The sequence below is a fragment of the Gastrolobium bilobum genome, unplaced genomic scaffold, assembly GCF_033153095.1.
Source record: "Gastrolobium bilobum isolate Gb01-03AN ecotype WA unplaced genomic scaffold, APGP_CSIRO_Gbil_v1 utg441, whole genome shotgun sequence".
Classification (NCBI taxonomy): domain Eukaryota; kingdom Viridiplantae; phylum Streptophyta; class Magnoliopsida; order Fabales; family Fabaceae; genus Gastrolobium; species Gastrolobium bilobum.
In genome coordinates, this window is record NW_026897808.1 from 121,263 (window position 1) to 193,351 (window position 72,089).

Here is a 72,089-nt window from a genome sequence, read left to right on the forward strand (position 1 = left end):
CACAATTATTCATTTTACTTACATTTAACAATTTAATTTTTTTATTAATATAAATTGTGAAATTAACTAGTACGCATGTTATTATTCTTATACATTAGAGCTATGTAAATGTATTTTGTTTGTTCCGAGGAAATCTTTGCACGCCTCCGTTACTTTTTGGGAGGCCTATGTCCCATAGAAACTGTCTACCTGAGACTGTCCTTTGGCCCGTAGGTCCTGACACAAGGTTAAAATTCTAGCTCTTCGAGAGTGGTATATATTCCAATTGGTTTATTACATCAGGCTGAATTTCAAATTAAAACTTTAAATATCTCCTAAAAACAATATTGGAGATCGAATACATTTGATCAGTATCATTGCGTAAATGTAATTTGTAGATAAAATTTGGGATAGCATAATCCTTGATTTCACAAAATAACAATAACATTTTAGATGAGATCCATGTCTGGTTGCAATTTACTATGGCAATAATCAGTGTGTTGTTAGTTGTTTGCAAGTAATAAAGCTCCCTAAATCTGATGGCTGCCTGCGTAAGAGAGAGAGAAAGTCAATTCTAATGTAAACTCCCCAAAGTCTCCATTCCAAGCCTCGCCTCGCCTCCAATAATAATAATAACAACTCTCTCTCTCTCTCTCTCTCTCTCTCTCATCTTTCTTTCTTTCTCCATTTAAGTTTCTTGTTCAGAAAGTTGTCCTTACTCGTTACTTTTCAATCTTCAATCTTCAATCCTCACCTATAGGCTATATATATAGAGTTTCACAACATCACATACCAAACACTCTTCCTTATTGTTCTTCATTTCTCCCAAATGCATCTCTGCAATGCGTGGTTGCCGCCGCCGGTCGCTGCTCAGACCGTCGCTGAGAGAGACTCTTTCGCTCGCATCATCGCCATCGCTAAGTCTTCCTTCCGTCCCGACGATCCCGAATCCGTCTTCTCCACTCTCAAATACGTCTCAGTCCTTGAACTGTCAGTATCATTTTCCACTTTCAATTCTCAATTTCTCTAATTGTCTCTATTTTTTCCCCTAATTCATTGTAAATTTTTTTTTTCTTAATTTTTTTTTTTTGGTGTTTGTCTTTGCAGTACGACTTAATTTAGATAATTCTTTAATTTCGTTTCAATTGATTTTCCTTTTTTTTTTAATTATTATTTTTTTAACAAATTCGCTTAATACTGGTAGTTCTGTGAAGGTTTCGAAAAAAAAAAAAATGTTGTGCTTGTGATCGAAGGTTGTGGAGTGTTGGAGATGGAAGTTACTGAAAGGCAAAATCACTTCATGCTTTTATGTCTTTAGCAGTATGAGATTCGTGGTTTTGTAAGCAAGGTCTAAATTTTGCAGATTACGTGAGTGAAAAAACAGTAGGGGAGAGTGATGAGTTGGCTTTGTTTGGAATTGGTCTGAGTAGTCTCTTCCTCTGTGTGTTTAGAAGTTATATGCTTAAGAATGTTGTGTCATATGTTTAACATATAAACAGCTACCTTTGTTCAGCAGTTGTGTACTGCTGTTGTTACTTGTTTCAGTGTTTGTTTTCCAGTGAGAGATTCTTATTAGTGTCCACTGGCTCTTTATTGCTTACAAGACTGCATTATAAGTAGTGGACATGGATTCTTTGCACTTATGGCTTGTATCCTGATGGAGTTGGTTGCTGGAATGAAATCTAACTTTTATATATGTCTTGCAGTTTCATAAAGGCGAAAAGTGATGTATCTTTGGAAGATGTCCATACTCTTATTCAGATGGGCCTTGAGCTATTTCACATGTCCCGTAGTAAGCTTTATGCCCAGGTGCGGCATTTTGTCTCGGATGAGATGTGGAGTTTTCTTAATTTTGCACGTCTCTGCATGCTCTTAAATGATTATATTGTTTTTTTACTTATTAGGTTAGATGGGGAAATTTATTAGTCAGAGTACTCAACAAGTATAGGAAAAAGATTGCACTGACTATTCAATGGAGGCCACTGTATGATACGCTGATTAGCACACATTTTACTAGGTGAGTTTTATATTAGTACTGTTGCTTCTGCAGCCTTAATTGGTTTAAAATTATTCCTTGCTGTCCATAATTTTCAATGCCAATCTCTGTAATCTGTGGTTTCTTGGTTAACTCAATGAAAACAAAGGAAAAACCAAAGAAAAGAAAGCAAAGCCTGAGGGTTTAATCCTTGATATGGCAATAAATGTCTGAGTTATCTTAGTTATAAACTCAAGTTTGTCTTTGAATCCGTTATCTTCTGAAATTTCTTTATTTTGTACCTTTGAACTCTAATAATCTCTTCAATATCAACATCAACAACACCTTAATCCCAAACTAGTTGGATTCGGTAACTCTAATAATCTCTTGCTAATTCAAAATACGTGATTGAATATATATTGAACAATTTAGCTCTTTTCTGCATATTAGATTATAAAATTTTGGGATGGTGATTTTGAATTATATTGTTGTTGCAGAAGTACAGGTCCAGAAGGTTGGAGAATAAGACAACGACATTTTGAAACTATCACTTCCCTTGTTCAGTCCTGCCGGAGATTCTTCCCATCAGGTTCTGCCTTTGAGATATGGTCTGAGTTTAAGTGAGTGCTCTGGCATTGTTTCTGCATAATGTTGAATTATCATGAGAGTTTTTCTTTTTCTGCTTTTATTTGTTTTGGACTTTATATTGCTGCTGAGCTGAATTTAAATGAATTGTCTATGGTTCCATTTAGTGGAATTGTTCTGGACTCCATATTAGGACTTCTTTGATTCTTTTTTCAACTCTCGGTTTTTTTTTTTGAAATTTATTTTTTTATCAATGCCTTTTCTTTTGGTCAATGGAAAATTTGTAGATCTCTATTGCAAAATCCGTGGCATAATTCATCCTTTGAAGGGTCTGGGTTTGCAAGACTGTTTCTTCCAACAAATCTGAACAATCAGGCCTTTTTTACACTGTAAGAAGCATAAATATCTTAGAATTTTTATTTTTTTATGATATCAGACATGACTTCCTGTGGAATTAAGTCTTATAATTGGATTGGCAGTGATTGGATAAAAGAGTGTATAGACTTGTGGGAATCTATACCAAATTGCCAATTCTGGAACAGTCAATGGACCGATGTTATAGCTCGTGTTGTAAAAAATTACCACAATGTTGACTGGGAGTGCTTCTTTCCTTTGCTTTTTGCTAGATACTTGAATATGTTTGAGGTGAGCACATAAATTCTTCTCGCATTGTTGGTGTTATTCGCATTTTGATAAGATATTTTGGCATTGGGCGCAAAATAATTTAAAATGACCAGGAAGTATATAGATGCTATCTCTGTCTTAGACACTTGATTTGAAGCTTACTTCTTATATATATATATATATTTAAATTAATATTCAGAGATATCCTTATTTTTTATTACAACTGATATTTCAGCTATTGAGCATTTAAAAGATGCTTTTAAACATTTTCAAGTCGTGGAACGTAATTTATTATATACAAGTGTTTAGTGGTGAATATTAGAAGAATCTGTTTTCTCTTATGGGGTGATGCGGATATTAGGTTTTTTTTTTTTTTTTCCGCATTTATTGATCACATATTTATACCTGTTTTTTGTCTTTTGACAAGTAAATTAGATTTACCTGCTGACAAACAATCCAGGTTGTATCATGGCAGATACTAGTCAACTGCTAGATTCCATTATGCATTTTTTTTTTTCATTACCTTTCTCATAGATACACACAAATATACATCCTCAATTCAATAGTGTTTTTTCAACTCTTGCGATGCTTCACTGTGCCAATGCTCCTGCCACTAGCTGGCAATCAAACCTAGTTCTATGGTAGCAGATACTATTCTACTGCAAGACCAGTGTGCCCTTTCTAATATTGAGTTCCCCCCCCCCTCCATTTCATGCATATACACTAGCATTGAAAGACAGACTCTTGAGATGCATCATTATGCAACTAGGAATTCCGATACCATTTCTGAACCCCGCCACCTACAGATGCTAGCTAATCTTACTGCTACATTCTATCAATTATTCCCTCCATCATCACTATGAGGAATATTCCAGCATTATGATTTATCACCACTATTACTACTGGAACCAATTATTATTATTATTATTATTATTATTATTTTGAAACATATTCTAATTTTGTATCAGTCTTCATACTGCGTTACATGACTTTTGAAACCAATTGTTGAGTTGTCTAAATGCAACTTTCAGCATGAGAACTAAAGCTCTGAGGTATAAATTTAGCTGCACGAATTGTAACTTTTATGTCTGGCTTTAAAGTCCCTACCATGCTAGCAAAACTAACTAAATGCATTTTCAAATTCTGTAAATAATGCATCGTTTGGCTAAAACTGTTATGATTAGTTGATCAATAGATATACCCATGTGTTGTCCTGCTATGTTTTGTATAAATTTTATTAGTTATTCAGACAAAGCTAATTGATCTGTATTTGCATACCTTACACCTTATTAGATGCAAAATTTTGGTTAGTCATACATTTTATGCCTGCCCTTGTGAATCACAGGTTCCTGTTGCAAATGGAAGTGGATCATATCCATTTTCACTTGATGTCCCGAGAAACACAAGGTTCTTGTTCTCCAATAAAACTTCCACCCCTGCAAAGGCTATCGCTAAATCAATTGTAAGCAAATACACTGTAACTTACTTTTGTGGGATTCTAACATTGGAACCTTCTTGCTGGTTTTTTACTTTTAGTTAAGTGATCTTTTGTTATTGCAACTGCAGGTATATTTATTAAAACCTGGTAGTTCAGCAAAACAGCACTTTGAGCAATTGGTCAATATTTTGGAACAGTTAGTTTACTCCCATATTTCTCTCATTATTTAACTTCATTCACTTGCCTTCTCTTCAATTGAGTTATTTCCTTAATTTTTTTTACTGGTGTCTATTCTTGTAGATATTATCATCCCTCAAATGGTGGTCGATGGACTTACTCATTGGAGCGGTTTTTGTTTCATTTGGTGATTCAATTTCAAAAGCGCCTACAGAATGAACAGTTGTAAGAATCAATTATAAAAAGTCATCTAGTCTGTTTTTTCTGTTTGTTTTATGCAACTGAAGAAGTTTTGTACTACAGGGGCACAAATAATATCAGACCCACTGAGCAGCATCTTGGGGAATCAGAGAGGGTTTTCTTTGTTAATTCAGTGCTAAAATTAATTGATCGTGGTCAATACAGCAAGAATGAACATCTCTCTGAGACAGTTGCTGCTGCAACTTCTATATTGTCCTATGTGGAACCCTCATTGGTTCTGCCATTTGTGGCATCCCGGTTTCATATGGCCCTTGAGACGGTTAGTAGTGTTGCATGAATTTCTTTTATCGTTGAATTTCTGAAGTTATATGTGGTCAATGGTGTCTCCAAAGAATAATTTTTCTTCTTGATAGAATGTCTACTACAGGATAGGATATTCTTGTCACTCTCCAAACGGTATAATTTATTAGATTAGTTTGACATACTGACCAATTTCATTTTGCCTAGCCAGATGACTGCCACCCACCAGTTGAAAATTGCAGTTATGTCAGTTGCATTTGTTGGGCGTTCACTATTTTATACATCTGTATCAGCTTCCAACATGAAACCCTCAATGAAACCAGATGATCTTGGTGGTGGTGATGAAACATTCATTGATCTTGTGGGGGTTTCATTATCCAATGCATTACTTGGCATGGATGCTAACGACCCTCCAAAAACCTTGGCTACCATGCAATTAATTGGTTCCATTTTTTCAAATGTGAGCTTGCAATTATTTGGTATATTGAATAAACAGCTTATTACTGCAGAGAAAGCTTAACCTATCTACCCTGTAAATCCAGTTGGCTTTATTGGATGATAAAATTGATGACTTATCATTAATGCCGATGATCCGCTTTTCTGAATGGCTGGATGAGTTCTTATGCCGTCTGTTTTCCTTACTTCTACACTTGGAACCCAACAGTGTTATGTAAGTAATGGTGTCAAATCCCCTCTCTTGCATGTTACTTTATTTGGCAGCAGTATTATTTAACTGGATTTTATGTATGTTTCTTGTTATGCTTTTATACTTGCATAATTGGCTTCTGGTATATTAGGAATGAAGGTCTGCACTCATCAACAGCATCAGGAACTTTTCTGGTTGATGATGGTCCTTACTACTTCTGTATGCTTGAAATTCTGCTTGGGAGGCTTTCAAAATCACTGTATAATCAGGTATTTCAGTATGACTTAAAAAAATACTTGATACATACTACAATTTCTGGGCTAAAATATTGTCTTATGCTTCACTGACATGTCAACCAGGCTTTGAAGAAAATTTCCAAGTTTGTGAGAACAAATATTCTTCCTGGTGCTATTGCAGAGGTTGGACTGCTTTTTTGTGCATGTGTTCATTCGAACCCAGAAGAAGCAGTTGGTCAACTTGTTGAGCCAATATTGTTGTCTGTTATATCCTCTTTGAAAGGAATACCACGCACTGGATTTGGAGGAGGAACTTTTGACGCTTCTACTTCGACCAAGGTACCTTTTTTGGTCAGTTGTCATTATCTTTCACTGCAATGTTGCTTCTGGATTCTCTTGAAAGCTGAGACTTTTCTTTTTCAGGTTAGATCCACGATTTCACCGGCTCTTGAGGCTGCAATTGACTATCAACTTAAGATTTTATCAGTTGGCATCACATATGGAGGTCCGGCCCTCCTCCGCTACAAAGATCAATTCAAAGAAGCTATCTTCTTGGCTTTTGACTCACCATCTTGGAAGGTCTTATTCTTCCTGCACTTGATTCATTTTTTAAAATAAGTTGATCATGTCTTCTTACTAATAAACAAAAAAAATCTGATGGTGAATAATGGTCCATTGTTTCCATATCTAAAATTGATTATTGTTAGTTTCACTGACAGGTTAATGGGGCTGCTGATCATCTTCTTCGGTCCCTTCTTGGAAGTCAAATTCATTATTATCCAATAGATCAGTATAAGTATGTGTATAGAAGGGTTACATGCATTTGACTATGTTGATTTAGTTTTCCCCACCTCATTCTGTGGTATTATATCTTTGTCTGCTAATCCAAACACTGTAATTTTGGTTTTGTAGGTGTGTTCTTAGTCACCCTGATGCTGCTGCTCTAGAAGAATGGATTAGCACGAAAGATTTTTCCACTGATGAAAGGTTGATCCCAAAGTGGCATATTCCTTGTGATGAAGAAGTTCAGTTTGCAAATGAGCTTTTAGACATTCACTTTAAGTCAGCTATGGATGATCTGTTGAAAATATGCCAAACTAAAATCCATGCTGATCAAGGTATAACAAATATGCATTTGTCATTGTTAGATATGTAATATAAAACCATTCATTCGTCTTCACCTAAGATCTTAAACTTTTGGATGGTTGGTTCATGACATGGTATGAGTCTATAGAGCCTATATGACGAAGTGGTCTAGAGTTCAATCTTTGTTGCCGCATTCTTTTAATAAAAAGTTGAATTTCAGCGCAAGGTAGATGAATTTGTGCATTGTCTATGCTTCAAGCCTGAAGGGAAGGGATATTGTGTGAGGAGGCAGGTTAGATATGTAATATAATATCATTCATGTGTCTTCATCTAAGGGTTTAAGCTTTTGGGATAGTTTGTCATGTCAGTCTCAAGTAGTTATCTTGTCATCCTTAACAAGATTTCTTGTTTGAGTTCCTTTTTGACAAAGTTAGAAGACTAGTAATAATTATGAATTTTTATTTATCGAAGTTATCTGTGCTGACACTGATTATTATGATTCTTGGAATTTCCTTTTTGTTCTCCACTTTTTCTGATATAAAGTTTTGTTGATCATGAAGACACATTTGGATACTAGTGTTCCATGAAGTAAGTTTCTAATAAAATTTATGTTTTTTTTAACTGTTAAATTGAATTAATTTGCCATGCAGGAGATGAGAAAGAGCACTTGAAAGTGACTCTTTTACGTATTGAATCATCATTGCAAGGACTATTTTCTTGCTTGCCTGATTTTGTCCCAGACTCTAGCAATGGAATGGTTGAAGATTCCCATACATTTCTAATTGCGGGGGCAACAGGTTGTACTATTGGTAGTACTGCTCTGCGAGAAAAAGCTACTGAGATTGTACATGCAGCCTGCAAGTAAGGATGACAGTTAAATGCTATTCTGTATATCATTCCTTCAACTTATGTGGTTGTAATTTTCATGAATCCCATTAATCTTTGTTCATGTAACAGATATGTCCAGGAGAAAAAATCAGATGACAGCATCCTGTTGATACTTATTATTCGTATTATTGATGCTTTAGGAAACTATGGTATTGAATGCTCCATCTGAATATATTTTTCATATTTTACTCCAAATTCTGTTTGTATATGCACTGCCTAACTTGTTCTGTTCTCTTTTTCCAATGCAGGAAGTTTGGAATACGATGAGTGGTCTAGCCACAGGCAGGCTTGGAGGTTGGAATCTGCTGCCATAATAGAACCCCCAGTTAATTTCATTGTGTCATCTCATTCTAAAGGAAAGAAAAGGTATTAATAATTTGATTCTCTCTCTTGATCTCAGGAACAGTGTACCTAGGACTTTTTGATAAAACTCTTACCATTGTTGTCATTCCAGACCTAGGTGGGCTCTTATCGACAAAGCATTCATGCACAATACCTGGAGGTCTTCACAGGCATCCTATCATCTTTACCGTACGAGTGGGAATTTCCGTCCATCTGGTCATGTGACTCTTTTGATGGATGATTTGTTGAGTCTCTCTTTGCATAGCTATGAAACTGTCCGCCTGTAAGTGAGGGACAAACCCATGGCTAGCTAAGTGTTTTATATGATTTCATTTTTACATGTAAGCACTTGATTTGATATATAGCATATATCTTTCGTGTTTTACCTTAGCTAGGTAGTTTAACTATATTCAATGAACAAACAGAGTCCAGAATTCTTTTGAAGGAGTAAAATATAGCAGAATACACTTGGCCTTTAAGTAGCATTTAGGGAGTATTACATTGATAATGGTCTAACATGGCAAAGACTTTGACTTCTGAATTGTGTACAATTAATAATCAGCAATAGTTTATAAGGAACAGAAAGGAAAAGGAAAAGGGATAGAAAAATATTGTCCGTCATTGCTGAAGTGTTTAATCATCAGGTTAAGGTATGGTTTTTATTGCATTCCCTTTTAAGTCAACCACTGATTTATTCAGCCTGGCAAATGTAACTATTTTATTTTGAAAGCCAAAAACCACCAGTCAGAATCATCTGTGCAGTGATTGCTAAGGAGGATATCAAATCTTCAATTCTTGCACTTGGTTCTTTCCTCCTTAAATGAAACTTGTTCTCTTAAAAAATAATATATAAAAAAGAATAATATGTGCAGTGGCATCAATGTCAAATTTAAACTGTAATTTGGTGCTTCTTTGAGGTATTATGTGTGAGAGAAGTTTGGCAATTTTTTATTCTTTAAATTGGTTTGTAAATGCTCCTTTTGGATGTTATCTAGTGGAATTGGTATCTCATCCAAGAATCTAACATGCTTTACTCAATACCACTACAATGCTTTTTTATGCCTGATTGAAATTTCTTATATGATCCAGGCTTGCAGGGAAAGCTCTAGTGAAGCTGATGAAAAGATGGCCTTCTATGATTTCAAAATGTGTTATCACTCTTACCACTAACTTACAGGATCCCATCGCTAAGGAATATGCAGTGTTGGGTTCTTGTTCAGTCCTTGCCTCACACACAGTTCTCAAGCACTTGACAACGGTGATTTTCATGCATGATGTTCTTAAAGTTTTCTTTGTGGATGTTTAATACTTTCATGTCTTTACATGTTTTCTTTGATTCTAGGATCCAAAGTCATTCTCTTCATTTATCTTGGCAATTCTTTCAAGGTAATTCCGTTTTCTCTGTTTCCTGTTTTAGATGAAAATTGCTGTACCATGTGTAACATAATAGAATAATGCTTTCCTGGTTTCTTCTTGAAGTTCTCATCATGAATCCTTGAAAGCTCAGAAAGCTATTAATGAGGTAAACTTCTTCTGAATCAAATGATTATGGTTTTATTGTGTGCTTTTATCGTTTAACATTTTCTTACTTTCAACAGCTTTTTGTAAAGTACAACATCCAATTTTCTGGAGTATCTAGAAGCTTTTTCAGGATATCAGACAAAGACAACCATACAGGTGGACTGGGTTTTTCAGATTTGGTTTCTCAGATTGGCTCTATGAGCTTTGATTCTACTGGCTTGCATTGGCGGTAAATGCTGACTCATTTGTTTGACACTCATGATAGATGTGTTGCTCTGATGCATATTTGGGTTCTGTTTCTCTGCTACATTTTTTTCCCTCATTTATTTATTTTTAGTTTGATGCTGCCTCATAATTTGTTAACTAGTTTATGCTTTCTGTTCTGAGATTCTTACACATTCAAAACATTGGCTAAATAGTTTCTGTTTTTTCAGGTATAATTTGATGGCTAACAGAGTTCTTCTCCTGCTTGCTTTGGCATCTCGGAACCACCCAAATTCATCATCAGAAATCCTGAGTGAAACTGCTGGTTTGTTTAGCTACTTGTTTGCTTCTGGATCTTTCTCTTTCTGTTTTTATTTCTTTTGGCTTGCCTTTTGCACATTCAAAGTCAGTATTACTGCACTATTTTGTGCAATGTGTTTATGCTATCCACGCTGTTGCTTATTTAGGACACTTTTTGAAGAATTTGAAAAGTCAACTTCCTCAGACAAGGATACTTGCAATTTCGGCTCTGAATACACTGCTAAAGGAGTCACCTTATAAGCTTTCTCCTGGTGAGAAATCTGCCGTACTTGAGGATTTGCAAGGCAATGCCAAGTCATCGCTTGAAGGAACTTTAACTCAAACTTTTCAGGAAGAGGGTTTCTTTAATGATACACTGACTAGTCTTTCTCATGTTCATATAATAACTGATACTGAAACTGCTTCAAGAGGAAATCAAGGAGATTCCAGTTTCCAAAGCTTAGCAGACAAATCCATAACCCGCTTTTATTTTGAATTTTCGGCTTCATGGCCACGCACGCCAAGTTGGATCTCCTTTTTAGGAAGTGATACATTTTACTCAAATTTTGCTCGTATTTTCAAGCGGCTAGTACAAGAATGTGGCATGCCTGTAGTATTGGCTCTTAAAGGTGCAGTAGATGAGTTTACAATTGCCAAGGAGAGGTCTAAACAATGTGTAGCTGCTGAAGCATTGGCAGGTGTGCTACATTCAGATATTGATGGTCTATCAGGAGCATGGGAGAGCTGGCTGATGCCCCAGTTGAAGAATATCATTTTAGCACAGTCTGTTGAATCAGTTCCTGAGTGGGCCTCTTGCATACGATATGCTGTTACTGGTAAAGGAAAGTATGGAACAAGAGTTCCTCTTTTGAGGCAGAAAATTCTGGATTCTTTGATGATGCCTTTACCTCCAACAGTAGCTACCACTGTAACAGCCAAGCGATATGCTTTTCTGGCAGCTGCACTTATAGAAATATCCCCACAGAATATGCCAGGAGCTGAAATACAACTCCACAATACACTTCTGAAGGAAGTTCTTGGTAATATGTGCCACTCATCAGCTCAAGTAAGCGTTCCCTCTGATCCTATTTATTTAGTCAGTCATGTGTTTGAATTGTCCCTTCCTTGGCTCCTTTATTGACTATCTTCCCCCCACCTGTTGCTAGTCATTTGAGTTGGGTAACAGTACAAAACCATAAATTGGTTATAGTTCAATTTCCTTCCGAATGACGTTAAGAAGTCTTTTCTAGAATATAAACTGTCACTACTAACATTTATTGTTTTAGGATATTTACTCTTTTATACTGCTGTTACTAATCTTGTCCATGTCAAATGCAACAACTAGCCTTGACACTAACTAAATTTACAGCATGTAGTCAAAGGACCTACATTGTCTACTGAATGCTTGGCCCCCGTACTTAAGTTTAAAGTGGTTTATGTCGAGCCTGTTTAGATCCTCTTTTTTTTAAGTTAGAAGATAAGCTAAAGCTAAAAAAAAAAGAAAAACTAAAAGTTGTTTCGTGATTACATAAATTTTTTACCTTAATAGTTATTTAAAAGCACATATTTCAAGAACCCCCCCCCCCCCCCTCTCTCTCTCTCTATAGCTCTTCATTTAAAAAAAAAGCACACAATCCTCTTTTGGCTTTTAGCTTTTTTCTTCATTATAAAAATAAGAGCTTTTCTCAAAATCTGTTTGGCCTAACTTTTACTTATAAGTAGCTTCTAGCTTAAAAAAAAAGGATCCAAACAGGCACGTCATATGACAAATAAGTTTGCTTAACTGTTCACAGCTCATTGGACTAATTTGTCATGTTCAGAGCTTATAGAATTTGACAAGCTGGACTAGTTGAGCCAGATTGAAAATATTAAGTTGGTTTAGTTGATTCATAAGCGAACCAAATTTGGATCAACTTTCTGAATTAATACTTTGTAATGGGTTTGAAATTCATATTGGAAGGTCATTCAATGGGTTAAAACACTCCTGCACATCAGGGCCTCCCTGGCAAAACTATGACTGTTTGAACTGTTCTTGGAGAAATTTCATCAACAAAAACTTATGCTATGATGGTGATGAAGTTTGAAAATCCACTGCTTTCAGTATGCTTGTCTTTAAATGATTGTATTATCTCAAAATAAGTTGAAGTTCCAAACACTCGAGAGTTGAGTACAAACACTAAATGTTATTAAGATGAACCTACATTATTAATAGGTTGATATATGATTTTACTAATGTTTTGATAGTAGACATGATTTTATGAAATTGTTTTTATTTACTTTATATATTCTTTCCTTCTTTATATCAATTTACGTACTTCAATTAAGTACATGATCTTTTTGGTTATCCTGGCAATTTATTTGTCTTCATGTCACCTGTTCAGCTGATTGAATTAATGGTTTTAGCGTAACCATATCTTTGTTTCCTTCTACATTTAATTTTGTTTTCCACTTCTTGTTATGCCATTAGTTAAATAATTACATCCTTAAACTGAATCTATTCCAACATTTATTTTAGAACAATGGATGAAGGGATAACTGATTTTTTGTAGGTGTATTCAATGTCTCAATTTGGTTGGTTGTTTAGGCATATACTATTACATATCCTTAAGGTTATGTTTGGATATCTAATGTTGGGTGGAATGGGATGAAATAAATGGAGTGGAATAAAAATACCATACCATTTTTTGGATACTTTATGATAAAACAGAATAAACTTTCCATTCCATTGTTTGGGAAATGGATGGAATGGTAAGGAGATTAGTGAATAATAAGTTGGTTTTATCTCATATCCCTCATATATATATATTTTTGGTGGTGGGGGGTGGGGAGAGAAAAATAGAGGTATTGGATTGGATGTAATGAAATGGAATAAATTCCATTAGGTTCCATTCTATCCTATTTTAAACAATCCAAATAAATCATTCCATTCCATCAATCCAAGCATAGCGTAAGAGTCTAATTCTTGTATATAGAACTGGGATCTTGTTTATCTCCTTATAGAATTAAATATATATTGTTAGTTTAAATTATCAGAAATAATACCTATGTGATTCTGAATTTAAACATCAACATCAACAACACCTTTATCCCAAATTAATTGGGGTCGGTGGTAGATGAACCCACATGAAAGATACAAAACGGTTGAAAAAAAGTTAAAAAAAAGAAAAAAAAAAAAGAAAAGTAAAAAAGCCAAAAATAAATAAATAAAAATAAACAAATAAAATAAAAATATAAAATAAGATAAAATAAAATAACAATATATGTATATATAAATAAATAAAAGTAAAAAAGAAAGGGACAAGAAGAAGTGGGGGAAATGAAGGGGAAAAGGACTAAAAAGGGACCATCTGGAACATAGGAATAACAGCGGGTCTAACCCTCCACCATACTTATAGCTTTTCTCCATTCCGTTTTAAGACATACTGTCCGCCAATCTATATCCCACTCCATTAAATCTTGTTTTACTACTTTCCCCCAAGTAAGCTTCGGCCTACCTCTGCCTCTTTTTGTGTTGAGCTTTTGGTAACAAAAAAAATAGGTTGCATCATTGAGATGTCTTCCAGAAAAAAAAAAAAATAGTCACAAGGAAAAAGGGAATTCCCTGCATGAATGAACTTTTATCAAAATAATGAATCAATTTAGTTAACTAGTGTTTGGGCAGGTCGTACATGAACATATGATATCTCTATTTTTGTTTTTCAACACATCCATGTTTTAAATTGGAGATAGGGGTTGAAATAAATAAGTGCTAGACACTGGAACTGGTGTCTTTTTTCTTTTTTAAGTAAATATGAAGTGGATGCAAATTTTGTTATATGTTTGTGGTTCTGACCTATTTCAATTTCTCTACGCAACAGGTGAGGGAGGCTCTTGGGGTTACCCTTTCTGTGTTGTGTTCTAACATTCGGCTATATCATTCAAGTCAACATGATAGTGCATGTGATGGGAAAAACAGCAATGTTGATAATTTGATGAAAGATGAAAGCTGGGTTCAGTTTCTTACAGAGCGAGCAGCTGAAGCTGTTGTAAACATTCAGATTGCTACCCAATCTGACAAAGCGCTGAACCCCATAGATGCAAGTTCTCAAAATGGGCATTTAGATGGTGACTCACAAGATGATATGAAATGGATGGAAACGGTACTAATGGAAGCATATAGCTTATATGTTTTGCTTTTACTTGTCAAATCATTTGCTAATTGTTTACTATTCCAAACATATGTAGCTACTCCACTTCATCATCTCATCATTGAAGTCCGGGAGATCCTCTTATCTACTCGATGTGATTGTGGGGCTTCTTTATCCTGTGATCTCCTTGCAGGTTTGGGTTATAGATTTAAATGTATTTCTAATAATTTGAATTTTTTACTTGTTTCACCTATTATCTGGTTTCTTTACTTATTTTGAGACTTTCATTGATATTTGTTTCATTTTCTCAAATTGGATGGTTTGTTGCGTATGCATTTTATTGTCCTTTAGACACCTGATTCTCTTAATAGTATTAAGAACCAATTTGATTCCCTTAGCATTTGTCTAATCAGAGTTTCATGAAAACACAGAACTCAAAATTTTGGGAATCTCACCATCTTCGTGGAGTTAAATATAGGATGCTATGTCTTGACTTGGTCTTCTATCATATTTAACTTCCTTCAAAGATTATGGTTCCACCAAAGTCGTTAAAACAGTTATAAGGTTGTCAATAGAGCATAAAATCAAATCTAGATTATTAGCCTTTGAAATTGTTAGAGAATAGTATAAATTATTAAAAAACCCTCACCCATCAGCTTAAACTTTTGGGTGAAGTGGTTCTTTTCATGGTATCAGAGCCTTGTGTCCCGGGTTCGATACTCACCGGCCTCCACTTTCTATTGTGGAATTTCTTAGCATAGTTAGGTGGACTTGTGCATTGTCCACCCTTCAAGCCTAGTGGGCTCTTGTGTGAGGGAGTGTGTTAGAGAATAGTATAACCATTAAAAAACCTTTACTCACCAGCTTAAGCTTTTGGGTGAAGTGGTTCTTTTTAGAAACCTGTAAATCTCTTAATATTTGGATGCTATTAAAGTTGAAGAAGACTTGTGCATGGCCCTCCTTCATCACTGTGCTTGTATGAAGTAGTAAGAGATGGTTTTTCTTGCTATAGACAGGCCTTCATGCTTATGCTAAATTCATGTAAGGACACTTTAATTGAGATGTAGTCTTGTGTTTACATGGAATTCGGTGATTGATGAAACAAAAATGAAAGTGTGAAATTGTAAAGGCTTAGAGTTGCAAGAATTAATGAAGGCTAACATGTTTCTTTTCACATTTATATGACTTTAGAGAAGCTGTATTGAAAAATTACAAAAAATGTTATTTTAATTTCCTATTTTTGGATTTTATCATCGTTCAAATAGTGAGTGTATCAGTTATCACACTTCTGAGTAATTTTATTTGCTTTTGAAGGAAACATCAAATAAGGATTTGTCAACATTAGCCAAGGCAGCTTTTGAATTACTAAAATGGATGATTGTTTGGGATCCTCACCTCCTGAAGGCCGTATCTGTCGTTCTTTCTGCTGCCAATGATTCCAACTGGCGAACTAGATCTGCTACATTGACATATCTGCGTACTTTCATGTATAGGTATGATGATCTTGTGACAATTTTACTTTGGCATGGTTGCATGCTTAGTAATTATATACTTCCAGCTTCATGTGGTAATATTTTCTTCGCAGATTTACATCCCTGTTTTGAAATATCAGCAATTTGTACTTCATAAATATTTTTTTTTCATTGATAATTATTTTTTTCATTTATTTGAGGTTTCCCTTTTCAGCTTGTAGGTCCAGTGCTTTACTTCTTTTGTCTGTTATGAAGCAGATGCAAATAAAGTTTTCTTCCTTCTATGACAGGCACACTTTCATTCTCTCAAGTTCAAAGAAACAAGAAATTTGGAGAACTGTTGAGAAGTTACTAGTAGACAACCAAGTTGAGGCAAGTTCTTATCAAAGTGCCAAAGATTTTGTTTTTCTCCCTTTTTATATTTAGGAATTTGGGTGATTTAGGATGAAATGTCTGTGCCTTATAGAACAAGGTAACCTTGTAGAAAAGGTTTCACCTTAATGGATCTTACTTGTTTATTAGCATAGTTCCTCCTTCCCTTTTCAAGCACTGGGTCGTGGACGGGACCAAGATCATATAACAAATGGGAGCTTGTGTTACTTACCTGTAGAAGAAAGCATGTTATACTTTAAAATGCTTGTTTCTAGTTACCAGTGGCTGTTGTTCTCCTCATGCCGACAAAATCTATATCAACATATATTTTAGGGAAACCATGTTCTTACTTGTGCCATGTTGCTTTTCTTGTGCTTACAGCCGTTACTGATGGTTGCCATTTACAGTTAGTCTTATATGACTCTGATTATTACATTTTTAATCATCTCATTTTGGAAGACTTGATCTGTGGTTTAGGTAAGAGAACATGCTGCTGCAGTTTTAGCAGGCTTAATGAAGGGTGGAGATGAAGATCTAGCTGAAGATTTCCGTGATAGAGCTTATTTAGAGGCAAATCTTGTACAAAAGAGAAGAAAGTCGAGGTTATTATTTCCCTCTTGTTTCTGGGAAGTTTAGTTGTTATTTTGTAGAAAAGTGGGATTCAAAAAAAGCCTAAACGCTGGGTCATATCTTTTAATTTATTATCATTATCCCTTGTGCATGGTCTTATGAAGTTATATATAGTTTCAATTTTGGACCTTCACGAAAATCCTATTAATGCTAAACTTTATACTTTGTCTCTCTTCATGGAGAATACGCTTAACTGTTTAACTCAAGTAATGCAGTTTTTGTCATAAAAATGTTTTGTGTAACGTGTAGGCATGAAGAGCATTGTATCTCAAGAAGAGATTTGCAAACATATTTTTTGATTTGTCAATTAAACAGCTCATATGATCATCTGGTGAATTGTCATTTGTTTAATTTTTAGCTATAACACGTCATGCTGATAAAGTGTGGAAATTCTAATGCAGAAATGCAAGTTCTGGTTCATCTATAGCATCTGTTCATGGTGCTGTACTAGCTTTGGCAGCTTCTGTATTATCAGCCCCTTATGACATGCCCAGGTTTGTCCAGCAATAATATCCATACAATATGGTTATGTATTGGTAATTTTGTATGTAAGTAGTGGCTCTATAAATTCCAGTTATATGATGTTACACATTAAGACAACAAATTTTTTTAGTTGGTTTATTAAAAACAAAAAACTATAGTTTTTTTTTTTTTTTGGTTGAAAGTGCACAGAGCATTATTTTTACAATATTATGAACTCCCTGCATCATCTGCAATATTGGTACTGCCATCTTTAAGTTCTGCATCACATAGAAATGTGAGTTTATCTGAGTATAAAAAGAGCAATATCAGACGTCAAAAGTATGGGATGCCCCTATCTCATTAGATGTACAAATGATTAATCCAAAAGATTTTTGTGAAATCACAGGCACAAGTTATTACTCTGCCATTTTTCAACTGCATTTTTTCTCGTCATTATCTGACAGCATTAACTACTTTCTTTTAGTTGGTTGCCCGAGCATGTTACACTACTGGCTCGCTTCAGTGGGGAGCCATCCCCGGTGAAATCTACCGTTACAAAAGCAGTTGCAGAGTTCCGGCGGACCCATGCTGATACATGGAATGTTCAGAAAGAGTTATTTACTGAAGAGCAACTTGAGGTAGCTTTCTAAAGAATCCAAACATATTTCGCCCTGTGATTTAAATTTTTTGATAATTACTTCTGTTTTTGTTTCATCATATTTTTTTCCTAATTTTTATTTTTATTTTTCCCATATTCACAGATTCTGGCAGATACATCCTCTTCATCATCATATTTTGCTTGATCTAATATTCCAAAGATATTGTTGGGAGTGTACTGAGAATATTGGTCAGGGAAAGTATGCTTTTCATTTTTGGAGTATTTAAAATTTGTAAAAATAGCAATTATTTACATTTTGTACCATTGATCATATTCGTAAGAAGTTTATTCCTTAATCCAGTCTCATAAGTTGAGCTTCTAGCCTTTGTTCTGTAATGTTTCTTATACCATGTGGTTAATTAAATCATCTGCTGGTAAATCCCAAACGACGCAGTCCGGGTTGAATATATTTGATAGATTTCTAATTTCCTTTGTAGCCTCAGAATCGTCCCCATTTTCTTCTTCAAGTTTTTCATGCAACTGGTTTTGCTGATCCATGGCTGTGCATGTGCTTCCAGTACATACACTTTGGCTCCATGGTGATGCATCCTCTTTATTGCCAAAAGATGCTGGACTAAATTGAAACCCAGGCATTGTTGGAAAAACACTGTATGGCATTGCAAAACATGCAGATGTTGCTGCAGTGGAGTCCCAAGGTTTATTTGAGTGTATCATTTCAGGTTCTTGTTGTATGGCCTTTGACAGGTCAAGCTTAATCTTCTCAACAGTGTCGTCCTTTTCTTCTGGCTTAAAATTAATGTAATCGGTGATGTTATTCGCCAGTGTTGCAGTCGAATGTTGGCCCTGGAAGTTAATTGGCTTCTTGGTAAGAAGGTGGAGCACCTCATCTTTGAAGCAGCCGAGGGCTGCTTCAGCTAGGTGAGCTGCCTGTGGTGGTGCCAATGTGTTGGCAATTTCAGCCATTAGATGAGAGAATGGCTTGTGGGTGACAGGGTCTATACCCATGCCTGACAGTTTCTTTTTTAGCTTGGTGTTCCAGTGGTTTTTGACATCATTGTCAGTGCGTCCTGGCAGCTGGGCTGCTATCAATGACCATCTGAACATCCGTTCAAGTAAGCATTCAAGGGAACAATAAGATAAAGAGAAGAATCCCCAATGTTACATGCGCATTAACATTAATTTCAATTTATGGGTAATATTTAATGTACCTGTTACCAAAAACTGAATGAAGCTTCACAATAGTTTGTTCTTCTGAATCCGAGAATTGTCCATGTTTAAGATCAGGACGAAGATAATTAGTCCACCTTAGCCGGCAGCTCTTGCCACATCTCTGGAGGCCTATCTCATAGCAAAATCAATATAAAAGTTTGTTTTTATTGACATTGACATGAATGATATAGATATAGAATCTAGATCCAGCAGACAGGGAGAAAATGTAGAGGGACTAACCAGCATTCTTGGGGATGAGACGCCAGTTGCGAGTTCCATGTAGAGAAATGTAGGAAGAGAGCTTGTTATCTTCCTCAGGTGTCCACTGCCCTCTTTTTACGTTATCCTTCTCACAGCATGGAATACGGCCCATTTCTGTATTTTTTCTTTCTTTCTATATGATAATTCTACTATTCAAAAGAGATGCCAATTTTGAGGGCTAGAGAGGACTAGAATAATGGAGTGAAGTATCAAGTATAAGAATTGTCTTTCTTTCTTCCACAACAACTTGTGAACTCTCTCTACCAGTCTTTCAATTCTTTGAGGCAAAAAGGGAAGACGTGGAATATTTCCTTGAGTTGGTTTTTTGTTTTTTCTACTTCTCTGTATTTTTTGGTAGAGGCTTACTATTCTTTATATATAAGGTGTGCCAATTAGAATTGCATGGGGTACATGGTAAAGGCCCAAAGGCATCAAAGGCGCATGATTATATTAAAGAATTCAACGCCATTGAGCGTGTGAGATAGGCAGGTAGCTCACCCACAAGATGCTCGGTCAACATCTCTCTTTCTCTTTCTCTTTCTCTCTCTTTGTTGACCCTTTTACTCATAGTTTGTGTGCTTAATGCATATGTTGGGTAGGTTTCTGCTTTGATCACACAAAACCACCTGACCCCACTTCAGAGGAAGAATGGCAAGGTTAGATTCTATCTAACGTTGCAGATGTCAAGGTTGTTTCACGTGCGGTGTCTCAGTCTTTCTTGAGTAAAGTCCTAGTTATCGAGTTTCAATATTGCCTCTATTCTAGGCCACGTAGCACAAGAGAACATGGGAAGAGAGGAGTGAGGTGGATCCGATCCCCCACGTGGGGGAAGATGCACTTCACTTTGGAGCTACACAACATTTCTCCAAAAAAATTTATGTTCCTTTTCACAACTAGATTACTTGATATAACTATGATTCTGGCTACCAGGTGATAGATAGTTGGTTATCTAAAATTAAAATTTGATTAATTTATAAGTAGATTCACTAAAATTGTTTTAATATATATTACTTGCAGCTTACATATTAAAGTGTAGCAATAGTTTTTCTTCTGTTATTTTAGAAAACTTACCATAGGAACCAGTTTGAATGGTTATTATTCTTGTCTTGTAATTTATTTCTCGTGAGAACATTTGCGCATTGTAGGGGTATTTAGGATCCTGGTGTTAACGACTCACCAAATTATATAATATTCCCTTGGTCATCTAATTAAACCTCTGAAAATTAGAGTCTGATGTGCAACTCACCCCATTTAATGATACTGTCATTATAGTTCCCTTTATTGTTTATTTAGCTCAATCTTATATTAATGAAACTTTCAATAAGATAAAATAAAAAGAACTCAAAAGGTCATGTGAAGCTGAGATTTTTCCCAAACAATGAAAGTGGAAGCGGAGTTCATTTATTCTGGTAGAGGACACCTAACTCAGGTCTCAAGTCTTGAGTGAACTGAAGGTGTGGTTCCAGCTTCAAAAAACAGACCTGCTCAACTTTGTGCTTTCATGACAACAATTTGAATCTTAACAGCTACTTTTCAGTATTACAGATGAAACTAACTAGTTCTTAAGATTATTCCAAGAAACAAACGCAATTGTAAGCATCTTCAACTCAATTACACATCTTACTGCTACAATCTTGAAGACCTGAGCAAGAGAACCTTAAATTCATCATTGTCCCAGGCATAATTCTTTATGTTTGCTATAAAAATTGGGTAACTAAGAAGCTACTCCCAGGCATAACCCTATGTTTAATGTTGGTTTTCAAATTAAAAAGTGCTACCATAGTCTAATTCTTCTGTTTCAACTTCCAAGAGGTCTTAAAGCTTCTCAGCCTAGTTTTGCAGTTACTACCCCTTCAATGGATCCAATGAGAGTGAACAATCCCACCAAAAAGCAAATAATGCTAAAAGTCCTGAGCAGAACCCACTTAACCGTCCATGCTTCAATATTGCACTGACTCAAGTACATTTCCACCGGAAAATGTATGCTTAATGGCCAAAACATTATGCCAGCAAGAACTCCCAAAATCTGATTGAAGTAGGGAAAGGTCATTGCAATCACAGTCGTTGATGCAACATAAGCAGTTCGGAAAGAGAGCCTGAGAAGATTTAGTGGAAAAGCTGGCAGCAATGGGAGTTTCAAGAGGTATGAATGATTCACAAAATGACTGTCTGGGAACTTGAAACGAAACCAATTCTCAACATTGGCAAAAAGTGGCTGGCTATAAACCTGCACCAGAACAAGATGATATATGACACTAATTTTGCAAGACAAGTGGTGGAGAAAGTAAGGATAGCAGATACATAAAGCACCATAATAAAATTTGGGGATGATACCTGATATGCACCAACTAGGTGAACCACTATACAAGCATTTGCAAAGTCTACAAGCCAATGAGGCCTATAGGATGCAAACCCTGTTAAAAGGTTTCCAGGTGTATCATTTCCAAAGGCTGCATAACCACAGCACCCACAACAAAGGTAGAAAAATGTTGTGATAAGGACTGATATTGTTGAGGCCTTCCTCATGGTTTGGCTTTCTGGTGGAGGCGACTTCAAAGTATCCTTCAATAATTGCAGTGAGTTATATTAGCCCTTAGAATTGTTTACTTTTTCCCTTAGATTGTGGTAAAGTTACATTCTGGCTATCTTAGATCACAGGATACATACCTGTATTTCTATAAGAATTACTGCAAATGGATAGGAGAATGCTATATCACCAAGTGCTTGAGCAACCAGCCATAATTTTTCAGTTCCACTGGTAGTAGTGATTCCTTCAATGCTACCCTCAACACGTCCATTTTCTGAGCAAATGATACCAGAAAATTAAATACATTTGGTCGGTCAAAACAAATATTTACTCTGACATATACTTTTCAAGCAACTGTCCAAGCTTAAGGTAATATCATTATATGCCTGAGGGAAGACACCAGTAATCAGGTATTGATGAGCATACCTATGATTTGCAGAATGGCAAGCCCCATTCCTATGAAAGCATAAGCAAAGGACATAATTGCTGCGAGAATTGACAGCCATTGAATGTCATGGAAGTTGGGTATCTGTGAGAGAATAATTTGGACAACCCCAAAAATAAGCATGAAATGTGCTTCATCAAATTCACATTTTCCTTCAATCCCATTTTTTTGGTAACAGTTTGATTCTTGGATTGCTCTGTAGTCACAAACACAAATAGCAGTCCAAATTAATGAAGTTAATTATTTAGAAATATTGGTATAGTGAGATTCTACAATTGAGAAATCTTAGTTTGCAACAAGTACATCCCATAGATAAAGGTAAAGGAATGTAGAGAAATCAGGGTGATAAGTTACTGAACACACCTCATACTGATAGCTGAGGTAATGACGTAGGCAATTCCAAAACCATATAAGCTTATATTCAGAAAAACAGCACAGAGGCGTGAATTCCCTACTCCTGTAACCACCCAATGAGATTAATGTTATAGCAGTCTTGCCTATAGAAACATCTTAAGATGCTGTTCCAAATGTGATGGCACTTTTGATCAAAAACATGATATACAAACTCACTAGATGAAATATTAACACTTGATTGACACCAACACATTGTTAAGCTTAATGCTATGAAAAGGAAAGAAGCCAAAAGAAGGAAAGTTCTGCAATTAAATAGAACATATAACCCACCATAGCTCCACTATCAATACCACCATGGCTCATCTATCATTGCTTTCATTATTATCATCATCAGCAATTCACCATGATGTCTTTCACCAGACCTCTCGTTAATCATAACCCCAACATTTAAATTAGCAAATATAAAGTGTACAATTATGCAAAAAACAGTGGTAAAACTATTTCTTCATGACTGAAAGGTCATGAGTTCGAATACAGGAAACAGCCTCTTTGCAATTATGCAAGGATAAGACTGCGTACAAGGATTTCCTCCACCGCACACTCGCTAGTCGGATTTAATGGAGAGTGATTTTTTTTAAAGTGTACAATTCTCAGACTTGTTCTTTTACTTGGTAACAACAGTTGATGATTAAGAAGGTAATATTTTTCTTTTCCGTGTATAGAAAAAACATATATACAGCAGAACCTTCAAAATAATAATAATCACCATACCCTTTTAACATGAAGTTCATGCCTATTCTCTGTAATTGTATTATTAAAGAATATTGAACATAATAGCTCAGATTTATAAGTTATAGCTCATGAATATATTTTATCTTCATCATGGACCAAATAAATCCTTAGAGGAAACTCTATTCTATAAGATATATAAGAGATAGTACTTGATATATTATTGGGAGAACTAAATAAAAATTTATTATATATCCTATGTATAAAATTAATATCGCCTTCTAGCTTAAGAACTTTAGGATAAAAAATTTATAAGGAGATTTTTTGAGAAGTCACTAACTAAGATGATGACAAGGATAAATAAATCAGACCACCTAATCAGTGAATGATTGACTAGTTATATGAATTAATTAACAACTAGTCATTAATCAAGTTTTCCCTAGCTCATCATTTAAGATTGATATTTTAAAAGTCTAACTTTATTATGTAGTTTGGTATAGACTATGGAGAAAGAGAAGGGTGAAGGTGTAATGAGCAAGATCCATGTGGAAGGATTTAAAAGGGAAAGAAGATTGAGGATCTGAATACAACAGAAGCGGAGGATATAGTTGCCGTGACACAACCGAACTCCTTAGATATTGGACACATCACACATAACACATGTCAAAAATGCCCTTTCACCCCTAACTCACATGTTAATTAGTCCAAGTCAAAAGCCACATAATCGCTTATCACTATCACTTCACATTTTTTTTATTGAAAAGTAAAATAATAAAATAAAATAAAAAAAGGTCTCAGATCTCATCCATGATTTTCTTTACTTTATCTTATCAGATCACAAGTCACTTTGAAGTAACCAAAAAGGCTATAACATAACATGGACATTGAAATGAAACTGATAAACAAAATAAATATACCAAGAAGAAAAAAAAATTTGTTTTTATTTTATTTTATTTTTTGTTTTGATTGGAGGAACAAATAAAGGGGTCATATTGAAAGTGAAATGAAATCTTAAAAATCTTACCTTTATGCAAATTAACAGCATCAAGGTAAGAGGAACTCCTCTGAGGGCCATATTCAGGATCTGGAGAACGGTAAGTGTTGCTAAGAAGAAAAGCAGAAAGAAGAGTGATTGAAGCAACAAGGAGAATTGTTAATGGCCCTCCAATCCATCCAAGTTGTGCAATGCTCCATGCCAGAGATAACACTCCTGATCCTATAACCCCTGTCACTATATGTGCCACTGCAGTCCACACTGTCCCTATTATGATTCACAAGTTCACCATGAAACCAACACACACGTATTCATTTCTCAATTCCACTCCATAAAATTTTCAACATGATAATATAAATAAATAATAATGATAATAATACAGAGGAAGCAGAACTATGATTCATAATTTCATATTCTATATGTTATATATCTTGTGCATTTCTTTTTTCAAGGAAGAAAATTACACAAAAAAAATAAAATAAAATATTAAGATTACAACAACACAAACCAGTTCTTTTGACATGATTCATAGAATCTTCATATTGGGTCTGCAGTAATGGGGTGCTGTCCTCTTTTCTCATGGCTTTTTGATCAGATTATCAAAACCAAAACACTTGATGAAACTGATTATGTGATTCTCACTCTCAATTCATTGAAAACTGAGACAAAAAGTGGAAAACGAGTTTTGTTTGACAGAAAAAAAAGCGATCAGAATTTGCTTTTCCTTCAATAGGTTTGTGCTTTTGTAGGATCAGTCTTAGGAAACTGGATTTGTCTGATAGAATTGCAAATTCTCGATGGCTTGTGGAAACGTCCCTACACGTGTTATATAGTAAGTTTCTTTATATATTTATTTATTTATTTATTTGTATTTAGTTGCTTTTTTGTAAAATTTGCTGGCACAGCTTGCACTTGCATACAATGATTAATTTATTTTTTTGTTATTAAAAAAATATCTTACTTTTTCTTACTATAATTTCTATTTCTCTCAATATAAAATCATAAAACATAATAGTTTTGATCATTAAAATAATATAATTTTATGTAAGAACAAATATTAATCTCATCTGAAATTTGAATAAAGAAACGTATGTGTAGTGATAATTGGCACAATAAATCCATCAATTATTCCAGCATTAATGCTTTTAAAGAGATATCTATTCATATAATTGGGAACAGTTATACTAAACAACAAACATAAGCTTACCACTTTTATTATCTCCTTAATAATCGTTAGATCATACTTAAATCAATGGATTTAAATAATTAAAAATATAATAAGAATGATAATGTTAAATTGGTTATAAATATAACTACGGCTTTCATATTTAATTAAACTAGAAACTAGACATAAAGAATATAATAAGTTAAGAAAAATAAAATTAATAAATTTTAATTGTTTATTATTATGTGTATTATGTATGTATGTCTTATACTTAAAACTCCGGTCAAATAATTTTTTAACTAAACATTTAAAAAATAAATATTTTTTTAAAGAAAAGAATGAAGAACCCGCAAAATCTAGGATTGCGAAATCGAGACGTTTCTCGTTTCTTCTGAATGCATGTGGAAAATACAAAAGCATCTTTAGTAAACATTATCAATTCCAAATTGGGAACATACTCATTGGTTCAAATTCCATATGAAAATGTTTGTGTATGCAAAGGGCCTCATACTCTACCATGTGGCACTTGTCAGCATTAATGTCATGATGAACTAGAAGAAATTCTTAAGTTGACAATAATTGGTAATGCCACAACATGTTCCAGAAACCAACTTCATATCTATTTATTTTGTATTCCATAATAATTAGCCATCTCTAAGGCACAATTATCCTGTGAAATCTGTTTTAACTCATCTTGAAATCTTAAGCTAGTAATTTTCCACCATAATTTTACACTATTATCGTCATTCTCTAACTCCTTAATTAATGATAGAATTTTAAAATAAAGTATATAAGTTATGAAATGCATGAATTTCACTTTCCTCTATAATTGATCAGTTTTTGAGTTCATTCACAAATACTCCCGTACAATGAATTATTATTGAAAAACTCAGGTCTACAAGTAGACAAAAATGATGAAATTAATGACAAATTACAAAATGGGAACATCACAATGTAAGAAAAATATTCTCACAAAGTGTCCCCACCAGTGGTGGACCCAATAATTTAAATCATTGGGCGCACTTAAAAAAATTATAAGTGTTTGTCTCGAGACCACAAGCAACAAAAGCAAGTTCCCAAACATAGCTAATGCAAAAAAGACACCTTGGGTTGATTACCCTTGAGCCATTCATCAGTTTCAAAATCATACCTCCAAAACAGCCCCACCAATTGCTCTCATCACTAGCTAACATAAACATAGTTGGTTCTTTGAATACATACTCTCTCCTTATTTTATAGATCTCACCACTCTAAATAAGATTCAAGAACCACTTATTTAGAAAACACAGTTTCTAGTGTTGTGATGTTCGAAATATGGTTAAGATTGAAGTCTCAAGCTCATCACTGAGACTCACAGCATGAAAATTTGCATCTTGAGGTAAAGGTTCATCATCAACTGAAGAACCATTACCATTAGAGGGTGAAAATTTGAGAATCCTCATCTTTTTTGCTAGGGAATTATGATAACTAACCCAAAAATCATTGCATCCTGAGGTAAAGGTTCATCATAAGAACCATTGCAAACAGAGGGTGAAAATTTGAGAAGCCTCATCTTTTTTGTTGGTCAATTATGATAACTAACCCAAACACCAGAGGTTGAGATGGGTAATTTTTTTTAATAGTCATAATAAATCATTTCTGTAACGTCTCGTCTGTAGCCGGTTAATTAACATTCATATGATAATACGCGCAACATACTTTATAAATTAAATGCTAAAGCTATCTGGTTAACTTTTTCTTTTTCCTTATGTATTGCAAACTTTACACATCAATGGACAAAATAAAACGGACCGCATTTCATCTGTATTTTGGACCTCTGGGATATTACCCATCATAAAATTTTCACCTGATTAACATGTCAAATACACCTCAAGCCTAACATAACATAGATAAACATAATGCCCAGCTATCCATGGCTTAGGCTATCTCATAATCATACTGTCTAAAAATAATGTCCACGATGTTACTTATATAATTTCATCAAATAAATAAAAGAGATGCAATTCAATAAGTAACATAGACCTAACCATGCATCACTAACAGCATCTACAGACTATCGACATGTCATAGACACTCCATTTGCTCTCCATAAGAATAATATGGTATATATACATATCCAAAATAGGATCCTGTCAAGTATATATCAAAATAACAAGCTAATCCTGACTATCAAGTTAGGTAATATATCTCCTTGGACCTCTTGTCACAGGATGCTTTAGCACCCTCAGCTCTTGTACCTGAAATGGTAATCCCCATAACATAGGGTGAGATAATATAATTACCTCAGTAAGCTAGGGATCCTTGGAGGGATCCTCCACACCTAAGCTCACTTCTGGTATAATCACAAGTATAAAATTCATGCATGCATCAGAATATATATGACAATGCAATGTGCAAATAATAAATGCTACTGGCAAGAGAATATAACAAGTATGCATTACGTAAGGAAACACCGTCTTGCAACATATCGTATGAGGAAACACTGTCTCATACTATGCATAAGGAAACACCGTCTTATGGCTCAAACAAGGAAACACCGTCTTGTGTGGCACACAAACATACATACATATACAAGCAACATATAACAAATCATTTTCAACATACTATATCAAAGAATCATCCTCCCTCAAAGTCTGGAGGAATAAATAAGGGATTAACCCTAAGGACCGAAAACTTACCTGGATTAGCTCTCAAACCAAGCCTCTTCCAAGCTAAGTAAGGTCCACGAGCCAACATAATGCTCTATTAATAATCACAACACCTATTTCAAGGTGAATATTATCACAATTAATCACATATTCATTATGTAAGTCTCATTTCAAACCATTGTTGATACTTACCTTAATCCAAAACAATCAAGAGCTTTGGTCAATGTCCATAGCTTGATCTAATCCATGCTCTTGCTCCACTAGTCCACTTGGTTTCACACTATAACCAATGAACACATATCCATCAATATTCACATTTATAAACTCAAGGTGAATCCTACACAAAACCAAGGTTTTCACACTTTAATATCACTTGATTTTGAGTCCAATTTATCAAAGTGTTCTAAATGGCGATTTCATAATTTTTCCATTTTTGAGAACCAATTCCAAGCATGTTTAACAAAGGGGCTCACATACAAATCACCCTCCAACTACTCAAGCCTTCAGATTTTTGAAATTGACATATAGCAAAAAAACCCATGATTTTCTATAGTGAGGTAAACAATGATTTCTTTTATTTTCCTTTCACAAGATGCATTTCTAAGCATGTTTAATAAAGGACATCATATGCAAAACAACCTCTAATACATCTGACCATCAAATTTCGAGTTACTATTCATATAAAACCTGAGATTATTGAAATTCTATAATAATGAGGTTTGAGTGAGCGGAAACTTACCATAATTCGTCGTAGAATGTTAGAGGAAAAAGACTCCAAGCTCCAATGCACTCAAAACACCCAAAATCCTCAAAATCCTTCACTAACTCGAAATGGAAGAGGTGGAAAATCTCTCTCCACAATGAACCCCAACCGAAAATAAGCTATGGGTTAGAAAGAGGAGAATATTTGGCACACTTTTGGCTTTGGAACCAAGTGATTTGGAGGTCTCTAGTTCTCTCTATGATTTTTAGAAAATTGCCAACTTTCTTGCAATGGAGGAGGGGCTACCGTCGGGTGAGGAAGAGAGAAGTGAGAGGGTTGAAATGGTTTAGGGTACTTTAAGTGAGTTGTACTCACCAAGTGGGTACACACTTATCTATCCCGCTCACTTAACTCTCATTCCAACTATACACATTAGTCCAGAACATTTTTGTAGTAATATTTCTGATTTTACTTTAACTTTTTGGGTAACTTTGATTACTCTTATTTTTACCCCTTAACTGTCATTTTTAACTCATTTTTACTATGTGGCTTTAATCTTTTCATCAAATTACCACTCTAATTAATTCTTCATTAATTATTATTATTCCACAATAATTTCATAAACTCCATAATTACCGGTTAGGGTCATTATAATCACCCCACATTTTTAGGATTTTGTTCGCAAAATTAGGATCATACCTGGAAACAAACTCAGGATATAGCCGGAGGATCTCATCCTCACACTCTCAAGTAGCCTCCTATTGTGTCCTACCTTCCCACTGAATTTTGATTATATAAATAATCTTATTTCTCAACTTCCTTTCATCTCTGTCAAGAATTTCCCACGGCCCCACGGGAGTCTTAAGATTCTCCCGTATTTGAACCTCGTCAGGCTGAACAACATGGGATTCATCCCAAATATATCTCCAAAGCTGAAACACGTGGAATACATCATGAATACCGGATAACTGTGGAGGTAAGGCAAGTTGATACGCGACCGGTCATACTCTTTTGATTATCTGATAGGGTCCAATAAATCTGGGACTCAGCTTCCTTACTCCAAGAGCATGTCCCACACATGTCACAGATGACAACCTCACAAAGACATACTCACCCTTTGCAAACTCCAGAGGTCGATGCTTGTGATCATAATAGCTCTTCTGGCGACTCTGTGTCTATTTTAATTTATCTCTAATCATTCTGATCTGATTAGAAGTGTCCTGTACCAAGTATGGCCCAATCATTTTCCTCTCTCTAACCTCAGTCCAACAAATAGGTGATCTACACTGCCGGCTATACAATGCCTCATATGGTGCCATGCCCAAACTGGAATGGAAACTATTATTGTACGAGAACTCTACCAGTTGAAGATATTTATCCCATGACTTATGTAAGAACCTGCACCGTTAATTAAGGAAGTTAATAAATTAATTATGTGAAATTAGGAAATAATTTCATAATTGACCCTAATAATTATGAGAAGGCTTAAATATTTATGGAAAGTAATTAATAATGCTGAAAGTCGCTTTTTTGACGAAAAGTGCAGATACCGGTTTTGCTACTCGGTATAAGTGCGTACCGATGAAGTATCCCGAAAAATTATAATAAGTGCATGAATATTCCTAGAATAATTTGTAGGACTGTGATTTCAAGTTTCAAGTTAAAATAATGAGAACTGGTGCCAGAACTGATACTAGCTATGGAAAAGCGCGTACCGAAAAGGTGCTGCGAAAAATAAAATAAAAATATGATAAATCCTAGAATAATGACTAGGTTCAAAATCTAAAGTTTGAGATTAAAATTCTAAGCGTAGCTATTATTGCTAATACTGTGCGATTACACTTAAGTGCGCTATAAATACCCTTATGGCCCAAAACCCTAGGCCATGTTATGCCTCCTACGTGACTTGTGTTTCAGAATTCTGAGTGCCACCCTTGCCACCTCTTCTCCTTTCAAAAACTTGAGCTTTCCTCCATGGAAATCCCTCAAGACTCCACCTTTACTTTGATTCTTCCTCTTTGAGTTATAAACACTGGTTTAGTGAGCTTTGTGAGGGAGTTGGTGAAGCATTTCTGAGGGTGTGCTTGCTGTCTGTTGGGGTTAAGGGGCTGTACTTTTTGAGTTGGGTTGTGTGGCCTTGTTCTTGGCTTCTAGAGCTTCAAGAAGCCACCTTTTGGCATAAAGGGACAAGCTTGTTGTTGATTTTCGTAGTCTTGTTGTGGCTGAACCTTGGTGCTGTGTAAAAGACCCTTTTTGTGTCTCATTTTCGGAGTTTTGGAGCCTTAGAGGTATTCATGATCACCTCTTTGTCATTTTGATGATTTAAGCTTGTTTAATCGGTTAAAAAGTAAAACTTGGATCATTTAAGTAAAAGAATGGGTTTCTGAGCTCTTAAGATGTTGTTGAATATCTGTTTATGGAGTCGTTGGACTCCAAATCATGTTTGGACCCTTAAAAGAGGGATTATGCAGAAGTCTGTTCCAATTTCTGCATTCTGATGGAGAAGTATTCAAATAATTTTCGTGTAGTATTCGAATACTTGTCCTCTTGTAATCGAATACTCCTTGCTGGAGTATTGGGATACTTTTCTGAGAAGAAAAGTAGTCGGATACCTTGAAGAAGTATTCGAATACTGAGTGGTATTCGAATACTTAGGTTTCTGGTATTCGGATACTTAAGTGAAAGTATTCGGATACTGGGGGTAAAGTAGTCGAATACTTTGTGGTATTCGAATACTTAAGTGAAAGTATTCAGATACTTTCTGGAGACAAGGAGTATTCGAATACTCATCGAGGAGTGTTCGAATACCTCCTGCAGAAACAACATGTAATGACTTAAAATGAGATGGAAAGCTTTAATCACTTAATGTAACCTTGGTAAATGGTTATTGATGATTAATTACTGTATAACAAATTGTGATTGTGTTGTTTGTGGGCTTTGAGCTTGTGTGGACTCTTGGCTTGGATAGTTAGCTTGCAAGGTAAGCTTTCGTGTCCTCGTTTTAGCCATTGTGTGGTTCCACCATACCCCAAGGGGAAATGGTTTATATGCATGATGTGTTACATGCTTTGATAATTGAAAATGCCGTTGAGCTTTATGTGCAATTGCTTATAATATGTATGTGTTGTTCCACTTAGACGGGAAGTCTGAGTATGTGGCGTCATACAAGACGGTGACACTGTGGGTGGGTGCAAGTGGCGTCTTGCACTAGTGTGGGTAATAGACGTATTCCTGCATTTCTCTGGCCAGTAGATTAGTTATGATACACATGACATGATTATCTGTTGCATTGCACTATTTTGGAACTTATACTGTTTAACTATTTTTGGAACTTATATTGCACATGTAAGTGAGCTTGGGGTGGAAGATCCTTGAGGACCCCTTGTCTTACTGAGATTTCTGTTTAGAGATCTCACCCCACATTTGGGGCGCTTATTTTAGGTTCAGGTAACCCATGGGTTGAGACCTCTAGCGGCAGGAGGTCAGAGCTTAGCTGATATATCTGCTTATGCTGTTTATGATTGGATGCTGAATGATATTTGTTGCTATTATGTTATGAGTTTCATGTTATGGATTTTTGAGCTGAGACTCTGTTGATTATGTTATTATTTGGTGAGCATGGGGATTGTCCATGCCATATTGACTTGACTTTATGTTTTTAGTTATGAGTTGTATTAATGTATCAGGATATTGTCCGAACTACGTGTTGTAGATCTGTGACTTAGATACTCACTTATTTATCTATTGAGGTATTTCAGTTAGCTGTCTTTTGCAATTTACATACATGCGATGTTTTTATGAAATGATTAAGTAATCAACTTGGCTAAGTTTAATGACGTCATAATTGAAAAGAAAAAGATTTTCCACATATTTAATTAAGCGTGGCTTAATACGATGACATGTTAATAAACCGGGTATACACGGGGTGTTACAACTTACCCTACTTCAGGGCACAGGCTCTCAACATATCCTCCAGGGTTTGAATAGTCCTCTTTGTCTGACCATCAATCTGAGGATGATAAGTCGTGCTCAGTCTAAACTGAGTGTCTAAACTTACCATGCGATGTCTCACAATCTCCTTCAAAGATTCGAGCCAACTACTCTGTAGTAAAAGTCGTTCACTGGAAGAAAATGGGCAGACTTCGTAAGTCTATCAACAATAACCCATATAGAATCGTATCCAGCCTGAGTCCCGGGAAACCCAACAACAAAATCCATGGAATGGAATCCCACTTTCATACCGAAATATCTAGAGGTTGAAGCAAACCACCAGATTTTTGGTGTTCAATTTTGACTTTATGACAGATAAGACATTTTGCAACAAACTTAGCAATGTCATTCTTTATACCCGACCACCAAAAATTTTCTTATCAAATTGACCTTTGTGAGCTTCATTCAACACATCACCCATTAATTGACCCTTGGGCATAATTATCATTTCTTGATATCGTTTTAAGCCTTGACTATCAATAGAAACATCTTTCTGACCTGTCATGGCCACAATATCCTTATCAAATTGTTGAGCCTTGAAGATTCTCTCCAACAATGCATTCTGAATGTCAAGTTTCTCAACTTTCAAGCTACCATCGCCTTTACTGACCACTACATTCAGATTTATGAATTTTTCAATCAACTGATATTCTTCAATCATCAGATTTGCAATCACATCATATTTTCTGCTTAAGGCATCAGATACAACATTAGCCTTACCCGGATGATATTTTAGTTCAAATTCATAATCCTTCGGGAACTCCATCCATCTCATTTGCCTAATTTTTAACTTTTTCTGGTCAAACATATACTTTAGGCTTTTGTGATCGTTATACACTAAGAAACTAACACCATATAGAAAGTGTCGCCATATCTTCAAGGCAAACACTATGGCTGCTAGCTCTAGATTATTCGTAGGGTAATTCTCCTCATGAGGTTTCAACTGTCTAGAAGCATATGCACTAACTCTCCTATCTTGCATTAGGACACATCCCAAATCTTTCCCCGAGGCATCATGATAGACCTTAAAAGTACGCTCAAGATCGGGAATGGTCAATATTAGAGCAGTTGTCAATTTTTCTTTTAGTAAATGAAAACAATCTTCGTACTTGACATGAGCTGTCGAACTCGCGCAAATTAAAAATTATTTTTTTATTAGGGTTCAGAAAATTTGTAGTAAAGTGGAAACCCTAAGTCGTCTCCCAAGGAAATTGTTTTGGTAAAAATCGCTTATGATGACAGAAAATTAAAAGGGGGGTTTTGGATTTTGATTGAATAATTAAAAAGGCAGAATATAAATTTGGAATAAAAATTCGTAATTAAAAATTAACCAACCTAAGGTTAGGGTTCCATGGACGTCTTTCCTCAGATAAAAAGATATCAGAATCGTGATTGATCGTCAATCGAATCAGAATCCTTATTTCCAATTGACAACCCTTTCTAAGCGATCGCTTAGCATTTGATCAAATACAGTGCTTCTACTCATACAATCGCAGAGTATCAGCCCGTTTGATTTAAGGTCATAGGGTCAATCAATCTAACCATCAAATCTGATGATTAATCCCTTTCCATAATCGCAATCGCGAACCTCAGATTGAATATCCACGACCGCACGATATCAATCTGAGTTGGGAAGGGAAACGAAACTGATTTAAAATAAAGCGCAAACCCTCAAGACTAATCCAAGGAATCCGTTACCCTTAGGTTGATTAAAAGGTTCTTAGCCTCGCATGGCTAAGGTAAACATGATTAAAATAAAATAAGAAGAAGAAGAAGAAGAAAAAGATGAAGAACGCGAAGAACGCTCCAGAGAAAGTGCTTTGATCCTAAAATACGAAAATTCAGAATGAAACAAATGTTTCCTACTCTGCCGTCATATACCCCTACCCAAAGCGGGTTAGGGTTCAGTTCTGATCGGCCCATCTATCTAAAATGAGAAATAAAATAAATAAAACAAAATAAAATAAAACTTGGCTTTGGGCCACTTATGTAATTGGGTTTTAAATTACAAGTCTAAAACTTCAGCAAAACACGTTCTTCTTGGCATCAGAAATCGACCAGCTTCCATTCCGAATTGGGCTTCGAGCTCTTCATAAGAATTGTAGCTCTCTGTGTTATCTGAAAAATCCAACAAGAACGGAGTCAATCTGACAACTATGGACCGAGATATAGCCAAAATACAGAAGTAACGTAAAGCTGAAAAATTCTGACGAAAATAAATTAAACCCAATCAAACACTAAAAATGTAAATTAACTCAAAACATCATTATTTTATTCAAATAAATCCTAAAAATACTAATCAAGAGTAAAAAATAAGTGTAATAAAATATGAGTTATCAGTACTTCTGAGTTCACACGAATGGGATCTCCTTTCTAGTCAAGCGGGTCAATGGTAAAACCATTGTAGAAAATCCCTCAATAAATCTTTGGTAATAACCGGCTAATTCCAAAAAACTACGAACTTCAGATACTGTCTTCGGCCTTTCCCAATCCATCACGACCTCTATCTTACTAGGGTCTACTGCCACTCCATCAGCAGATATGACATGGCTCAAAATTTGAACCATTGACAACCAGAATTCACGTTTAGAAAACTTGACTATCCTTCAACACTTGTAGAACAATCCTGCTGGTGGTTCACATGCTCCCTGTTATTCTTAGAATAGATCAAAATGTCATCTATAAATACAACCATAAACTGATCCAGATACAGCTTGAACAAACGGTTCATATAGTCCATAAACACTGCTAGAGCATTAGTGAGACCAAAAGGGATTACCTGGTACTCACAATGTTCGTATCTAGACCTGAATACAGTCTTTCGAATATCATCCGACTTAACCCGAATCTGATGGTAACCTGACCTCAAATCAATTTTTGAGAAGATACAAGCACCCATCAACCGATCAAGCAAATCATTTATGCGAGGGAGATGATATTTGTTCTTTACAGTCACTTTATTCAATTGACTGTACTCTGTCACAAGCCTCATGCTTCCATCCTTCTTCTTGACAAACAACAACGGTGCTCCCCATGAAGACACACTCGATCTAATGATTTGCATGGCTAATAAACTTCAATCTGTTTCTTCAATTCAGCCATAGAGATCGGCCCCACACTAGGCAACAACTCGATGTAGAACTCGATCTCCCTCTCTGGTGGAAAATATGGAATTTCATCAGGGAATACATCCATAAATTCATTCACAATTAGAATATCAGCAATTTTATCTTGAGTACTGCGTACTAAACTTCCCAATAACATATAGCCCAATGCTCCCTCTTCTAAGGCCATTCTAGTCGAAAGTATTGATATACCCGAAGAAGAACTAGTAGCAGCCTCATCAGATGACATCACCAATCTCTTACCATAATAGTCGATCATAGCATAATTCTTAGAATGCCAGTCCATGCCCAAAAAAATCTTCGAACTAATCATGGGTAGACAAATGAAATCGACTACGCATTCACGACACTCATACTCAAATGCAACATCCTTGCATATAGATGAAGGCTACACTTATCTCCAGTAGCAGTAACCACTTTAAATGGGGGAGAAACATCATACATGGGTAGATGCAGGCTTACGATCATAAAATTCGAGATACAGGAATGCGTGGCTTCTGAATCAAACAGAACAAGAAAATCAAAACCATTAATATAGATCGTACCTTTTACCAAATTAGGTAATTTATCCGCCTATTGCTGAGTGAAAGCATAAACCCGTCCCACGGTCTGAGACTCAGGGACAGCTGGAGTAGGAACTGTAATATTTTAAAATAATAATAATAATAATAATAATAATAATAACAATAATAATAATAATAGTTAAAAAAGGGAGAGAAGAAATTAAATTAGATTACTACGTTTCAAGCATTTACTAAAATAAACTTCCGTGGAAAGAAATTGGAAAATTGAAGCTCATTTGTAATAAAATGTTTTTATCTCAAACAACGGATCATTCTAGATAGGCAACGTGTAATAAAGATAAGATTGTTAAGATTTTTTGTTATATGCAATGATTACCTTATTAAAATTTAGTTAGATTTAAATGAAACTTTAGTTAGTTTAGTTACAACCCAATTAGATGCAATGATTAAACTAGTCAAATTAGTCATTACACTTGCCTATATATATATATATATATATATATATATATATATATATATATATATGCACATATGTATCAGAAGAGAAAAGAACGCAGAAGTAAAGAAAAGAACACAATAAGAAAGTAAAGGAACAGCGAGAAAGAAAGGGAGAGGAGAAGAGATAGGAAGGTAATGTTGAGAGATAAAAACTTTCTCCCATTGCTCTTCTTTTTACTATTTATTTTAAAGATTTTTTTATAGTACCGTTACTTCGCCAATTTTTTTTCTTAAAATTCTTTTCTACTTGATGTTATTCTTACCTTTAGCTTTATTATTTAATTCTAAAATTCTTATTTTTATTTTTATTTTTAAACAAGTCGATTATTGATTGATGAATTATTTGGTACCAAATAAATATTAAGAGAATGTGTAAACTTTAACTGTATCTTACTGCTGTGAACTGACCCACAAAAGTTTGGGATCAGATAGTTAGGGTAAGGGACGCCTTATCATGGCTTGAGCTCCGCCATACAGAACTTTTCACATGCAGAGACCCACAAAGTTGGGCATTTAATTAGCTTCAGTTAAATGTTACACAATTTATTATTTATCTTTATTCCTGAAATAATTTTGTGAACTCACTTGAGAGAATGATATATTTTTCGTTAATACGGCTGGAATGGTTATAGTTATAAAACTTCAATATTTCTGAGAATTCTCTCACGCTTTATTTGCTTTGCTAATCTTTCCAGATGCATAACTTGTCTTTTTACGGAGAAGGATGGAATATTACTGTTTATTTTTATAGTGACCGTTGGAAATACTATATTGTGATGGGAAATCAGGGAGCTGTAGCTGTATTTTATCCTGACAGGGCGGAGACTTATGGGTATACTTTTGACTAAACAAGGATCATGTACTAGTGTGTGACTGGAGAATGTATATATATATATATATATATATATATATATATATATTTATATGTAGTAAAGTAATGTAATCTCACATAGGATGTAGGACTAATGTAAAATAGTGATGTAGGTTAGGAAGTAGACTAAAAAAAAAAAATTATATGTAGATTGTACAAGGTTTTGTATGAATCCACATCCATGTCAATAAAATGAAGGATGTTAGTTCTAGTTAATTAATTTTCTTCACATGCGTTAGCACCCACAAGTAATTTGTTACGTTTTTGTTTTGTTCTATGATGTGCCTCTGCATGTGATGTTTTCCAAGCCAAAAATAATAAGAATTTAATCATAAAAGAACATTTTCTGTATATTAATTGCTTTTATTATTTAGTTTTTCCATTTCAGTTTATTTCTCATATTTTTTATAATTTTTACAGGTTAAAGCAAAAAGAAATAGAAAATTGCGAAAAATTGAGAAAGGAAAGTGGCGCTACTCGCGCCAGTTTGGCGCTGTTGCAGCGCCGACTTTAGCAAAGCAGTACAAAGACCAGGGAGTTGGCGCGGGTGCAACGCCAGTTTGGCGCTACTCGCGCGAGAAACCAACTTAGTGTAACATGTTGGCGCTGGTGCCACGCCAGTTTGGCGCTACCCGCGCGAACTTCAGCGTGGAGGCAAAATCCGAAATTAAAAAGGACGTTGTGAGGGCTTTTTCAGGAAACTTTTTGACGACAGAGCAAAACAAGGATTCGTGAAGGAGGAGAAGAGCATAGGATTGTTCTTAGTTCCTCATTGTAATTACATTCTTCATCTTTATCTTTTATAATTTTATGTCAGCTATGTCTATGGCTGGCTAATTTTCTTTTATTGTAGTTAGGGTCACAAACCTATGTGAACCATTTTTACGTTGGATTGATTATTTTTGCTCGTTTATTTTAATATATTTTATTTTTACCCCGTGCGTATTGATATTATTTCTGTTAGACTTGATCAACCTAATAGGAGATAATAATTTGGAAATTAGGGCTCGCAATAGGAATATTGGGGTTTTTGATTCTGAAAGGGGGTAAAGTAACAATTTATGCATGCTCTAGGGATAGACTTGTGTGAGTTGCAGTCGTTTGATTTATCGTGATTAATGCTTAATCTCATGCGGGGTTGCTAAGGGATTAGGATTTCAATTGAATTAAAGGGTTAGATTGCCAAGGGATTGAGATTTAACTAATTATTTTAGATGATAATTTGTCTAAGTTATTGAATTGAATGAATGTTGTCAATCAATCCAAAGTTTAAAGTGGGGATCATATGGTGTGTGTACCTTAGCTGCAATGCTTTTTATTATTCTATCAAAAATCCAGTTTTATTTTTACCATTGCTTACTAAATTGAAAATTCTATATTTTAAATATTTGTCTTTATTTTACCATCAATTCACTATTTTCCAAAACAACCAAATTTTCCAACTTAAGAAGACTGGTTATTGTGGTACTTGGTTTACAATCCCTGTGGATACGATACTCTACTTACTCATTATATTACTTGTGCGATCGGTACACTTGCCGGTTAGCATCATTCTACTATTCTTTTTCTATTAGCTATGTTCATCTCCAGTTAAAAAAAGAAAGATAGAAAGACAACGACGATGCAACCTGCTAGCATAATGGTATATAAAAAAAATAAAGGAAATTAACTTTAACAAAAAAAATGTTTTATTAATATTAAATATTCTATACTACGATATATATAAATTTAAAAGCAAATAGATGGTAGCTTCATTGCATCTGTGTATAGATGGTAACAATGATAATTAATTTTTTTATTATTATTAATACTTTTAATGTCATCACTATTATTAAAATGAAGGATGTTACAGGAACCATCTGAAGAGGTGCAGCCCAGATCTCCCTCTGAAGATAATCTCTGGAATAGCGACCAGTCTTACCACATTTATAACAAATAACTTGGCCGGTAGCACACAACCCTCTCTGCTCCCTACCACAACCAGTACACTTTGGAATCGGTGGTCTCCCAAAAGAACCAGTTTTCTTGAATTTACTACCTGGTTGCTTCACCTGCAAGTTCTTATTCTTATCTTCAGACTTCTTTTCCTTCCAATAATTAGAACCACTAGATTTTCTGGAGTCAGACTCTTTAGCATTTTTGTTCTTTCGTCTCTTGTGGATATCCTTAATAGCCTTACATTGATTAATCAAAGTCGAAAATCTCTGGAGCCACAACCTGCAAGACTCTCAGCAATTCCTTCATTCAATCCTCTCTGAAATTTTGCAGCTAAAGATTATGAATCTGGCATAGCTCTCCTAAAGTGAGCATACTTAGCCAGCTAATTAAATTTGGTCAGATATTCATCAACAAACATCTCACCTTGCACAAGATCATTATATTCACCTTCCTTCCTTTCCCTAGCATCTTAGGGAAAGTACTTGTCAAGAAATTGTCTCTCAGACAAAAGTCATGTGATGTCAAATGCCTGCGACTCTAGTGGACGAGAAATATTCATCCACCAATCTCCTGCATTACCTTTCAGCATATAAGTGGCATATAATAGCTTTTGATGATCCCGACATTCTATGACCCTGAAAATTCTCTCTAAATCCCACAGCCAAGTAGCAGCAACAACAAGGTCATAACCACCCTCAAAAGTATGCGGCTGGTGCTTCCTAAAAGCATTAACATTCTCTTTCTGGCCTCAACATTATCTATTACCACAGTATGAATTGATCGCTTCCCTGTATGAGTAGTAGCACCACCATGATGACAAGCCTCGTCCTCTCCATCCCCATGCTCTACATGAAGAGTATATGGAGATGGAATGGGTGTATGTGGTAGACGGGGTGGTGGCGGTGGTGAAGACTGGTTCCCCGCTATACCATCCCTCATGGCTATTAACTCAGCCATCATCTGGTTCATCAAAAGTTGATTGGAAACAATTACATATTGATTTGTCTTCATTAAAGTCTCATTAGCTTGCTTACTAGTAGCCAACTCCTGCTGCACTCTAGCCAAAGAAATAGCTATAGGATCAGGCTGTCCTGATGTGGCCCCAACATTACTCTAGGGTCTCACCAAATCAGCTAAGGTAGGATTTGTATGATCGTCATCTGTTGTCGGAGGTCTCCTAGGAGGAACCATGACTCTGCACATGTTATACAAAGGAATGAGTTGATCAGACCCACTCTAAGTGGTTACACATGCATTATCGTAGTAAAACCTAAAAGTCACTCGTAAACAACACAATTATTGTAATATATCAAGGAATACCCTTTTCAAAGCTGCTATGATACCATAAAATGTAACACTTCATCTGCAGCCGGTAATTAACATTCATATGATAATACGCGTAACATACTTTATAAATTAAATGTGGAAGCTAACTAGTTAACTTTCCCCCCCTTATGTATTGCAAACTTTACACATCAATGGCCAAAATAAAACGGACGACATTTCGTGTGTATTTTGGACCTCTGGGTTATTACCCATCATAAAATTTTCACCTGATTAACATGTCAAATATACCTCAAGCCTAACACAACATAGATAAACATAATGCCCAGCTATCCAAGGCTTAGGCTATCTCAAAATCATACTATCTCAAAATAATGTCCATGATGTTACTTATATAATTACATCAAATAAACAAAAAAAATGCAATTAAATAAGTAATATAGACCTGAGCATGCATCACTAACAACATATACAAACTATCGACATGTCATAGACACTCCCTTTGCTCTCCAAAAGAATAACATGGTATATATACATATCCAAAATAGGACCCTGTCAAGTATATATCAAAATAACAAGCTAATCCTGATTATCAGGTTAGGTAATATCTCTCCTCGGGCCTCTTGCCATGCGATGCTTCAGTACCCTCAGCTCCTGTACCTAAAATGATAATTCTCATAGTGCATCAGCATATGTATGACAATGCAGTGTGCAAATAATACAGTGTGCAAATAATAAATCCTACTGGCTAGAGAATATAACAAATATGCATTATACAAGGAAACACCGTCTTGCAACATACTGTATGAGGAAAGACTGTCTCATACTATGCATAAGGAAACACTGTCTTATGCCTCACACAAGGAAACACCGTCCTGTGTGGCATATAAACATATATATACATATATATACAAGTAACATATAACAGATCATTTTCAACATACATATCAAAGAACCATCCTCCCTCAAAGTCTAGTGGAACAAACGAGGGATTAACCCCAAGGACCGAAAGCTTACCTTGATTAGCTCTCAAACCTAGCCTTTTTCCAAGCTAAGTAAGGTCCACGAGCCAACATAATGCTTTATCAATAATCACAACACATATTTCAAGGTGAAGATTATCACAATTAATCACATATTCATTATATAAGTCTCATGTCAAACCATTGTTGATACTTACCTTAATCCAAAACAATCAAGAGCTTTGGTCAATGTCCATAGCTTGATCTAATCCATGCTCTTGCTCCACTAGTTCACTTGATTTCACACTATAACCAATGAACACATATCCATCAATATTCACATTTATAAACTCAACGTGAATCCTACACAAAACCAAGGTTTTCACACTTTAATATCACTTGATTTTGAGTCCAATTTATCAAAGTGTTCTAAATGGCGATTTCATAATTTTTCCTTTTACGGGAACTAATCCCAAGCATGTTTAACAAAAGGACTCACATACAAATCACCCTCAAACTACTCAAGCCATCAAATTTTCGAAATTGAGATATAGCTAAAAAAACCATGATTTTCTATAATGAGCTAAACGGTGATTTCTTTTGTTGTCCTCTCACAAGATGCATTTCTAAGCATATTTAATAAAGGACATCATATACAAAATAACCTCTAATACATCTGACCATCAAATTTCGAGTTACTATTCATATAAAACCTAAGATTCTTGAAATTCCATAATAATGAGATTTGAGTGGGGGGAAACTTACCATAATTCATCATAGATTGTTGGAGAAAGGAGACTCCAAGCTCCAATGCACTCAAAGCACCCAAAATCCTGAAAATTCTTCACTAACTCGAAATGGAAGAGGTGAAAAATCTCTCTCCACAATGAACCCCAATCGAAAATAAGCTATGGGTTAGAAAGAGGAGAAGTTTGACACACTTTTGGCTTTAGAACCAAGTTATTTGGAGGTCTCTAGCTCTTTCTATGATTTTTAAAAAATTTCCAACTTTCTTGCCGTGGAGGAGGGGCTGCCGTCGGGTGAGGAAGATAGAAGTGAGAGGGTTGAAATGGTTTATGATACTTTAAGTGAGTTGTATTCACCAAGTGGATACACACTTATCTATCTCTCTCACTTAACTCTCATTCCAACTTTACACATTAGTCTAAAATATTTTTTTGGTAATATTTATAATTTTACTGTCATTTTGTGGGTAACTTTGTTTACCCGCATTTTTACCCCAATAATGTCATTTTTAACTCATTTTCACTATGTGGCTTTAATCTTTTCATCACTACTCTAATTAATTCTTCATTAATTATTATTATTTCATAATAATTTCATAGACTCCGTAATTACCGGTTAGGTCATTATAATTTCCAAGTAAATGTTCTTTTCCCTGGTCCTCTGTTTCTTTTTCTCTTAACGTTGGTATATTCTTTATAGGTTAATCAGTACTACCCACCCCTTCTCAAATAAATAAACAAAAAACAGAATGAGAGAGTTTTCTTTGGTAGATAACAATTCTAAGAAAATGATAAAACCCAAATGAATACCATGAGACAAGTAAGACACTAATTAAGCAAGGCATTTCCATTTGTTGGTTACCAAAAATTCTAGAATTAAAAGACTGTAAATTTGAGCTAATGTTTGCTAAAAGAATTTAGAACCGAACAATATTGTGTATAGAAATGAATCTCGTCCATCTTCAAAAGAGATGCTTACTAGATGAAGACCCCAAATTATATATTAGAACTAAGCTTCTTGAATAGGCATTAGGTATATTATTATTATTTAGAAGGCATTCTTTTGGATAGTTATTCAATCAGATAAAATAAGATTCATTAAGAGAACTCACGTAATAAGTAGTACCAGCGAAATTTCCAGGTATAAGTTTGATTTGCATGTCAATCTTGTCAAAACGATATTGATTCTTAGATTGAAAGCCAAAGCCAAAAGCACTTTCAAAGGACAGAGTAAGAATCTGACCATTATTCATAATCTTACATCTGCCACCTCCCCAAGTGATATCAACATCTTGGTAGAAGTTGCCAGCAAAGGCAACCATGGAAGGTGTAGAGATTAGAAACGCTATGACTAGCACAAACAATGTAGTAGTACAAGGAATAGAAGAGAAAGTAGCCATTGGACAACGGGTAATGTTGCAGTGTTTGCTGAATATGTGTTTTGTATGTGAGATAGAATTGGCATTTGGTGCATAAACTGATGAGAAAGTAGGGGTGTTCGCGGTTTGGATTGGATCGGTTTTGAAAGTAAAAATCATCCGATTCAATTCCTTCGGTTTGATCATGTTATCATCCATTCGGTTTGGATTTTTTTTCAAATCCGATCCGATCCAATCCAATTTTTTCGATTTGGATTGGATCGGTTTTTGGTTTTTTGAAAATCCTAAAATTTGTTTCATGATTATTGTGCAAATAACATATTTTGTATATATTAGCTTTGTAATTTTTTTTTTGAAATACAAAAGAATCAGTAAACGAAGTTTTTTTTTGGCAATGAGATGTAAAGCTCTACACAGATGAAATTTTGTTGATGAGATGGATTAGATTTTTTCTTGGGTTTAGTTGATGGGTTAATGAGTCTTGCGTTTAGAAATTTTTGTGGACTATGATTGGGAAAATGCCTAAGTAGGTAGAGGGGAATTAATATATTGGATCGGTTTGGATTTGATCAGTTTTCATCAATCAATCCGAAAACCGATCTAATCCAATTAAAATTTGCGGTTTTTTTTTCGGTATTTGATTTATTCGGTTATCGGTTTTTCGGTTCGGTCATCGCGATTTGAATTGGTTTGGATCAGTTGATGAATATCCCTACGAGAAAATAATTTGCAGCACGTGGTATTATTGATTCCTAGTATTGATCTATATACCTATATTTTTTCTTCAAATTTTTGGGGGTGCAGCCACTAACCCTAGCCCCCCATAGGTCCACCCCTGGTCCCATTCATTTGGATAAGAATAATTCCCTTCATGAGGTAGGATGTAGAACTTTTTGCCATTAATCCCAAGTGGTTTCATTTAGAAATCGAAATAGAGAACTTTGACAACCCATTTATTAGGTGTGGCACCCTTAAAATTAATTTTCTAAACAACTTAAAAAAAAAAGTGTGCATAATTCACAATACCTTAGTATAATTGCAAGCACGGAAAATTTTGTGACCTAGACTACATGTGCAAGACCCATTTAAAAATTAAATAAGGCATTAAGCAATTCAACAAATCATCTTGGTATATTAGGAAATATTACTCACACAAGCTATTAATGACATATGACAATGATAGTGTGACAAATCGTTTTCCACATTATCATTTAACAGAAACATGTTAAGTCAAAGAACTAAGATTGATCACCTTTAAATATCAAAGGACAACAAAGCTAAATCCAGAATAAAAAGGAACATAAACAAAATTTTATATATTTATGGAGAACAAAAGCATATTTAATCATTCTTTTAAACTACCGGCGAAACAAAACAAATTTGAAACACAGTATTTTTTTCTTTTTCTTTTTGGTAGTTTTAAACATAGTATTTCATTGTAACACAAAAATTGTTGTTTGGGGCCTACTCAATGTTTAAGTTCCTCATCATATTGTTTTATAAATCCCTGTAAAAGTGGGTAAAAGAATGAAGGTAATTTTTTTTTTATATATGTATATATGTACTAATCAGTATTCAAAGTTTTAATAGCCTCAACTAACTCGATTTATTTTTTTGGTAATTAACTAATTCAATTTTGAGTTTGAGCCTCTTCATTTTTTCCAAAAATTACGACTCACATAGGATGTAAAGATATTTTAATGCAATAATGAAATGGTCCTTGCCAATAACTAATAAAAAAAGGGAGGAAAAAATCAAATAGCATAATACTTTCAAATGATTGGTGTAATAATTATGTATTACAATTTAAGTACTATTAATAATGATACTTTATTTTAATCCTTTAATGGACATAGTTCCTAAATAGAGAGGTTTTTCATTAGGAGTTCTCTGTAATTCTAGGAAAATATATGATATGATATGATAACTTCTTCAGCAGGCCCAACAAATTTGGCTGTCTAATGTTCTGACTTCAACGGTAATGTGGGCTCAATTTAGAACAAAACCCAAAAATGTTTAAGTATTACGAGTTGGTTTTAAACATAGTTTGAGTTCTTCAAATCAGGGTTCTCACAAGAGAGAATTAATTTCTTTAATAATTTGGATTCTATTAAAAAAAAAATTATAGTTCTTTGAAAGCAAAAAAGTGTCTCTACACACGCCTCCCACCAACTTAAAATTATAGTTCTTTAATAATTTTTTTCACTTTTCTCTTCTCTCTCCTCAATTTCTCTTTCACTCTCTCTCCTTCACCCCACCCAATAATCCATGGGCCTGGAGCGCCAAATTTAAGCTCCAACTTAAGAATGGTCAAAAAGCCTTTTTCATGAAAATTTAGGAGCATATTGTTTCTTCCGTTGTAGAATATAATAAAAGAAAAATTTATTTTTTATATACACATAAAAGTGTGGGGCCTATCTGGATCCATACGAAGAAGAAAGAAAAAAAAAGGACTCCACACACTTTTATATATATATATGTAAGAAATGAATTTAGCGTTTATAACATGATAAACAATAAACCCAAAATTTATACATCTTAAAGGTATGTTATATGTGTTTTACACGAACAAGAATGATTAAGTAGCATAGATGAATTCTCATGTTAATATACTTATGCTATACCGCTTTCATTCATATAAATACATTACTTGGGTTTGAACTTTAAATTCTAGGCCTTTACAATAGTAATTCGTTATGCACAAATAACACAAACTACTGCCTTGTTAGAATTTGCTCTTTTGAAGGGTATTCTTCACAAAGCATTACTTATAATTCCATGACTAGTACCTTATTATTCACTTCCAGGCATTAACATGAAACTGAATTACATGAAATACTACGCAACCAATCTACAAACTCAAATGAAGTAAGCATTACTCAGTGGTATGCCATAAACCTTTAACTTTCAGCTAAGTTTCTCTCTTATGATTCCTTCAATTGATCCCACCAGGCCTACTATTGTTGCAAGAAAGCAAACAAAGCTAAATGTCCTTAGAACAATCCATTTTCTAGTCCAAGCTTCAACTTTGTTCAGTACAAAGTGCATCTCTACTGGGAAATATATAGCCAATGGCCAAAAGATTATGGCTCCTAACACTCCTAGAACAAGGTTGAAGTAAGGAAACAGGATTGCAAATCCAACGGTTGAAATCACATAGGCTGTTCTAAAACAGAACCTGAAAAGATTTAGCTTAAAACCAGGCAATAGAGGCAGTTTCAGTTTGTGGAAGTTATTCACAAAGCCACTATTGGGGAATTTTCTAGAACTCCATCTATCAACAGCACTATATATTGGCTGACTGTAAATCTGATAAGACCATGTACATGAAACACAAATATGTACTGTTAGGTAACATGAAAAGACAGTGAAAGAATATATTCACAGGTAGCTTGAGCATATTGCTAGAAAAATAATTTCACTACAGGTATTGTTGAATATGGAGAAGAACTCACTTACAAACAAAAATTTAGTTTTTCTTTTTTCTTTCTTTTGTCTTCTAATAAAGATATTGAAACAACTAGCTGTGCAAAGACATGATAAATAACTCAAAAGGAAAAGATAGAAAGGAATTACTAGAAAAGATACATTAGGGAAAATTCAAAGGAGGTATTTTTATAATATTCACTCATTACCATGTTGTTTTGGTGTCACTAGAGATTTTTATATTCAAAGGAGAAAAATTAAACCCTTATTATATATGTGCTAAGAACATGGTACATAGTTGTACTGTTGGTGTACATAAGATGTGTCCCATGGAGGGTGAAATATGTTGATATAGGGGGTGTCCATAGTGACAATGGTAGAGACCAAGTACTAGTGAAGCTTCCCATAGTGCATAGGGGGGGGGGGGGGTGTATGGCAAGGTTGGCTCAACCATGTGGGCAGAGTAACAGCATAGTAAAGAGTGGGGAAGATCCCCTCTCCGTGTGTGAGAGGGGCATTTAGAGAGGAGCCTCTTCTCTCGCCTGGGGGCTTGAGCTGGTCCTCTATGAGCTGTCCTAAGCCATGTCTTTGTCTTTGGACAAGACATGCTGCTCCTGTTAGTATACAGGGGCAGCTGTGCAGGAAGGGAAATGTTCCAGTGGTGAGCCTCTATGGCTTATCATGGGTGCCCTCTAGAAGGTTCTAGATGTGGGCTTAAGAGATTGGACTCAACTGGTGGGCCTGAGGTGTGGATCCGGAACAATAGTAAAACAAGATGATTGTGTTGCTGCTTCAAAGGTTGTTCTTCAAATATGTTTTGAGTCATATGACATCAGAACTATTTTCCATCTAAATCCCTTTTGATGTATTGATTTATTATTTTATTTTTTACCTTGTTGGCAGGTTAGCTGCCTGATGCAATTTTACTTTTTGGAGTAATAATGAGGTTTCATCAACTTGACATTAAGCAAATACAAAAAGCACTTCTTATGAGCTATCATAAGTCATGGTTTTAGTGTAAACAAAATTAACTTTGATAAGTAAGACTAGTAGTACCTGATATCCTCCCACCAAATGAAGAATAATGCAAGCATTAGCAAAGTCAATAAGCCAGTAAGGCTCATAAAACCCAAAACCAGTTAAGAGGTTTCCTGGTGTAGCATTTCCAAAAGCTGCATATCCAAAACATCCACAGCAGAGGTAGAAGAATGTTGTAATGAAGATTGCAATCATGGAGGCCTTTTTCATGGTTTGGTTTTCTGGTGGAGGAGACTCTAGAGTGTCCTTTTATCAACAAAAGTCAATACTTTGTTTTAGCTATACATTTTTTTTTAATTCTTTTCCTTACATCACCCTCTACACACCCAATTTGAATAAGAAATGTTAAGTTACCTGTATCTCAAGAAGGATAATAGAGTATGGATAAGCAAAGGCAATGTCACCAAGTGCTTGGAAGATTAACCATATTTTGTCAGCAATATTAGCAGCTGGTACTCCTGTTATGCTCCCCATAATTTTTCCATTTTCTGCAAGTACAACCAAAGTCCTATGAATCATTGTACTCCTTCTGCTCTCTGATTCTAAGTAAATATCATATTATAGTTTGTTTCTTCACGCATAATTCAGCATTTCAACTTTTTGGCCTTCATCGTTTTAACAATATAGTAGCTTGATATGGGTTTTAGCCTTTTAGGACAGTAATATTTTTCTTTCTTCCTCTTGTTGCTTTAATCATCAGAAAGCTTGAAATTGACAAATAAGCTGAACCTTAAATTGACAGAAAATGAATATTACCTATGACTGTTGCTATGCCAAGTCCTAGTCCAATGAAAGAGTATGTAAAGGACATAAGTGCAGCAACAACTGAAACCCATGTCATGTTGTGGAGATCTGGTATGAATGACATTACAACCTGAACAAGTCCAAACAGCATCATATACAAATTACCCCCATAACCACAAGGAGCCTGATGCCCTTCCTTGTGATAACAATTTGATCTCAGAATCGCTCTGTATTAGTAGAATAAACATGTGTCATTCCCTTATGGCCAAAATTATAATAAAAAAAATAAGCCAGTCTCTTTAAAAAAGTACCTCAAACTATTTGCTGTGGTAATTACATAAGCGATACTAGTCCCATACAAGGTCAAAAATTGAAGGAAACCAGCCAAAAATGTCCTTCTCTTACCTGAACTAACACTAAATGCAATTAGAAGTTGTTATAATTATGATGGTAGTTCATGAAAAGCATATCAGTGTTTGGCTACACTGATTCTACAAGAGAAAGGAAAAATAGTTCACTACCAAGATTGACCCTAACAGCATCCATGTAACTGTAGTTTCTTTTCCCAGTTACAGGATCAGGATTTCTGTAACAATCAGACATGAGGAATGAAGAAATATAGGTTACAATTGCAAAACAAAGCAAGGCAACTGGCCCCCCAATCCATCCTAATTGAGAAGTACTCCATGCAAGAGACAGAACACCAGAACCAATAACAGCTGTGATGATATGAGCCACAGCACTCCTTAAAGTTCCTGGCAGAATTTATGGCATAACCAAAATTAAATTCAAATTCAAGTATATGAAAATGGATTGGTTATGGTTCAAGAGAATTTTACCAGTCCTCTTGGCATGTCCATCATCATCATAATCACAGGAAGAACTTCTAGTTATTTGGAGGGAGTTTTTCACATCCATCTTTATCTTAGCATCCAACTCAATGAAATCTCATGGATTTTACTGCATAGTATAGAAAGGTCTAAGCTAATAACATTGAAGACAAACTGTGATGCATCAAGTTGAACTTGAAGTTAATGTCTATGTTGGGGAACTACATAATTTTGGTCTGCATATGACAAGCTAGTCTATGCCTATGGTTTATTTTATATGCAGTTTTTAAAACTGATATTTGTCCCTTTCTTGAAAGACTAGGACAACTCTACTAAAGGTAACTGCTTGAAAGGGAAACATAAGAGAAGTTAACAGTGTGCTTGTGTGGCTGTGTATTGTCAATGTGTCATTCTAAGTGGTTGAGAAACTCCAGCTTTTGGAAGGCATGTGTTTTCTAACAAATGTGTGTAAAAAGACTGCGTTACCAGCTTACTTGTACCAATGTTAATGATCTTGATTTCAATATAATTATATTGAAATAGGTAATAGGTACAACAAGATGCTAAGGCTGAAATAGTTTCAAAGAAGCTATATGAACCTGCATGAGGTGACATTATGAGCTGATTATTATATTAAGAACTTCCAAATAATGGTGGAATTTTCTATCAATTTTTTACTTTCAATATTACTTTATCATACCCGCCGGTTAACGAAGAGTGATTTTTATTTTTAGGATTTTATTAATCTCATGTTAAAGGAGATAAGTTCTCTCATGTCATAGAGACAAATTTGTGGGCTTCACCATCTAAAAAAATAAAAAGAAAAGAAAAGAAAAAAATAACACAATTATGTGTAGGAAAAAAAACTTATATCATGTGTCATGATAGTTTTTCACTTTTTTTATTACTTTATGGTCAAATAAAGTGGCTGGGTTATTGTGAAGTCTTCAAAAACCAAGGGATTGAAAATCATGTTTCTGACTTTTGAATTGTATGAGCATTCCAATTCTTGTTGATAGGACTTATACATCAAAATATGACTTATACTGTAATGACAAGTTCCTTTCAACTTTTCCTTATCATTTAGGCCTCTTGCGTCTAGCATCTTTCACCTCAATGAACAACAAGAACTTTTTCTATTCACATTACAGAATAAGTAGAACCATTGGAGTAAAAGCAACATCTTTGTTGAGTCAAATCTCGTTTTTGAAGCTAACCGTAGTATGATTGAATGGATTATCATGTGGCTCATCGTAATAGATAATCATTAGTGCATTTTGTAAGTTAAAAACTCAAAGTGTCTACCTATATGCTAGCTCACTACATACCAAAAAGTGAGTAGCGTGCTGCAAAAAAAAAAAAGATAGGGCTTTTTGACCGATGCAAAAGCACAAATATATCACCTATTTAATTATTTTGACAAACTATTTACTAACTTAACGTGCATTGAAGACACTGGCGGTCTGACTGAGCCACTTGTTTCATAGGTGGTGACTTAATACTAGTTAATTTTTAAAAATGGTATAAATTTTCTGTAAAAATTATGGTATAACCTTAGCACTAATTGAGTTCTTATAAATAATACATCATTGAAACTGGTTAAATTCTATGTGATTGGGTCTTTTAGCATCAGATGAGTTTTACTTCTGACTCTGCTACTATATAAAAAGTGTGTATTTAAGTCGCACATCATCTCCATGCATAATTTATGCAAAAATTAGTACAATGCAAGATTGTGGCAATGCATGTTCAAGTCACATGTAACTCATACGCGTCTTGCATGTGGCAAACATGTTTTTGTTTTTGCACAAATTAAGTAGAATTAAATATGTAATATGTCTTGAATTTTGCATAAAAAGGGTCAAACAGCCAGAAAACCGAAGATTATATACAAAATAATTTGAGAAAAGCGACCATCATGTAACATGAAACAAAATAATTTTTCCTGAAAGAAAAATGCATGAGTCCCATGTAATAAAAACAAAACAAAAAAGATCGGTGCGGAAACCAATGGTTTAGCAGGTAAAAATTTGTACATCATGTTATTTGATACTCATTTCTCCCAAATAATTTATAATTTTTATATTTGTTACGTTAGACAACATAACTCCACTTTCCTACACACACATCAAATATGTGAGATCCAATTTTTTTTTTCTCTTTCGTCATTTCACTTTCTCTTTTTCCTTTATCGTGTGTATAGAAAAATAAAATTATGTTATGTAACATAACAAATATAAAACCCATAATTTATATACATAATGAAAAATAATAATAATTTAGTCAAACATGGTAGGAAAACAAGCATGAAACTACACTCAGCTTATAACACTAAAGCAACCTTGAATGATGTACTTTTTATTTTCCAGTTCAAAGTTCAAAGAAAAAAAAGCTATCGCAGTATTGACTAATATCGAGTTATTCTACTCAAGAATCTTTCTTTATTTAGTCTCCATATAATATGGGTTGGCACAGCCTATGCTGACCTTTGTCACAAAAAAGTTATGGTCCCAGTGTTCTTTTACGATGACTTTGAAGTCCGCAAGAGAGCTTTATCGAATGTGACAAAATAACACGGTGGCCTACTTATGCATGCTCATTTCTTTGTGCCAAACCTTTCAAATATAATGTCATTTTCCCTCCTACTATTGTCCACAGTCCTAATTAATAATCTTAGTAGCTGACCTCACTTATTAGCCTCTCGCCTTGAATTGAAGAGACAATAGCCTTGGACTCTTGGTCCTTGCACGTGTTCGTCAAATTGTGGAATTCTATTGCGCATGTAGTAACATGATTAGGACCTTTTTTTTTTTTAAAGTATAAGGATCCGGTTGCATATCTTGATGATACGGTTTTGTATTTTGACTTTTTTTAAAGTATGGATTCACATTTAATTTGTGTGTGCAAATAAATATTCTTATCATGTGACATGACAAAAAGCGAACAATATGTTCATCCTCTAGGTAGTGTTTGGTTGGGGAGAAATGAAAATATAGATGGGTAAGTGTATGTGGGTATCTAATAAAACCACATTTGGTTGGAGATTTTTAGTTTCTTTTTCCATCAAAGAGCTTTCCTAGCAAACCAAGAAAGGGACCAAAAACCAAATATCTTCACTGTTGAGAAAGCCTTTGAAGAAGTGGAATTTCTCATCAAAATCGGATATCTTAAAAAGCTGATGAATGACATGCCAAGTTTACCCCTGTTGTGGTTGGAAGAATGTAATAAAACGGTTTCATTTTTACGAGGATAGTTTTGCAATTTCATTAAGTTTTCCCATCAATATTTTATCTTCAACCAAACACACATTCAGATATTTAATTCAATTTTTCTGGTAAAATTTTGTCTAACCAAACAACTTTTTTAAAACTTTCCTATCTAACTCACTCTTCCCCCAAATTTCTAGTATTTATATTTCCCTAGTATTACAAAATTTCTCCCCAACCAAACACTACCCTAGTGAGTAATTAAATTAATTCTTTGTTTGATTTGTATTTTCAATTCTGCTATTATTTTTATTTATTTATTTTTATAACAATTCTGCTATTATTTTAACAATTCCTTTTTCTATTTTTTCTTTAAATATTACGTTACCTTTATTTAATTTAAAATAATAAGTGTGATCAAACATATTTTTCTTTTTGTCTTTAAATTTGGGTATGTCTACAAATATTATTGTGGGGGCTAAACCTTCCAATTATACATTAATTAAGAGATCTTTCCAATAATTCTTACGTTATAATTTTATTTTATTTTTTACGATATCATATCCCTACCCATTTGGATGAGATTACACTGATCACCTAATTTTGATTGGTAAAAGTATACCTCATTTGCACTTACTTAATATTTTATTTTATTTTATTTTTAACATTTTTACTTCTAATGAATTATAAGCTTCTTTTATTCATTTGAAATAACGGCAACTACACATAAATAATATGTGTGAATTAATATGATCAAATTCAATACATCATCATTAAAGAAGATTGTTGCTTATTCAATAAATAATATATTATTAATGCTTATTTTTACTATACGTAAGCTTTTAAACGTTTTAGACCTGACTAAATCAAGAGACTGTTTTAATGAAATTTTTCTTATAACGAGAGAATTAATTGACGCGGATGTAAAAATAAAAAATTCATATTCTTTTCTAGCCGTTAATCCAATTATGCCTAATAATTAATGAATTAAAATCATAAAATATGATTACCAAAAAAGAATCATAAAAACATGAACGGTCCAGATCTCTTCGAGACCGAGGATCCTGATCACCTATAAAGCACTTCTTCGTCGTGTCACCATTACCAATTCTTACAGAAAAAAAAAATCATAAAATATAAGTTTCATGAGTAATTTTTAAATTATTAAGAATTTTTCTTCTTCTCAAAAACATAATTTTGACTGTCTAAATTATTCGATCAGATTACAGAGCAATACAAATGACCCGTCCGTTTATTTCACTCTCACTGAGTCACTAGCTTATTCCTCATATCAAATGTACGAGAAAAAAAAAAATTGATCCATTTGTAACAATATAATTAGGGTTTAATATTTTTGCTTTTGGTGCATAAAACTTTTCTCTACCACACTCACAAAAAAATAAATGGGTCTCATTACATTCTATTAATTTTTCTCTCTCTTTTTATTATAACGGAACTCACTCACTTTTATGTAAATATGGTAAAGAAATTTTTTTTACAATAAAAGCAAAAATATTTTTCCCTATAATTATATGTATAGCATAATTTTAGGCGAATAAAGTCTAAGGGCTTGTTTGGGAGTTACTTTTAGAAGGGAAAGGGAAGGAAGGAGAGGGTTTTACTATACATTCCCTTTGTTTGTGAATTTAAAAAAAGAAAGGAAGGGAATTGAAGATTTTTGTAAAATCCTCCAAAACTCATCTTATCATTAAAATTAAGGTTCCCCCAATTTCGAGGGTTTGAGGAAAAAATATTTGAAATTACTTATTTACCCTTAGTGTTAAAGTATGAAAACTACATAAATGTGAATCATTTTTTAAATGTGACACTACGAAAAAAGTCCCAAATACCAACAGAATTTATCGACGAAAAATATTTTTTCAAAAATAGCGATTGAATTTTTGGCGGAAATCATATTCCGTCAAAAAATAGAGACGGGACAAATTTTCATCAAAAATAGAGACGGAACAGACTTGGTCATAATCACTCATGGAAATTTTTGACTAGAAATATTTCTTTGACAGAATTATTTTTAGATGAAACTTTGACGGAATTTTTTTCGTCGAAAATATTTAAGAAATCATTTTTGTCAAAACTTTTGACGGAAATCAAATTCCGCCGAAAATTTCGAATAAAACACGCAAAACCAATCCATGTCATAAATCTGAATGAAAATTTTCAACGAAAATTTTTTTGCGTAGAAAATTTCTGACAATATTTTTTTCGTTGAAAAATTCCGACCGAAATATTTTTCATCGAAAATTTTCAAAGGAATTTTTTCAGTAAAAAATTTCAAAAAAAAAAATGTCATCAATACATGAGAAATTTTTTGACAAAATTTGTTTTTGGTCAAAAATTTCGACTAAATTTGTTGTTCAGTTGAAATATTTCGACAATATTTATTTCCATAAATACTTTTGACGGATACTAAATTCTATCGCCTTTGGACGAAGCGCTTTTGGACAAAAAAAATTCGTCGAAAAAGTACTTCTCGATGAAATTTTCGTCATTTGCAACAGAAAAATTTCATTTTAAATATGATCTATTTTAGTAGTGTGAAAAGTACATAAATAATTTTAAAAAAAAATTAAAATTTAATTAAATTTGTAAAATATATTAATTATATTAATTTTTTCAAAAGGGTATAATTATAAAAATATGTCATCAACCTTCTATTTTTCACCCTTATCATATTTTTAACTCCTAATCAAGGTAAGGGAATACCCTTCATTTCTCTTCCCTTCATTTCTCTTCCCTCCCCTTGGTTCCTCTTCCTTTCTTTTCCCTCCAAACTCTCAAACAAAACCTAAATAATTTACATTTGTAATTTTTTTTTTTATAGAAAAAGATGCATTTCTAATATGAGTTATGTATAACTTTATACATGTCAAATTATTGACTAATGCTTATAACAAGCAATTGTTGGGCTTCTTCCTTCAATGCTAAGCCCAAGCCCATTGAGGGATTTCCTAGAAACCCTAAACCTTAAACCCTAGATCTCACCTCCTCTATATTTTCATTAGTTGTGGGTGGAGGCTAGGTTAGATTGAGAGATTAGAAATTTGAGAGAAAATTATTTAGAGATTTGAGCAAAGTTTTATGCTTTGTATTTGAGAGATCTCTAGAGAGTTTTTGAGTGAAACATCTCTAGGGAGGTTTGATTATCACCATTGTTGGAGAGGTTGAGTTAACCACCACATTGGTGAATTTGATTCTTTGTAATTATTTTTATAGTGGATTTTTGAACTGGACTAGGTCCCGTGGGTTTTTACTTCTTCATTTGAGAAGATTTTCCCACGTTAAAATTTGTTTGTGTTCTCCTTCTCTCTCTATCTCTCTCCTGTTTGCGTTTTTATTTTTTCGCTGCGCTACCCGACCTGGTGAAGTTCAGGCCGAGGTATTGACGAGATCTGAGATCCAGGATCTTGTTGATTGACTTCCGCAAAAGGCTGTGAAGCCGAGGTTGAGGGAACCGAGTACCCAACAGCAATAACTACTGAAAATATCTTGTATTAGGATCTGCTAATGTCACATAATCTGTAACATCCTCTAAAGATCCTAGTATAGAGAATATTACATGTTTCATAAATTAAATATTTAATATTTAGGATAAGAGAGATATAAACTTATTTCGATCTATAGATAAAACTAACGTTCGTCGTTACTTATTACATGATGATAAGTTGGTTACTTATATGTTACATACCAACTATTTTACTACAGGTTCTACATCCTAAATATATTATATCAGTTTACCACATATCACACAACCTAACTACATGATGTCATAATTTTGTACAAAACAGAAGTTACATGTAGTCTAGCCTATAGGTATAAGTTTCCACACTATCTAGATGAAATATAGCCACTTGAAAGGTTAAGCTAGGCATGGTGATCTTCTGGAAAGGTTAGCACAAAACAAACAAATGTGAGATAAATCTCAGTAATATTGAGGTTTTCAAACGATAACCATTTCCAACCGTAATAACGAAAAATATCAATCTCTCAAGTATATTTCATAAAATGAAATAATATAAGAAATAATAATAAATTATGTAATATTTAACTAAAGCTAATTTAAGCCCAATTTTGTGAGTCTCTGCATGTGAAAAGTTATGTATGACTGAGCTCAAGCATGATAAGGTGTACCTCACCCTATAACCATCTGAACCCAAACTCTGTGGGTCAGTTCACAATAGCATCATTGAGTTAAAATTTACGCATTCCCTTAATATTCTTTAAGTACCAAGAAAGTTATTCGCTATCTAGCCTTTTGTGATATGAATTTAAATCTAAATAAAAGTTTAAAATATAAACTAGAAAGAAAGACAAAGTCATATAACAAGAAACATTTAAGAAATCATTTTGGCAAAACAATTCCATTATCCCAGCTTTCTAAACATAACATGAAAAAAATAACTAAAAAGAAATATGAGAGTGTTATGGACCCATATAAGGGGCCCATTAAGTGATAAGCCCAATAAGGGGCAATCCAAGATCTGAATCAGTAATGATTACAGATAGATATCCATCAAGAATACTAATCCTAATACGACAGCATAGCAAGCAGGCCAGGGCCCTTATCAGAGGCACCAAAGGCCCATCCACGCTACCCACATGTAACCTGTATAAATACAAGATAAACCCTAAAGGTACGTTACGCTCTCTCTCTCGCTTACTGTTATGTTGTCACTGTGTGCACACACACACCCCATTGGCTAACGCCGTTATAGTATTTTGTGCACAGTGATCTGCTTGACTCAAGGGTATCTCCTTCATAGATACCTTGGAGAGGGAACTAGATCCAAGAGAAACGCACCAGCCTATTAGGCTGGACATCTCTATCCAAAGGGCAGAACATTGGCGCCGTCTGTGGGGAAATTCTTCTCTGAATTTGAAGTTCTCACCAATCTGACGAAGGATGGCAATCCAAACAAGGAGCAGTAGCAAGCAGCCACCCCAAAACCAGAATCAACTGCTGGATCCAGTTCTGGAAGAGGTAAATCAACCTCAACACCAGCTAGGAAACAATGTGGATTATGATCATGTCCATGTCAGTGAAGATGTCTCGGACACCGCTTTCACTCCAGCGCGTCATGATAGGGGAACGACTCCAATTATGGCTCCAGTAAGGAATAACCCTCCCCAGCATCCTGAGGATTTTGCTACGCGGGTTGCTCAATCGACGGATCCAGACTCTCGGCTGGCATAGAATACGTTTGCTGCAATTATGCATCGAATGACAGAGATGGAGAATCGTAATAACCTCTAGCGGCAACAAGACTTCCAAATGATACGGGAGGAAAATACCAGGGGAATGCGAGACCTGGAACAGCGATTAATGGGGGTAACTGGACCAGGGGCGAGAGGAAACGAAGGCTAGAATGCCAATGGCAGGGAAGAAAATCGCAACTTAGTTGATCAGAACCGGGTTACAGAGGAGGAAAACCGTGAAAGGTCCAATCCGGTGAACACGGTGAATCCGAACTTGAAAACCAGGCAGTGGATGGTCAATATGCCATTGTGCAGGCCTTGACTCAAAACGCTTTAGCAAAAGCTAATGGACAAAGAGACCGGGATGGAATCCATCCCAACCAGAATGCACTGATCATTAGAGGGCGCATGGAACCCGATGGGTACAGAAGGAAGTACAGCAGGTGGCAGTATAACAACAGCCCTTTCACTGGTGAAATATTGAACGCTCCTTTCCCAGAGGATTTCAACTCGGCACGCTTGCCAAAGTACGATAGAAGTCAGGATCCATAGGTCCACATAGATGCTTTTAATACGGACATGTATATCCGAGGAATTGATGAACCCCTCATATCCCAGATATTTGCCATAACCCTAACTGGGGCAGCGCAGACATGGTTTTCAACTCTTCCTGCTAATTCCATCGGATCTTTTAAGGAATTCGGACAAAAGTTCCTCTTAAACTTTGCAACCAGCAAAAAATATCCGAAGTTCGAGTTCGCACTGGGAAAAATACGTAAACAACCTGGAGAAACCCTCTAGAGATACCTCAATCGGTTCAAGGACACTGCATTACAGGTGCCGATTTTACAAGAAAATGTCCACGTACATCTCATTGTGGCTGGTTTGGATGGTGCATCCAGGCTAGCCAAGTCGGTTATAAGGACCCAGTGAGGACGTTCGAAGAATTCAGAACCCATTCGAAGAAGTACCTCGAGCAAATGGAGATTGCAAATGCGCAATCTCAAGAGGGTAATAGAATTAGCCCGAGAAGGAGAAGCCCGGCCCCAAAAGGAAAGGAACGAGTTGACAATAAGAAAAAAGACTCAAAGGCCAGAGTCCCGGACGGCCGAGATCGAGTTGGAAGATATGATAAGTACACATCGTTGAATGCACCACGCTCTCAAATTTGGAGGGAAGTGGAAATGACAAAGATGAAGAAAGTAGAAAGACCCCGACCCATATCCAACAGAGGAGGTTTGGACAAGTCCAAGTACTGTGCTTTTCATGATGGACCGGGTCACACTACTAATCAATGCTGGGATGTCCAAGATGCTGTGGAGAAATTCATTAAAGTTGGAAGATTACGCCAGTATGTGATCAAAACCCAGGGTTCCAAAAATAACAAAAGAAAATCGGGAAACAGAAAGAGAAGTAAAAGCCCGGTTCCTGAAAAGAAAAGCAAGGATGGGAGGAACCAGAAAGATGATTCCAACCAGGATGAGTTCCCGGAAGCAGAATTTGACTGCAATATAATTAGTGGAGCCCTTGGAGGAGGAGGAGACACTATAAGTTCCAGAAGAAAGTATTTGAAAGAGGTCCTCTCTATTCGAGATCGTCCTAAATTCAAGGAAGACCTAAGCAAACCAGACCCTCCTCTCTTGTATTTCACCAAAGAAGACATGCATGGTGTGTTGCCGGGACACGTAGACGGATTAGTCATTGCTGAAACCTTGGTAAATTGCCGAGTTAAGAAGATTTTCGTCGATGCAGGGAGTAGTGCCGACATCATACTGTGGGATGCTTTCAAAAAGATGAACCTGGATGAGGAAGACCTCAAACTTTGCAAAACGACCTTAATAGCTTTTAATGGAGAACATACACCTCTTAAAGGATACATAGACCTCAGGTTGACCTTGGGTACAAAAGAAGCGTTCAGATCAGAACGGGTGAGATTCATAGTGGCTGATTTCCCATCAGAATATAATATAATTCTGGGAAGACCAACCATACACCAGTGGGACATGCTGGTTTCCACGAAGCACCAGAAAATAAAAACGGTAAGCAGTAAAATTTGAAATAATTACTGTTTATGGAGATTAAAAGGAATCCAGGGGATACTATTTTGACACAGTCAAAGAGAATGAAGGCGGACATTTGAGTCCTCCTCGGATTCATCCGGGGGACAAACTCGGCAGGGAGACAATTCCTCACCATTCAAGGAAGCCCGTTAACGTGGTTGAACTTGACATGAGAAAAGAAATAATCCCGAGGCCTGAGCTTGATGGAGAATTAGAAGATCTTGCATTGGGGAAAGAACCTGGTCAATTTACCCGAATTGGTAAGACTATAGATCTTCATATCAAACAACAGCTAGTCGGGTTCCTCAAAAGCAACATTGATGTGTTTGCTTGGAAGTCATCAGAGATCCCAGGCATATATCCTGCCTTCTGTTGCCACAAGCTGGCAGTTTACCCCTGGAACCCTAATTAAAAAATAATTTTTAATTTGCGCGAGTTCGACAGCTCGTGTCACCCCGGTTTCTAAAGAAAAGAAATGGAGAAAGAAACAAGTTGGAGAAAGAACACGTGAAGGAGTACCCGAATTAGTAAGACTAAGATCCTTAGATCAAACAACAGCTAGTCGGGTTTCTCAAAAGCAACACGGATGAAGTCATCAAAGATCCCAGGCATAGATCCCGCTGCTGCCACAAGCTGGCAGTTTGATCCACATCGGTTTCTCAAAAGAAAAGGAAGTTGGGACCATAAAGGAAACAAGTCCTGAAGGAACACGTGAAAGACGATCATTCGGGAAATACAGTGCACAACATGGCTTGCGAACGTGGTGATGGTGAAAAAACCAAACGGGGAGTGGAGAGTCTGTACTGATTATACGGACTTGAACAAGGTCTGTCCAAAAGACTCATACCCTATGCCTAACATAGACCAGCTAGTAGACAACTCGGCTGGATTTCAATTGTTGTCCTTCATAGATGCATATTCTGGTTACAACCAAATTCCAATGTACCCAGGAGATCAAGAAAAAATCGGCTTTATTGCTGAAAAGGCCAACTACTGCTACAATATAATGCCATTTGGGCTTAAAAACTCAGGGGCAACTTATCAAAGGATGATGAATAAGGTGTTTGAAGATCAGCTGGGCAAAAATGTAGAAGTATACATTGACGATATGATTGTAAAGTCATTTGATATGACAAATCATGTCTAGGATCTTGAGCAAACTTTTCAGAAGCTCAGGAAGTATCGGTAAACCCGGTTGATATGCGTTTGGAGTCCCGGCTGGAAAGTTTTTGGGTTTCATGTTAACTCATAGAGGAATTGAAGCAAACTCAGACAAGTGCAAAGCAGTACTTGATATGAAGGTACCCCAGAATAAAAAGGAGGTTCAATAGTTAACTGGTAGATTAGCTGCATTAACCTGTTTCTTGCCAAAATATGCTGAAAATGCCCTCCATTTCTTTAAATTGTTAAAAAAGGAAGCAAGGGAAGGCTGGAATCCAGAATGTCAAGCAGCGTTTGAAAAAGTCAAGAAATGTTTGGCAACCTCACCAGTACTCTCAAAGCCAGAACCATGAGATACTTTGATCTTGTACCTGGTTGTGGGGGAAGAGGCAATAAGTGTTGTCCTGATCAAGGAAACTGATAATGGCCAAGAGCCGATTTATTTCATCAGCAGATCCTTGCAAGGTGCTGAGGTCAGATATCAAAAGCTGGAAAATGTGGCCTTTTCTTTGCTGATCACGGCTAGAAGATTAAGGCCTTATTTCCAGGGACATCAAATTATAGTTCGAACTAATCAACCTATACGGCAGATGTTACACAAGCCGGACCTTGCAGGACAAATGAATAACTGGGCAATTGAGCTCAGTGAGTATGACATAGCATATGAAAGTCGGAAGGCCATCTAGTCACAAGCTCTGGCCGACTTCATAATGGAGCTAACACCGGTGAACCCGGAACATAGCGAATCTGGGGATGCATGGAAGGTCTACGTAGATGGATCCTCCAACGATAAAGGAAGTGGAGCAGGAATCATACTTGAAAGCCTAGAAGGAGTGACAATAGAACACTCCTTGAATTTGGGATTCCCAACTTCGAACAATCAAGAAGAGTATGAAGCTTTGATAGCCGGATTGATGCAGGCTAAGGAACACAGAGCTAAGAAGGTAAAAATCTTCAGTGACTCACAATTGGTAACATCACAGATAGAAGGAAAATATCAGGCCAAAGGTCCTCTCCTGATGAAATACCTGAGCAAGGTTCAAGAGATGATGGCCGATTTCGATGAAGTGCAAGTTACTCATATCCCTCGAGGGGAAAATTGTCGAGCTGATATCTTGTCTAAATTGGCAAGTACCAAAAATCCAGGTAACCACAGAACCGTGGAACAACAAAGCATAACTATGCCAAGTTGTGTGATGACCATCACCTCGACAAATGACTGGAGGCGACCCATAGTGGCATACCTTGAGAAAGGAATATTGCCAGAGGATCGACTGGAATCCAGGAAACTGGTCCGAGATGCGGCACAATACACAATAGTGAATGATCAGCTGTTTAGAAAGGGGTTGCATGTCCCCATGCTGAAATGCTTGAACTCAGAAGAAGCAGAATATGTTATGCCCGAGATACATGAAGGAATCAATAGACATCACATGAGAGGCAAAGCTTTGGCTAGAAAGGCCCTCAGAGTTGGTTATTATTGACCGACAATGGAGGCAGACGCTAAAGAACATGTTAAAAGATGTGACAGCTGCCAGAAGCATGCCAAACTAATTCTTTCACCACCTGAAGAACTGAAATATATCTCGACTCCATGGCCCTTTTTCAAATGGGGAATAGATCTGCTGAGACCCTTCAAAGCTGCTGAAGGACAATTAAAGTGGTTGATTGTAGCTGTGGATCACTTCACAAAATGGATAGAAGCAGAACCGGTCACCACCATCACCTCGGCTAGAGTACAAAGGTTCTTTGAACGGAATATTATCTCCAGGTTTGGAATACCGGCTGAGGTGGTAACTGATAATGGAACGCAGTTTGCTGATAAAAGGTCCCAACAATTGATAAAAGACTTAATAATTCAAACATCTCTTTGCATCTGTGGAGCACCGGCAGTCGAATAGACAAGCTGAAGCAGCAAACAAGGTAATTGTGGATGGTCTCAAAAAACGAATGTTTGATGCCGAAGAAAGCTGGGTTCATCAGCTATATTTTGTCCTTTGGGGATACAGAACGAGTACCCAAACTGCAACAGGGTAAACCCATTTTAGGCTGACATATGGTTGCGAAGCCATGATCCTGGTGGAAATCGGAGAACCCTCTTGGAGGAGACTGAATATTGTCAAACAAGGCGAACAAGAAAACAGTAAACTGCTAACTGTTGAATTAGATCTTGTTGACGAAGCCAGAGTTACAGCTCACTGCCGGGATATGATGGCCAAACATCATATAGCAACCAGATATAATAAAAAAGTGAGACCAAGAATCTTTGACAAAAATGACTTGGTACTCAGGAGGGCAGACATTGGCAATAAAAACGCTAGAGATGGAAAACTAGCTGCAAACTGGGAAGACCCATACCGAGTTAAAGAGAAGCTCGGAAAAAGGGGCTTATGTCCTAGAGACAATAGAAGGCAAAGAAATCAAGAGAACTTGGAATGCGGATAAGCTGAGAATATATTATAGCTAAATCCGGCATCCGCCTTCTGAATTTTGCAATGTTTCAAATCTGTTGAAGTGTTCTTAGATGAAGTCTTTTCCTTTATTAGGGATTAAACTAAAGCCGAACATGCCGACAAATTCGTGTAGCTAACAATTTGATATCAATAAATGAGGAATTTTTCTTTTTTAAGATTTATCCTTGTCTATTTTTGATGCATCGATACAAAATCCGAGGTGCAAATGTAATTTGTCATGATGACTCTGATCAAGTCGAAATGCTCCCTATTTTGGTCTAGGCACCAAGGGGGACAGATGACAGTATTGTTTTTATCTTAGATAAAATTGAATTATAAAATTCAAGTTAAAACAAACGGTTAAGTCAGTAAAGACAAGAACCATTGTTAATGCGGACTTAACAAAACGATTAAGTCAAATCAAACATGTGTCATGGAAAATGACAGAAAGCGAAAACCGTACAATGCTTTGACCTCGGCCAGGTCAAGAATATAAAACTCGTAAAATGCACGGGTTTTGTAAATTTATCTGAGTTGAAAAACTCACCAATGAATATGGGGTAAAACTCGGATAAAGCTTAACGCATAACTCGAAAAAGCACGGGTTAAAAAAGTAAAATCAACCCAAGTTGCAATTCAATCAGGATAGGGCAACTCAGACAAATTTTCAAATGCGTGAAAATTGCCTAAGTTATAAACTTAGATAGTAAAGGCAGAAGCCCATTTGTCCAAAAAAGCAAATACGAGCTAAATTTTTATGAAAATCGACGGAAGGCTTAGGGGAAACACGCCAGATTAAGAAAATTAAATACCTAGATAAATGCATCTATGGTAAATTCGGAAAATAAGAAATGCAAGACGTAAAATCATAAGGCGGAATATGAGATAGGCTCAAAGAGCAAATTTAAACCGGTAATAATCATTACAAATCAAAAAATGGCTTCAAAGGCCCCAGAAAGAACTAGAAATTACAAAGGTAACCAGCATCCCGGACCTTCATTGAGTTTTGGCAGCAGGAGGCTCTTCAAACGCCGCGATCTTTTTAGCAGATTGGTTCTGCCTCTTCACCATCCTCAACGACAGCACCTTCTTTCTCGGATTGAGAAACCGAGTCCCTAGTGGGAGAAGCAGCAGGAGGTGGAATGATTTGACCGTTGCTGACATATGCCCGAGCATTTAAACTAATTATATTCAGAGGCACATTCGGATTAAGCACTTGGAGTTTGTTAAGGGCATTATAGAAGGATCCGGTGACCGACTTCTCAAGTTCACCCCGGTAAAATTGGGCGTTAGACTCAGCTTCCTTCAAACTCTCTTCCATTCTCTCATACGTAATCCAAAATTCCTTCATCCTCACGGCTTCGACAACCTGCTCGTCTCGAAACTTTCTGAGATTTGCCTTGGATTTTATCAGCTCGGCAGCAGTTTGGTCATACTTCTCCTTCAGAGAGGATAAATCCTCCTTCACCTTCAGCAATTCAGCATATGTCTTGGCTCTCTCCTCCCAGGATGCGGGTGCCTCATTCAAAGAGCGAAGATACTTTTGCTTAAGAGTCAGCAAATACCTCGCCAACCCGGCCATTTTCATACACCAAAGTTCTAACTCTTCAACCTCCCTAATCTGGGCAGCGGTAAGAGCGGAGGAGTTATAGAAGGGCACAGGAGCGCAGATCGCATCTCAGAGAACGTTGTTCATTCCGCCCTGCCACACCACATGTTTCACAAGCTCGGGTGGTGGAGGAGGTGGAAGAGCCTTCATTGCTTGCTGGGCCGAAGCAGAAGCACCGGCATCAGCAGGGCCTACCTTAACTTTGGTGCTACCGTAGTAGCAGTACCTTCAACAGCAGACATGCCTTTGGATTTGCTGGGATCATCCTTCGAAAGCTCAACAGCTTTCCTTTTCTTCGGCAACCCGGCGGAGGTAGCCTTGGACTGGTTCAAAACCAACAACTAGCTGGGGGGCTCATTTTGTTGATTCTCCATGTCGGGTACTGCAAAGACGAATAAATAAGATATAATCATCAAATGCACTATAACAGATATGTGTGTATGGGTTTGGGGAAAATGATCCATACTTAGTTCAACATCAAGATCCTCCTGGGACTTGAAAAGAAGGGATGCGACACTAGCATATTTATGCGATTGAAGATATGTACCAATGACAATGGCAATGTCGATATCAGAAGGGCTCAACTGGGACTCTTTGAAGCCGTAGCTCGAAGGGGGAAGTTGATAATGGTCAAATGACCAGTGCAAGGGAAACTTTTCCTCTACATCCTCGAGATTACAGTTATCAACAAAGCATACGTTCTTGCCGGGATGTGCAGAAACTTTAAAGAACTTGTCTTTAAAGTTCTTGAAAGAATCAGTGTAAACTCGAAAAAGCTTGCGACCAGGGATACCTCGAATGGTAACCCAACTTTTTCGCTCCACCGGTTCACGACCGGTTCGAGGAGTGAGCACTTGAAAAAAGAAAAAGAAAACACAAACAGAAGCTGGAAGAGTAAGATATGCGCAAAAGCGCCCAAAAGCTTTAATGAAACCCCAACCATTGGGATGAAGCTGGGTAGGGGCTATCTGAAGGTGGTTCAAGAGATCAATCTGAAACTCTGTCAAAGAAAATCGGATGCCAAGCTGAGTTACGACATCTCGGTAAAAGAAAAAGAAAGGGGGCTCTCCTGAGCTCCCACTAGAGAAAACCAGTTCATCCTCTCGTGGGGGGACTATATCGTAGTTCTCTAACCTCCCAACAGGGAGATCCTCCAAGTCGTCCGGACCCATCTCGGAAGCAGTATTTAAAACCTCATAAGAAACCCAGGAAAACTGGGATATTAAAGAGGTGGAGGGACGTGGGGGGTATGATTCGGTAGAACTCGACTCTTCTACCACCTTTGGAGGAGGAGATGCCATAAAACCTAAAACAAAGAAAAGAACTCGATCAAAAGAAGAGAATAGGCATACCTGGATAAAAAATACTATCAGACGAGTCATTACAAGATGACGAGGTCGACAAGTCGGAGATCATAATGGGATCACATGCTTCACCAGATGCGGAAGTAGATACCAGTATATCTCCATGTCGGCAACTAGCCAAGGTAGACTCGGACAAAGAGTCTCATCCTTGCTCGACAAGCTTAGAACTCAAGTAGACATAAGAGTAACAAGGGACACTCTTTGGGACATGGGAAGAATGACGAAAATTCCGGATGGTGGAAAGGGAACGTGGAGGCATATTAAGCTGGCTAGAGCGCTCAATCCCGGGTTGGGGAAACGGGTGCAAAGCACGTATGTTTAAGGTAAGACGATCCCTAACCCAGTTGGACGAACCTCTAGCACGGTGGTGCGCTAACTCCCTATTGGACATCCCGAACCTTCTCCGAGATCAACCACCACGGCAACCGCGAAGCATGGCTTCTTGTTCCTCTTCTTCGGTCCTTAGAATCCCCCAAAGCCAGAAGCGGGCACCAGGAGGAATCTTTCTAAAAAATTCAGAATCCTCCTCTTTCTCCCCCTTACAACACAAAGCTGGAGAATGACGGTTTTTCCCCTTCATTTGGTTAAAAAACTAAACTACACTTAGATTTGAAATAAAAATGAAGGATAACGAAGGCAAGGGGGCGAACACCAAAACACCAGAAGGGAAGCAATATGCAACCCCCAGAAAGAGTGTGGGTGTAATGAAAAAACAAAAATCAACGCAATGGCATGCAACAGGCAAAGAATTCAAAAATGAAAAGGCATGCCAAAGGAAAATTGATCAAATGCCGGTATCTCAAAACAGAAACAACAAAAGCAAAGGATGAATGAAATACCTGTAAATAAGAAGATGAAAGAGATGAACTAGCAAGGAAGTGGAGAAATGTGTTTGAGACGCTGACACTCTAAGAAACGCAGTTTCGACACAATGCTCAGAAGGAAAACAAAAACATGTAATTCGAGACGGAGGCTTATATAGGCATGACAAGTAACCATTGGGGTTGCGAATGGCAAAGGTCAGGGCTACTAAGGTCTTTGCACTTGAAAATAATAACTGCAACAATCATGGGAGGTAACCGCAATCATCATGGGCGGTAACCATAGCACGCAGAAATGGCAAGGGTCAGGGTCATTAGTGCCATTTCACTTCAAAAAGCAATGATTAGACAACTGAAACGATGCTGCAATAAATGCGCACGAAACGCGAAAACGGCATAGAACGGCTGCAGCACGCTAAAGCATGCGGGCTGTAGCACGTGGCAGAACGAAATGAGTACCACTCGTAAACCAACAGATAAGACATCGTACATACATATGAAACTATCAACCGGGTTAAACGCCTGATGCTTGGGGCCAACTCGCCAGTTGGAGAACAACTACTCAAGCACATCCGTTACCCGATTGCTATGTAAAGTATCTTGCCGGGTTCATGCAAAACCCGTCGTCCAAGTAAACAAAAGAAAAAATTAATACTCCAGTTAAGATATGATGCTTGAGGGTAACCCGTCGGTTGGATCCCAATAACTTAAGCACATCCCTAACTCGCTAGGAGTATAGAAAGGGTTGATGCTCAACCTGTCCATATAAAGGATGAGGAAAAATTGACCTCGAGATAAACTACAAACTCGAAATAAGCATACGGGCTGACGTGTAAGGGGCAACTCGTCCGTTGGACCCCAACTGCTTAAGCCCACCCCTAATCCAAAAAAAAGGGATACGAGAAATATCTCACCGGGTTGATGCTCAGCCCGTCGACATAAGGGGCAAGAGACACCCTAGATGGAAGAAACTCCAGAATATGAGGAGCACGCAAAAAGTTTGAAAGTTTGCAAAATCGCAAACACACTCAGCTTAACAAAAAACCTGAAGAGACGCACAAATAAATTCACCCCGGCAACCCGGATACCCAGGTAGCCTGGCTGAGGGACAACTGTTATGGACCCATATAAGGGGCCCGTTAAGTGATAGGCCCAACAAGAGGCAATCCAAGATCTGGATCAGTAATAATCATGGGTAGATATCCGTCAAGGATATTAATCCTAATACGACAGCATAGCAAGCAGGCATGAGCCCTTATCAGAGGCACCTAAGGCCCATCCACGCTACCCATATGTAACCTCTATAAATTCAAGGTAAACCTTAAAGGTACGTTACACTCTCTCTCTCTTACTGTTATGTTGTCACTATGTGCACACACACACCCCATTGGCTAATGCCGTTATAGTATTCTGTGCACAGTAATCTGCTTGACTCAAGGGTATCTCCTTCATAGATACCTTGAAGAGGGCACTAGATCCAAGAGAAACATACCAGGCTATTGGGCTGGACATCTCTGTCCCAAGGACAGAACAATTAGTTTTTCCAAAATTCGTTAACAGAGTATATATAACCCTTTTTTATTTTTTTTATTTTCTACTGTATACTAGAAGAATTCATAATGCCTATGTTGAACGTTCAAGGACTGTTGTATACTTAATACTTTTTGAAAATAACTTTCAAACTTATTTATACTTTAGCTTCTTGTGCTGAAGCGGAACCATGGCAATTAGGATTTTCATGCTGCCGATACCGAAAAAGAGCAACTAACTGAATGGTAGGAGGTTGAATGGCACGAATAGATTGTTCTTTGCCCAATTGAATCAATGGTTAAGATTTAAGAAATCAACCCAAAAGTTCCAAAAGTTCTAATAGGTAAGGTTACATTAATGATTTATATATTTCTAACATGTCCCCCTATACGAGAGTCCATTGGACTTAAAGAGTGAATGTTACATCAGGCCCAACCTGTTAGAGATATATAAAATTATTAATGAAGTCTCACCAAACAGCTTAAGTTTTTAAGTTTAAATTGGTTCTTTAAACTTTTAAAATGTGATAACTATAAATTATAAAATTTTAAAGTTCATATATCAAAATTAACATGAACAAACTTACAATTTAATTAGATAATAGAACAAATTATCTAAATATAAATAAGAGATAAATTAGTTTGAGTATATATTAGAAGGTTATATTTACAATATCATTTCCTTTATAACATTTTACAACTACTTTTATGATTGTTGAATCAAAATTAAATCAACAACTCTTACTTAATATTATTATTTTATAACTGTTAATTTAATTTTCATCAAACAACCATAAAAATAGTCATAAAATAAAAAAAGTTGTAAATATGTCCTTCCATGTATATTATATCTTCGTTCCCTTTAGCCTATTCATTAATGCATGTCTTCTTGTTATAGCGGTTATGTTCTAGTAAATTGAACACAATGAATATCTAAAACCAATATTTTAATGCGCTCTTTCTCTATTTCTTTTTTTTAATGGATGAACATACTATAGGTCTCTAGCTAATGTTGTTAAAATTGAGTTTAATGAGGTGATAGAAACGTAAATCGTCAAAATGTTAGCTGTGGAGGCCTTGCTAGAGATCACAATAGTGCTTTTCTGGGTGGTTTCTCTTTCAGATTAGGTTTCTGTAATCCTCTTGATGCAGAACTCTGGGGTATCCTCAAAGGTTTAGAGTTGGCCTGGGGTACTGGTGCTAGGAGAGTGGAGTTGGAATGTGACTCAGAAATTGCTCTTAGCACTATCCAAGAAGGGAGCAACAATCACAGAAACTCTCAGGTTGTTTCCCGTATTCACAAATGGCTTGCTGATGATTGAGATGTTCGTTGGGTCCACACCTTTCGAGAAAATAACAGATGTGCTCACTGGTTTGCTTCTAGGCATTTTGAGGATGATAATAATCTTATTGTTTATCATTCTCCTCCTCCTCCTTTGTTAGAGCTCCTTCTTCAGGATGCTTCTGTAGATCTTTTAAGTTCTCGCGTCGTGTAATTTTTGTTTTGTTTGGGGTTTTTGCCTCTCTTTATTACAAAAAAAAAAAAGTCAATATATATATCCATGTAAAAAAAATTACATAAGTCACTATTAAAAATTTGATGAATAACTTCTTATTTAAAAGATATCAGTCACTTAATTACATAAGTCAAAAAATATAAAAAGAGAAAATTGAGTTTAAAAAAATAGAAAATAGGGTTTTTTTTTTTAAAAAAATAAGTTTAAATAAAAACATAAAAATTTGCATTTCTACTGTTTTTATGTTTATATGCGGCATTTTTACCCGCTTTTATTAAGAATTATCTTTTCTTGCGTTTTTAACATATTCTTATACTGTATTTCTATATTTTTACACTATTTTTTGAAAACAATATCTCTAGCTACTAGTTTATATAACTTCAGCATAGTCAATGGCCAAGTTGCCTGAAAGATACAACCAGTCGGCAATTGGAATTGGTGTCCATGCTGGAGTTTATCTTCGTTAGCAAAACAGATTATTTCCGTATTTTAAACGGTTTATGGGATTAATGTAATGTTTCTTATTTTTTAAGATATAATTATCTTCTACACATATATAAAAAATATGTGAAACTCATATG

At 35.8% G+C, this 72,089-nt stretch overlaps 4 protein-coding genes across 7 annotated transcripts; 1 reads left to right on the top strand and 3 right to left on the bottom strand.

Moving 5' to 3' along the window:
• The first annotated feature begins 656 nt into the window (after positions 1-656).
• On the top strand, positions 657-18,548 carry LOC133310478 (proteasome activator subunit 4). Of its 2 annotated transcripts, none has more exons than XM_061511409.1 (35): positions 657-969; positions 1,686-1,788; positions 1,884-1,996; positions 2,452-2,574; positions 2,827-2,928; positions 3,019-3,184; positions 4,509-4,625; positions 4,730-4,797; positions 4,902-5,003; positions 5,082-5,298; positions 5,491-5,739; positions 5,822-5,949; positions 6,077-6,194; positions 6,285-6,500; positions 6,570-6,740; positions 6,881-6,957; positions 7,074-7,279; positions 7,898-8,108; positions 8,205-8,284; positions 8,384-8,501; positions 8,590-8,760; positions 9,567-9,735; positions 9,820-9,863; positions 9,957-9,999; positions 10,076-10,227; positions 10,433-10,527; positions 10,670-11,568; positions 14,360-14,641; positions 14,727-14,822; positions 15,944-16,122; positions 16,392-16,473; positions 16,951-17,075; positions 17,505-17,597; positions 18,050-18,203; positions 18,327-18,548. In XM_061511409.1, the coding sequence occupies exons 1-35, from the start codon at positions 809-811 to the stop codon at positions 18,366-18,368; spliced, it is 5,472 nt and encodes a 1,823-aa protein (XP_061367393.1). In that variant the 5' UTR covers positions 657-808; the 3' UTR covers positions 18,369-18,548. The 2 variants fall into 2 exon arrangements, with proteins under 2 accessions (XP_061367393.1, XP_061367392.1); XM_061511408.1 differs by having other exon boundaries at positions 6,585-6,740.
• Positions 18,549-18,554: 6 nt separating this feature from the next.
• Positions 18,555-19,766, bottom strand: LOC133310481 (transcription factor MYB80). The gene is made up of 3 exons (XM_061511413.1): positions 19,634-19,766; positions 19,393-19,522; positions 18,555-19,280 (listed from the first exon to the last, which is right to left on the bottom strand). The coding sequence occupies exons 1-3, from the start codon at positions 19,764-19,766 to the stop codon at positions 18,566-18,568; spliced, it is 978 nt and encodes a 325-aa protein (XP_061367397.1). The 3' UTR covers positions 18,555-18,565.
• A 1,253-nt stretch (positions 19,767-21,019) lies between these two features.
• Positions 21,020-25,492, bottom strand: LOC133310480 (probable amino acid permease 7). Its single transcript, XM_061511412.1, has 7 exons — positions 25,212-25,492; positions 24,734-24,970; positions 22,990-23,083; positions 22,608-22,822; positions 22,322-22,455; positions 21,989-22,216; positions 21,020-21,881 (listed from the first exon to the last, which is right to left on the bottom strand). Exons 1-7 carry the CDS (start codon positions 25,282-25,284, stop codon positions 21,480-21,482), a joined length of 1,383 nt encoding a protein of 460 aa, XP_061367396.1. The 5' UTR covers positions 25,285-25,492; the 3' UTR covers positions 21,020-21,479.
• A 16,417-nt stretch (positions 25,493-41,909) lies between these two features.
• Positions 41,910-50,801, bottom strand: LOC133310479 (probable amino acid permease 7). Of its 3 annotated transcripts, XR_009751463.1 has the most exons (8): positions 50,584-50,801; positions 50,266-50,499; positions 50,056-50,149; positions 49,757-49,971; positions 49,355-49,488; positions 49,019-49,246; positions 42,630-42,717; positions 41,910-42,109 (listed from the first exon to the last, which is right to left on the bottom strand). XR_009751463.1 is itself a non-coding variant. In XM_061511411.1 (7 exons), the coding sequence occupies exons 1-7, from the start codon at positions 50,660-50,662 to the stop codon at positions 42,703-42,705; spliced, it is 999 nt and encodes a 332-aa protein (XP_061367395.1). In that variant the 5' UTR covers positions 50,663-50,801; the 3' UTR covers positions 42,357-42,702. The 3 variants fall into 3 exon arrangements, 2 of the variants coding, with proteins under 2 accessions (XP_061367395.1, XP_061367394.1); XM_061511411.1 differs by lacking the exon at positions 41,910-42,109 and having other exon boundaries at positions 42,357-42,717; XM_061511410.1 differs by lacking the exons at positions 41,910-42,109; positions 42,630-42,717 and adding an exon at positions 47,192-47,845.
• Between the last annotated feature and the right edge of the window lie 21,288 nt (positions 50,802-72,089).

Coding starts and splice junctions, on each gene's coding strand:
- LOC133310480 (XM_061511412.1), bottom strand. CDS start 25,284: ATGAGAAAAGAGGACAGCACCCCATTACTGCAGACCCAATATGAAGAT. Junction 23,084..24,733: donor TGCTGTTAATTTGCATAAAG/GTAAGATTTTTA, acceptor GGGTGGTTACAG/GAGTAGGGAATTCACGCCTC. Junction 22,823..22,989: donor ACCTCAGCTATCAGTATGAG/GTGTGTTCAGTA, acceptor TTGTGACTACAG/AGCAATCCAAGAATCAAACT.
- LOC133310479 (XM_061511410.1), bottom strand. CDS start 50,662: ATGGATGTGAAAAACTCCCTCCAAATAACTAGAAGTTCTTCCTGTGAT. Junction 50,500..50,583: donor TGGACATGCCAAGAGGACTG/GTAAAATTCTCT, acceptor AAATTCTGCCAG/GAACTTTAAGGAGTGCTGTG. Junction 50,150..50,265: donor TGCTGTTAGGGTCAATCTTG/GTAGTGAACTAT, acceptor GTGTTAGTTCAG/GTAAGAGAAGGACATTTTTG.
- LOC133310478 (XM_061511409.1), top strand. CDS start 809: ATGCATCTCTGCAATGCGTGGTTGCCGCCGCCGGTCGCTGCTCAGACC. Junction 970..1,685: donor TACGTCTCAGTCCTTGAACT/GTCAGTATCATT, acceptor TATGTCTTGCAG/TTTCATAAAGGCGAAAAGTG. Junction 14,642..14,726: donor ATATGAAATGGATGGAAACG/GTACTAATGGAA, acceptor AAACATATGTAG/CTACTCCACTTCATCATCTC.
- LOC133310481 (XM_061511413.1), bottom strand. CDS start 19,766: ATGGGCCGTATTCCATGCTGTGAGAAGGATAACGTAAAAAGAGGGCAG. Junction 19,523..19,633: donor TCTCATCCCCAAGAATGCTG/GTTAGTCCCTCT, acceptor GCTATGAGATAG/GCCTCCAGAGATGTGGCAAG. Junction 19,281..19,392: donor CATTCAGTTTTTGGTAACAG/GTACATTAAATA, acceptor ACGGATGTTCAG/ATGGTCATTGATAGCAGCCC.